We start from the raw sequence: 63,853 nt of genomic DNA, 5'->3' as shown, positions 1-63,853 counted from the left end.
AATTTCTTTGATACTTGTGCAGTTTATAACTGTGCAATGACATTGACTATGTAAGGGTACACCTTATAAATAGCCTCGCTACTGTTGTTACGGCTGCTCTTTAAATATGAGTTATTATACTCTTATCTATTTTTTAATTTTACACTAATTTTCTTAAAACTGCATTGTTGGTTAAGGGCTTGTAAAGTAAGAATGTCACTGTAAGGTCTACCTACACCTGTTGTATTCAGAGAATGTGACAAATAAAATTTGATTTGATGAAAGTCACAAAATACACCTCTTTAACACACCTTTAACACACCCTAATACACCTTTTAACACACAGGGTATCTTGTGACTGGCAGAAAACATTTACTACAGGCTGTGGTGCGTCCCCTTAAAAAACATAAAGGAGAGCCGCACACTAGGAGCTCAGATGCAAAAATGATTTTTGTCCAACGTATCGACAGACAAGCTGTCTTCATCAGGGTATAATGACAAACACTTTGGGGTGACTCATTTATATAGTGTCAAAAGACACACAGGTGTCTGTAATCATGGCCAGGTGTGGCCTGATATCATTGGTCAATTCTCATATATTAAAATAACACACAAAAAAAAACAAATGGATAGCGTACGATCATAGATACAATTTGGCTACATAAGCAGACAGACATTTACAATAGAAAAATCATAATAATCACAAATGGCTTCAGATCAAAGTCCACGTTGAGACCGACGGGAGCAAGGGTCTTCAAATTAAAGATCCAGCCTCTCGTTTTAACAATAAATTATCGAGGTCACCCCCTCTCCTAGGGAGGGTGACACTCCAGGAATTCAGGATCATGATTCCCACCTCAATCTCCTTCACCCTTACAGGGCACTCAGGATCATGATCCCCACCTCAATCTCCTTCACCCTTACAGGGCACACCAATAACTCAGGATCATGATCCCCACCTCAATCTCCTTCACCCTTACAGGACACTCCAAGAACTCAGGATCATGATCCCCACCTCAATCTCCTTCACCCTTACAGGACACTCCAAGAACTCAGGATCATGATCCCCACCTCAATCTCCTTCACCCTTACAGGACACTCCAATAACTCAGGATCATGATCCCCACCTCAATCTCCTTCACCCTTACAGGACACTCCAAGAACTCAGGATCATGATCCCCACCTCAATCTCCTTCACCCTTACAGGACACTCCAAGAACTCAGGATCATGATCCCCACCTCAATCTCCTTCCCCCTTACAGGGCACTCCAATAACTCAGGATCATGATCCCTACCACAATTACAACACCGTTGTCATTCTACACACCATTCTTCAATGTGCTCTGTCCGTCTGCACACACTTGCAACATGGCCACATCCTTTACAGTTCTCACATTGCAGTGGTCTGGGGATGAAAGCTCTAACAGTGTATCTTACATAACCAAATTTCACATGCGTTGGTATTTACTCTTAATGAAAAAACAACAGGACCGACAGACGTTCTTCTTTTCCTTCACCCAGCGGGTCAGACGCCCGGAGCGTCAACCACACCAGGAATTCTCTTCAAGGATTCAACCTGAACATCAGTCGTCACCCCTGAGATGACTCCTTTGACGGGTGTCTCTACTCCGAAAGTTCAAAACTTCTGTTGTCCGGATTCTTTTGAGGCTCAATGCAATCTTCCTCTGTTCTTCAGAAATACAATGAATCAAAATAAAGACCACTCCTGGTCACTCTGACAGAATCCACTTTCCCCAGCGCATACTTCACCATTAGACACTTCAAACAGGTATCCTACATATGCTTCTTTACCCAACAAATGCATCCCAATGATTCGCTATAATTCATACACGTATCCTCCACTCTCCACTTGAAACTATTTCCTTTTAGTTCCAGTTTTTGATACTTCAGAAAAATCGTATTTGCCAACTTTACTTGACGCGCTGCTTGATACCAACTCATCATCCACTTCAGCCTTCTTTTCCCCACGTGACAACATCAAAACAGGTTTGGCGCGAAATGATCTCCTTCCTCGCATTGGTCAGATGGATTGTGATTCGTAATAATCTGTGCTTTACACTATGCAAGAATATCCATTAGGAATTTACATGACATACCTGTCAGTCTATGGAATTAACTCTTTTCTGATGGCAGGGATTCGTTTCAATGACTTGGGTCTTCCTTACTTTATTCATGAAAATGTGACTCTACGTGGGATATTCACCCGCATCACCACCCTGGATGGTTCCGACCTAGAATATGTGGACATCTATAAGTACCTAGGTGTCTGGCTAGACTGTAAACTCTCCTTCCAGACTCATATCAAACACCTCCAATCTAAAATCAAATCTAGAGTCGGCTTTCTATTCCGCAACAAAGCCTCCTTCACTCACGCCGCCAAACTTACCCTAGTAAAGCTGACTATCCTACCGATACTCCCAGAGATGGGATATTGATACTACCAGTGATGGGATATTGACACTACCAGGGACGGGATATTCAAATCAAATCAAATTTTATTTGTCACATACACATGGTTAGCAGATGTTAATGCGAGTGTAGCGAAATGCTTGTGCTTCTAGTTCCGACAATGCAGTAATAACGAACAAGTAATCTAACTAACAATTCCAAAAAGACTACTGTCTTATACACAGTGTAAGGGGATAAAGAATATGTACATAAGGATATATGAATGAGTGATGGTACAGAGCAGCATAGGCAAGATACAGTAGATGATATCGAGTACAGTATATACATATGAGATGAGTATGTAAACCAAGTGGCATAGTTAAAGTGGCTAGTGATACATGTATTACATAAGGATGCAGTCGATGATATAGAGTACAGTATCTACGTATGCATATATATTGATACTACCAGTGATGGGATATTGACACTACCAGGGACGGGATATTGACACTACCAGTGATGTGATATTGACACTACCAGGGATGGGATATTGATACTACCAGGGATGTGATATTGACACTACCAGGGATGGGATATTGACACTACCAGGGATGGGATATTGATACTACCAGAGATGGGATATTGGCAGTACCAGGGAAAGGATATTGATACTACCAGGGATGGGATATTGATACTACCAGGGATGGGATATTGACACTACCAGGGATGGGATATTGATACTACCAGGGATGGGATATTGACACTACCAGGGATGGGATATTGACACTACCAGGGATGGGATATTGATACTACCAGGGATGGGATATTGATACTACCAGGGATGGGATATTGATACTACCAGGGATGGAATATATATAGTGATATTGACACTACCAGGGATGGGATATTGATATTACCAGGGATGTGATATTGATACTACCAGGGATGGGATATTGATAGGGATATTGATACTACCAGGGATGGGATATTGATAGTGATATTGACACTACCAGGGATGGGATATTGATACTACCAGGGATGGGATATTGATACTACCAGGGATGGGATATTGATAGGGATATTGATACTACCAGGGATGGGATATTGATAGGGATATTGATACTACCAGGGATGTGATATTGATACTACCAGGGATGGGATATTGATACTACCAGGGATGGGATATTGATACTACCAGGGATGGGATATTGACACTACCAGGGATGGGATATTGATACTACCAGGGATGGGATATTGACACTACCAGGGATGGGATATTGATATTACCAGGGATGGGATATTGATACTACCAGGGATGGGATATTGACACTACCAGGGATGGGATATTGATACTACCAGGGATGGGATATTGATACTACCAGGGATGGGATATTGATACTACCAGGGATGGGATATTGATACTACCAGGGATGGGATATTGATACTACCAGGGATGTGACACCAAATAAATATTTCCTGCAACATGAAGAGGGGAAAGTAGCACTATCTGATGAGAAAAGTATTTTTCTAAACTATTTTGAACTCAAATAAATGTTGTATTTATTAACAATGACAAACACAATTCCAGTCAAAATAGAAAATTGTATGAAACAATTGTGTAAAGCTGTTTTTAATATACACACAGTTTATTAGGCACACCCATCTAGTCGGGCCAACCCCCCACTTTGCCTCCAGAACAGCCTGAATTCCCTCCAGGCATGGAAACGTTGCTCAATTGGTATCATGGGACCTAACATGTGCCAGGAAAACATTCCCCAAACCTTTACACCCCCGTCACCAGCCTGTACCGTTGACACCGGGCAAGATGGGTCCATGAACTCCTGCTTCTTTCGCCAAATCCTAACTCTGACATCAGCACGATGCAACAAAAAACGTTATTCATCATACCAGGCAATGCTCTTCCACTCCTCAATTGTGCCCACTGGAGCCACTTCTTCTTGTTTTTAGCCGATAGGAGTGGAACCCGGTGTGGCCGTCTGCTGCAATAGCCAATCCGTGACAAGGATCGAGGAGTTGTGTGTTTCCCGAGATGCCGTTCTGCTCACCACTGGTGTTCTGTTACTTGCTTGTTTGTGGCCCGCTTTCCAGCTGGATGTTTTTTGTTTGTCGCACAATTCTCAGTAATGATAATTACATTTTTGATATCGATAAATGGGGGAAAAAATTACATCGATAATGACATTTTTGATATAAATCATTCAATTTTTTTTTACATTAAAAATAGTTTGATACAAAATGTTTTTAAAAAATATCAATAATTCTCATTTGTATATATATATATATATATATATATATATACAGAAATATATTTTTACATCAATAATATATTTTTTTATATCAATAATTGTCTCATGTATTTTAAGGCAGCAAAATGTGAAGACTGTGCAAGGTGGATGTAGACTTTTGAGTCACTGTCACATATTATCAATGTAATTATTGATAAAATACAACTATTGATTTTTTTTAAAATTCATTAATATACAGTACGTTAAAACAGCCATAACCATTACTTTATCCAACTCAATATGCTGCCACTATCATAGTATCCCGGTAGTCTTCTTTTCCACCCGTGGCCCCCAAAACAGAGTGGCCCCAGCGAGCACACACACATTGCTGAGCAAATGTAGCCTGTCATCACAGCCATAAACGGCAATGCAGAAATTAACTGCGTTTTACACCTGCATTTGGAACTGAAAGTGATTCATGTTAACAGCCAATATCAACTTGGTTATATCATGTCAGTTCTCTGGAGTCCAGAGCAGAACCATCGTCTATGGAGGTAGCAGGATCGGATGGAAAGCATGTTTTATCTGCACCACGCCATCACTTTGGAGGGCAGCCTGCCTGCTGAGTGCTCCCTGCCAGCCGGGTAGCCCTGTTCTTCCTCACAAATTTCATAATAAATTCGCCAGAAAATATCTTCACCACATAATATTGAAGGCAGTGCGATGCCTACATCTTTAGACATATTGCCAGTAACCACTGAAACATATTTACATATTGCCAGTAACCACTGAAACATATTTACATATTGCCAGTAACCACTGAAACATCTTTACATATTGCCAGGAGCCACCCAAACTAAGCCTATCTGAAAAATGTAAATGATCAATTAAATCGCCAGGTAGCCTCAGGACAAAGATGAGTCAGTAGTTGATTTCTAAACTGTTTCTAAACGGAGGCCTACTCTGTTTTTCCAGGTAAAACTGTAGGAAATACAAGTTATTTCTGATCACTAATCAGGACATGTGCACCTGCCTTTGTACACCAATACTGATGACGGGTCATTGGTCAACAATCAAGACAAGCAACTGTTTTGTAAAGGAAGCATAGATTAGAATTTAACGATGACTTGTGAACAAATATTTATAAAAAAATAAAATAAAAATTTTCAATGCACAAAAATACAGTGACAAGAACCCGAGGCTCATTTTTTTAAAAGGTAAATATCAATCTTCTCTTTGTGTCAGACTGGGTTCTGTTTCTTTTTCAGTATTTATGTCTGTTTATGTCTGTGTATATATATATATATTTATATTATTGTACTGCTCTAGCCATGTCATTATTGTTTGGATAAGGTCATTGACATCTATGTATCACATTTGTTTCATTCTTTATGTGATGGACAATGCAGAGAACTCCGGAAGAATTATCATTTCATTACCATAGTGAATTATTGTAATGTTTGTTAATGTGCCAATTCATCCCATAAGAGATGGGTTACCAATTCATCCCATAAGAGATGGGTTACCAATTCATCCTATAAGGGATGGGTTACCAATGAATCCTGTAAGAGATGGGTTACCAATTAATCCCATAAGAGATGGGTTACCAATTAATCCCATAAGAGATGGGTTACCAATTAATCCCATAAGGGATGGGTTACCAATTAATCCTATAAGAGATGGGTTACCAATTCATCCCATAAGAGATGGGTTACCAATTAATCCTATAAGGGATGGGTTACCAATTAATCCCATAAGAGATGGGTTACCAATTAATCCCATAAGAGATGGGTTACCAATTAATCCCATAAGAGATGGGTTACCAATTAATCCCATAAGAGATGGGTTACCAATTAATCCTATAAGGGATGGGTTACCAATTCATCCCATAAGAGATGGGTTACCAATTAATCCTATAAGGGACGGGTTACCAATTCATCCCACAAGGGATGGGTTACCAATTAATCCCATAAGAGATGGGTTGCCAATTAATCCCATAAGAGATGGGTTACCAATGAATCCCATAAGAGATGGGTTACCAATGAATCCCATAAGAGATGGGTTACCAATTAATCCCATAAGAGATGGGTTACCAATTAATCCCATAAGAGATGGGTTACCAATTAATCCCATAAGAGATGGGTTACCAATTAATCCCATAAGAGATGGGTTGCCAATTAATCCCATAAAAGATGGGTTGCCAATTAATCCCATAAAAGATGGGTTGCCAATTAATCCCATAAGAGATGGGTTACCAATTAATCCCATAAGAGATGGGTTACCAATTAATCCCATAAGAGATGGGTTACCAATGAATCCCATAAGAGATGGGTTACCAATGAATCCCATAAGAGATGGGTTACCAATTAATCCCATAAGAGATGGGTTACCAATTAATCCCATAAGAGATGGGTTACCAATTAATCCCATAAGAGATGGGTTGCCAATGAATCCCGTAAGAGATGAGTTGCCAATGAATCCCGTAAGAGATGAGTTGCCAATGAATCCCGTAAGAGATGGGTTACCAATGAATCCCATAAGAGATGGGTTACCAATGAATCCCATAAGAGATGGGTTACCAATTAATCCCATAAGAGATGGGTTACCAATTAATCCCATAAGAGATGGGTTACCAATTGGCGACTTGCAACAAAAATATAATTTAATTCATTCAGCATCTGTGGCCAACAGATGAAGATCTGTATTCCCAGTCGTGTAAAATCCATAGATATTAGCGTAATGAATATATTCCAAATGACAGTTGCATGTATATTTTTGTTCAGTATAGTGATATGAACTGGGTAGATAAGGGAGTTACAGATAGTTAATATACAGCACAGATTCCTCTCTGTTCAGTGCTGCCTGACACTCTCTCCCCCCATGGCCTGCCTGTACGTAAAGGACACTTCCTCTACCTTTGCCAAGAGGTCTGAACCTTTATTGCACAGAATCCTGGACCTACCCTTTAATCACTACATTATAAACTCAACAGTTCAAAACACAAGTATGTAGAACATTTACAGTAGCCAACAATAAAATTGATAAGCACCTAGAAAGTGTTTATGATTTACCTTTATTGATGGGAAACATCAACAACAAAAAACAAGACGCCAGAGGCACCAGTAGATAGTTGAACCAATAGCTCTGCGTCACGTCTCAGGGCTACAAGACAGTGTTTAGGTAGGTGACCTAACTATAAGCTCTCAACTTCTAAAAATAATACAATTATAATCATCAAAGATAGAAAGCTTTCATTGAATAATTTCCCCATTTGCCCTTTGTATCCACTTCCTATGGGTAACATCCAACCTATTCCTATAACATGCATAAAATACATTACATTTCTTTTTTTGTTTGTTGCTGTTTGTTGACATACCGAACAGCATTTGTTTGTCTGTTCACACATTTGGATATGAGGTGGTAAATATTCTCTCAGGCCCATGTGTCGCAAACAATATTAAAAAGCATAACACTGCTGCCATCGATATGGCATCGAATTCTTGATAAAATGCACTACTTTAGACCGGGATCCACAGGGATATTCTCCTAGTAGACCGGGATCCACAGGGATATTCTCCTAGTAGACCGGGATCCACAGGGATATTCCCCTAGTAGACCGGGATCCACAGGGATATTCCCTAGTAGACCGGGATCCACAGGGATATTCCCCAAGCAGACCGGGATCCACAGGGATATTCTCCTAGTAGACCGGGATCCACAGGGATATTCCCTAGTAGAACGGGATCCACAGGGATATTCCCTAGTAGAACGGGATCCACAGGGATATTCTCCTAGTAGACCGGGATCCACAGGGATATTCCCCTAGTAGACCGGGATCCACAGGGATATTCCCCTAGTAGACCGGGATCCACAGGGATATTCCCTAGTAGACCGGGATCCACAGGGATATTCCCTAGTAGACCGGGATCCACAGGGATATTCCCCAAGTAGACCGGGATCCACAGAGATATTCCCTAGTAGACCGGGATCCACAGGGATATTCTCCTAGTAGACCGGGATCCACAGGGATATTCCCCTAGTAGACCGGGATCCACAGGGATATTCCCCAAGTAGACCGGGATCCACAGGGATATTCCCCAAGTAGACCGGGATCCACAGGGATATTCCCCTAGTAGACCGGGATCCACAGGGATATTCCCTAGTAGACCGGGATCCACAGGGATATTCCCCTAGTAGACCGGGATCCACAGGGATATTCCCTAGTAGACCGGGATCCACAGGGATATTCCCCAAGTAGACCGGGATCCACAGGGATATTCCCCTAGTAGACCGGGATCCACAGGAATATTCCCCTAGTAGACCGGGATCCACAGGGATATTCCCCTAGTAGACCGGGATCCACAGGGATATTCCCTAGTAGACCGGGATCCACAGGGATATTCCCCTAGTAGACCGGGATCCACAGGGATATTCCCCAAGTAGACCGGGATCCACAGGGATATTCCCTAGTAGACCGGGATCCACAGGGATATTCCCCTAGTAGACCGGGATCCACAGGGATATTCCCTAGTAGACCGGGATCCACAGGGATATTCCCCAAGTAGACCGGGATCCACAGGGATATTCCCCTAGTAGACCGGGATATTCCCCTAGTAGACCGGGATCCACAGGGATATTCCCCTAGTAGACCAGGATATTCCCCTAGTAGACCGGGATCCACAGGGATATTCCCCAAGTAAACCAGGATCCACAGGGATATTCCTCAAGTATACCGGGATCCACAGGGATATTCCCCTAGTAGACCAGGATCCACAGGGATATTCCTCAAGTAGACCGGGATCCACAGGGATATTCCCCTAGTAGACCAGGATCCACAGGGATATTCCCTAGTAGACCAGGATATTCCCTAGTAGACCAGGATATTCCCTAGTAGACCGGGATCCACAGGGATAATCACCTAGTAGACCGGGATCCACAGGGATAATCACCTAGTAGACCGGGATCCACAGGGATATTCCCCAAGTAGACCGGGATCCACAGGGATATTCCCCTAGTAGACCGGGATCCACAGGGATATTCCCTAGTAGACCGGGATCCACAGGGATATTCCCTAGTAGACCAGGATATTCCCTAGTAGACCGGGATCCACAGGGATATTCCCCTAGTAGACCAGGATATTCCCTAGTAGACCGGGATCCACAGGGATATTCCCCAAGTAGACCGGGATCCACAGGGATATTCCCTAGTAGACCGGGATCCACAGGGATATTCCCCTAGTAGACCGGGATCCACAGGGATATTCCCTAGTAGACCGGGATCCACAGGGATATTCCCCAAGTAGACCGGGATCCACAGGGATATTCCCTAGTAGACCGGGATATTCCCTAGTAGACCGGGATCCACAGGGATATTCCCCTAGTAGACCAGGATATTCCCTAGTAGACCGGGATCCACAGGGATATTCCCCAAGTAAACCAGGATCCACAGGGATATTCCTCAAGTATACCGGGATCCACAGGGATATTCCCCTAGTAGACCAGGATCCACAGGGATATTCCTCAAGTAGACCGGGATCCACAGGGATATTCCCCTAGTAGACCAGGATCCACAGGGATATTCCCCTAGTAGACCAGGATATTCCCCTAGTAGACCAGGATATTCCCCTAGTAGACCGGGATCCACAGGGATAATCACCTAGTAGACCGGGATCCACAGGGATAATCACCTAGTAGACCGGGATCCACAGGGATATTCCCCAAGTAGACCGGGATCCACAGGGATATTCCCCTAGTAGACCGGGATCCACAGGGATATTCCCTAGTAGACCGGGATCCACAGGGATATTCCCTAGTAGACCAGGATATTCCCTAGTAGACCGGGATCCACAGGGATATTCCCTAGTAGACCAGGATATTCCCTAGTAGACCGGGATCCACAGGGATATTCCCCAAGTAAACCAGGATCCACAGGGATATTCCTCAAGTATACCGGGATCCACAGGGATATTCCCTAGTAGACCAGGATCCACAGGGATATTCCTCAAGTAGACCGGGATCCACAGGGATATTCCCTAGTAGACCAGGATCCACAGGGATATTCCCTAGTAGACCAGGATATTCCCTAGTAGACCAGGATATTCCCCTAGTAGACCGGGATCCACAGGGATAATCACCTAGTAGACCGGGATCCACAGGGATAATCACCTAGTAGACCGGGATCCACAGGGATATTCCCCTAGTAGACCAGGATATTCCCCTAGTAGACCGGGATCCACAGGGATATTCACCTAGTAGACCGGGATCCACAGGGATATTCACCTAGTAGACCGGGATCCACAGGGATATTCCCCTAGTAGACCGGGATCCACAGGGATATTCCCCTAGTAGACCAGGATATTCCCCTAGTAGACCGGGATCCACAGGGATATTCCCCTAGTAGAACAGGATCCACAGGGATATTCCCCTAGTAGAACAGGATCCACAGGGATATTCCCCTAGAAAATCTCTGGTTAAAAGTAATGTATATAGGGAATAGACTGGCATTTCAGACACAGCCAACAACATCACACACCAGTTGGTGTATCCTGAAGAGACACGTCTGTCCGGTTTGGTCAGGTGTCTTCAACGTCCTCAGAACAACATGGATAGAACGCAGTCTAGGGGTTTAGTCTGATAACCAAGAGGCCAGTCGGCACGGCCGTATACTGTTGTTGCATGCTCAACATGAAGAGTTCAGAACCCATGAATGACTTACATTAAAATGTTGTGTTTTTTCCCGCACTTAAATTAAACTAGTACACACGTTGACTGTCCGAGCAACAAACACTATCTTTTTAATAGCACATAAATGAAGGAGTGAAAATGGGGGCAAAATGAGTCTAATTCAATAACAAAATGAACAAAATAATGAAAACAAGCAATTGAAGTTGACTCCAGCTACAACGACGTTCTCCTTCCGATGATCCGTTCAGACCAGTCATCACATGGCGTATTTCTGCGTCCATTCTCTTGCTATTCTGCTGTATCTGTAAGAAGGGAAAACAAACAAAAACAATAGAGGCAGCTTCCCAAATGGCACCCTATCGGCTGCACTACTTTTCACCAAAGCCGTACCAGGGTACATCACCATGTTTCCTGGTCTGGGAACGTCACAACGGATCCTGGTCTGCCAGGGGAACGTCCCTGCGGATCCTGGTCTGCCAGGGGAACGTCCCGGCGGATCCTGGTCTGCCAGGGGAACGTCCCGGCGGATCCTGGTCTGCCAGGGGAACGTCACTACGGATCCTGGTCTGCCAGAGGAATGTCCCTACGGATCCTGGTCTGCCAGGGGTACATCACCATGTTTCCTGGTCTGCCAGGGGTACATCACCATGTTTCCTGGTCTGCTAGGGGAACGTCCCTGCGGATCCTGGTCTGCCAGGGGAACGTTCCTACAGATCCTGGTCTGCCAGGGGTACATCACCATGTTTCCTGGTCTGCCAGGGGAACGTCCCCTACGGATCCTGGTCTGCCAGGGGTACATCACCATGTTTCCTGGTCTGCCAGGGGAACGTCACTACGGATCCTGGTCTGCCAGGGGAACGTCCCGGCGGATCCTGGTCTGCCAGGGGAACGTCACTACGGATCCTGGTCTGCCAGAGGAATGTCCCTACGGATCCTGGTCTGCCAGGGGAATGTCCCTACGGATCCTGGTCTGCCAGAGGTACATCACCATGTTTCCTGGTCTGCCAGGGTACATCACCATGTTTCCTGGTCTGCCAGGGTACATCACCATGTTTCCTGGTCTGCCAGGGGTACATCACCATGTTTCCTGGTCTGCCAGGGGTACATCACCATGTTTCCTGGTCTGCCAGGGGTACATCACCATGTTTCCTGGTCTGCCAGGGGTACATCACCATGTTTCCTGGTCTGGGAACGTCACTACGGATCCTGGTCTGCCAGGGGTACATCACCATGTTTCCTGGTCTGCCAGGGGAACGTCACTACGGATCCTGGTCTGCCAGGGGAAACTTCCCTACGGATCCTGGTCTGCCAGGGTAACGTCCCTACGGATCCTGGTCTGCCAGGGGAACGTCCCTACGGATCCTGGTCTGCCAGGGGAACGTCCCTACGGATCCTGGTCTGCCAGGGGAACGTCACTACGGATCCTGGTCTGCCAGGGGAACTTCCCTACGGATCCTGGTCTGCCAGGGAACATCCCTACGGATCCTGGTCTGCCAGGGGAACGTCCCTACGGTTCCTGGTCTGCCAGGGGAACGTCCCTACGGATCCTGGTCTGCCAGGGGAAGGTCCCTACGGATCCTGGTCTGCCAGGGGAAAGTTCCTACGGATCCCTACGTCCCTGACCGAGTCTGTAAGACCTACATGTTTCAAGCAGAACACCATAGTGCCTGCGCACAAGAATGTCAAGGTAATCTGCCTAAATGAGGCATCACTACAGACCCTGGTTCGATCCCAGGCTGTATCACAACTGGCTGCGATCGGGAATCCCATAGGGCAGCGCACAATTGGCCCAGCGTCGTCCGGGTTAGGGGAGGGTTTGGCCAGGGTAGACAGTCACTGTAAATAAGAATTTGTTCTTAACTGACTTGCCAGGTTAAATAAATGTTAAATATATATACAGTGGGGCAAAAAAGTATTTAGTCAGCCACCAATTGTGCAAGTTCTCCCACTTAAAATGAGATGAGAGAGGCCTGTTATTGTCATCATAGGTACACTTCAACTATGACAGACAAAATGAGAAAAAAAATCCAGAAAATCACATTGTAGGATTTTTAATTAATTTATTTGCAAATTATGGTGGAAAATAAGTATTTGGTCAATAACAAAAATTTCTCAATACTTTGTTATATACCCTTTGTTGGCAATGACAGAGGTCAAACGTTTTCTGTAAGTCTTCACCAGGTTTTCACACACTGTTGCTGGTATTTTGGCCCATTCCTCCATGCAGATCTCCAGAAACAAAATTGTAGACCTGCACCAGGCTGGGAAGACTGGGATATCAACTGTGGGAGCAATTATTAGGAAATGGAAGACATACAAGACCACTGATAATCTCCCTCGATCTGGGGCTCCACGCAAGATCCCACCCCGTGGGGTCAAAATGATCACAAGAACGGTGAGCAAAAATCCCAGAACCACACGGGGGGGACCTAGTGAATGACCTGCAGAGAGCTGGGACCAAAGTAACAAAGCCTACCATCAGTAACACACTACGCCGCCAGGGACTCAAATCCTGCAGTGCCAGACGTGTCCCCCTCCTTAAGCCAGTACATGTCCAGGCCCGTCTGAAGTTTGCTAGAGAGCATTTGGATGATCCAGAAGAAGATTGGGAGAATGTCATATGGTCAGATCAAACCAAAATGTAACTTTTTGGTAAAAACTCAACTTGTCGTGTTTGGAGGACAAAGAATGCTGAGTTGCATCCAAAGAACACCATACCTACTGTGAAGCATGGGGGTGGAAACATCATGCTTTGGGGCTGTTTTTCTGCAAAGGGAGCAGGACGACAGATCCGTGTAAAGGAAAGAATGAATGGGGCCAGGTATCGTGTGATTTTGAGTGAAAACCTCCTTCCATCAGCAAGGGCATTGAAGATGAAACGTGGCTGGGTCTTTCAGCATGACAATGATCCCAAACACACCGCCCGGGCAACGAAGGAGTGGCTTCGTAAGACGCATTTCAAGGTCCTGGAGTGGCCCAGCCAGTCTCCAGATCTCAACCCCATAGAAAATCTTTGGAGGGAGTTGAAAGTCCGTGTTGCCCAGCAACAGCCCCAAAACATCACTGCTCTAGAGGAGATCTGCATGGAGGAATGGGCCAAAATACCAGCAACAGTGTGTGAAAACCTGGTGAAGACTTACAGAAAACGTTTGACCTCTGTCATTGCCAACAAAGGGTATATAACAAAGTATTGAGAAACTTTTGTTATTGACCAAATACTTATTTTCCACCATAATTTGCAAATAAATTCATAACAAATCCTACAATGTGATTTTCTGGATTTTTTTTCTAATTTTGTCTGTCATAGTTGAAGTGTACCTATGATGACAATTACAGGCCTCCCTCATCTTTTTAAGTGGGAGAACTTGCACAATTGGTGGCTGACTAAATACTTTTTTGCCCCACTGTATTATTTTAATGACTACCACCCTGTAGCACTCACATCTGTAACCATGAAGTGCTTTGAAAGGCTGGCCATGACTCAAATCAACACCATCATCCCAGGGTCCTCAGATCCTCAAAAAGTTCTACAGCTGCACCATCGAGAGCATCTTGACTGGTTGCATCACTGCCTGGTATGGCAACTGCTCGGCCTCCAACCACTAAAGAGGGTAGTGCATACGGCCCAGTACATCACTGGGGCTAATCTGCCTTCCATCCAGGACCTCTACACCAGGCGGTGTCAGAGGAAGGCCTTAAAAATAGCCAAAGACTCCAGCCACCCTAGTCAAAGACTTCTGTCTGCACTAAGCAAAGAGTCATTGGGAATGTAAGCTGCGGTGCTTAGTGCACCAGGCGGTGTCAGAGGAAGCCCCTAAGCCATATGACTGCTGATGGATACCCAGACTATTTTCATTGTCCCCTTTTTTTTACAGAAAAAAACTTGTCCACACACAAGCAAACTAAAGCCTTACAAGGACTGTGGTAGACTGTAGTTGGCTGAATGATGAGACAGCTTCCAGGGAATCCAGCGAGACCTGCCCTGGGTGAGGACTACATGCTGCCATAAACATAGACCTCCACAACAACAACCTCCTCTCCACAGACCCCGGACATTATTATTCCGCTTTGAGAGACTTGGGGCATTATTCCGCTTTGAGAGACACGGGGCATTATTCTGCTGTGAGAGACACAGGGCAATATTCTGCTTAGAGAGACACGGGGCATTATTCTGCTTTGAGAGACACGGGACATTATTCTGCTTTGAGAGACCGGCATTATTCTGCTTTGAGAGACCGGGCATTATTCTGCTTTGAGAGACCGGGCATTATTCTGCTTTGAGAGACCGGGCATTATTCTGCTTTGAGAGACCGGGCATTATTCTGCTTTGAGAGACCGGGCATTATTCTGCTTTGAGAGACACGGGACATTATTCCGCTTTGAGAGACACGGGGCATGATTCTGCTTTGAGAGACACAGGGCAATATTCTGCTTTGAGAGACACGGGGCATTATTCTGCTTTGAGAGACCGGCATTATTCTGCTTTGAGAGACCGGGCATTATTCTGCTTTGAGAGACACGGGACATTATTCCGCTTTGAGAGATACGGGGCATGATTCTGCTTTGAGAGACACGGGGCATTATTCCGCTTTGAGAAACACAGGGCATTATTCTGCTTTGAGAGACACGGGGCATTATTCCCCTTCGAGAGACACGGGCATTATTCCGCTTTGAGAGACCGGACATTATTCTGCTTTGTCTCGGCTGTAGACCATGATCGTGTGTACAGGTCCCCGACTGAAAGCAGACAGGAACATATTATGTTTATCAACTTCCCAGTGAGCCAAAAAGTTGTTGAAAATAACGTATTTTCACTGGGTTATACAGAATGAAAAATGTCCTGACATCTGCAGAATATAAAATGACACTGAAGGGATGTCTCCAACAGACAGCAGTACAGGATACTTACTTGTCACTATCTGCTTTATAGATGCGTGCGATCTCTGGTACTAGAGGGTCGTCTGGGTTGGGATCACATAACAGGGAGCAAATGGAGAGCAGAACTGCAGAGGAAGACAGTTACAAGAGTGAGAAACCTTGTTTCTCTGCAGTGTAACTAGGAACAGGAGCAGGGGGGCTTTGGATCCCCACTAGACGACTCTCACGTAGACATCTAGGCCATGTGATGTAGTGACGTCTGATTCCTTATGATACATACACACAGAGGCACGTTAAAAATTGTAGAAAACATCTCCACAATCTCCATTGAAATAACTTTGTAGTCCGAGACCAGGCTTAATCTGTGTCCGGTAAACTGCCCCATAATGCACCTTCAGTGGATCTGTCCATCACAGAGTAGTCCTAACTCACCTTTAGAAATAGTTAAAGCCGGCGACCACTGTGATCTGAGAATATCCAAACAGATACTGCCGTTACTGTTAATATTGGGGTGGTAAATTCTTGTGGTAAACGCTAACTGGGGGAGAAAGAGAGAGAGAGAGAGAGAGAGGAAAATATTAATTCAACAAAATGCTAATATATTTCATAAATCACCCCTCCTACCACACAACATTAACTAGTAAATCACCCCTCCTACCACACAACATTAACTAGTAAATCACCCCTCCTACCACACATTAACTAGTAAATCACCCCTCCTACCACACAACATTAACTAGTAAATCACCCTCCTACCACACAACATTAACTAGTAAATCACCCCTCCTACCACACAACATTAACTAGTAAATCACCCCTCCTACCACACAACATTAACTAGTAAATCACCCCTCCTACCACACAACATTAACTAGTAAATCACCCCTCCTACCACACAACATTAACTAGTAAATCACCCCTCCTACCACACAACATTAACTAGTAAATCACCCCTCCTACCACACAACATTAACTAGTAAATCACCCCTCCTACCACACATTAACTAGTAAATCACCCCTCCTACCGCACATTAACTAGTAAATCACCCCTCCTACCACACAACATTAACTAGTAAATCACCCCTCCTACCACACAACATTAACTAGTAAATCACCCTCCTACCACAACATTAACTAGTAAATCACCCCTCCTACCACAACATTAACTAGTAAATCACCCCTCCTACCACACATTAACTAGTAAATCACCCCTCCTACCACACAACATTAACTAGTAAATCACCCCTCCTACCACACAACATTAACTAGTAAATCACCCCTCCTACCACACAACATTAACTAGTAAATCACCCCTCCTACCACACATTAACTAGTAAATCACCCCTCCTACCACACAACATTAACTAGTAAATCACCCCTCCTACCACAACATTAACTAGTAAATCACCCCTCCTACCACAACATTAACTAGTAAATCACCCCTCCTACCACAACATTAACTAGTAAATCACCCCTCCTACCACACAACATTAACTAGTAAATCACCCCTCCTACCACACAACATTAACTAGTAAATCACCCCTCCTACCACACAACATTAACTAGTAAATCACCCCTCCTACCACACAACATTAACTAGTAAATCACCCCTCCTACCACACAACATTAACTAGTAAATCACCCCTCCTACCACACATTAACTAGTAAATCACCCCTCCTACCGCACATTAACTAGTAAATCACCCCTCCTACCACACAACATTAACTAGTAAATCACCCCTCCTACCACAACATTAACTAGTAAATCACCCCTCCTACCGCACATTAACTAGTAAATCACCCCTCCTACCACACAACATTAACTAGTAAATCACCCCTCCTACCACAACATTAACTAGTAAATCACCCCTCCTACCACAACATTAACTAGTAAATCACCCCTCCTACCGCACATTAACTAGTAAATCACCCCTCCTACCGCACATTAACTAGTAAATCACCCCTCCTACCACACAACATTAACTAGTAAATCACCCCTCCTACCACAACATTAACTAGTAAATCACCCCTCCTACCGCACATTAACTAGTAAATCACCCCTCCTACCACACAACATTAACTAGTAAATCACCCCTCCTACCACAACATTAACTAGTAAATCACCCCTCCTACCACAACATTAACTAGTAAATCACCCCTCCTACCGCACATTAACTAGTAAATCACCCCTCCTACCGCACAACATTAACTAGTAAATCACCCCTCCTACCACACATTAACTAGTAAATCACCCCTCCTACCGCACAACATTAACTAGTAAATCACCCCTCCTACCACAACATTAACTAGTAAATCACCCCTCCTACCACACAACATTAACTAGTAAATCACCCCTCCTACCACACAACATTAACTAGTAAATCAATCACCCCTCCTACCACACAACATTAACTAGTAAATCACCCCTCCTACCACACAACATTAACTAGTAAATCACCCCTCCTACCACACAACATTAACTAGTAAATCAATCACCCCTCCTACCACACAACATTAACTAGTAAATCACCCCTCCTACCACACAACATTAACTAGTAAATCACCCCTCCTACCACAACATTAACTAGTAAATCACCCCTCCTACCACAACATTAACTAGTAAATCACCCCTCCTACCACACATTAACTAGTAAATCACCCCTCCTACCGCACATTAACTAGTAAATCACCCCTCCTACCACACAACATTAACTAGTAAATCACCCCTCCTACCACAACATTAACTAGTAAATCACCCCTCCTACCACAACATTAACTAGTAAATCAATCACCCCTCCTACCACAACATTAACTAGTAAATCACCCCTCCTACCACACAACATTAACTAGTAAATCACCCCTCCTACCACACAACATTAACTAGTAAATCACCCCTCCTACCACACAACATTAACTAGTAAATCACCCCTCCTACCACAACATTAACTAGTAAATCACCCCTCCTACCACAACATTAACTAGTAAATCACCCCTCCTACCACAACATTAACTAGTAAATCAATCACCCCTCCTACCACAACATTAACTAGTAAATCACCCCTCCTACCACAACATTAACTAGTAAATCACCCCTCCTACCACAACATTAACTAGTAAATCACCCCTCCTACCACAACATTAACTAGTAAATCACCCCTCCTACCACAACATTAACTAGTAAATCAATCACCCCTCCTACCACACAACATTAACTAGTAAATCACCCCTCCTACCACAACATTAACTAGTAAATCACCCCTCCTACCACACAACATTAACTAGTAAATCACCCCTCCTACCACAACATTAACTAGTAAATCACCCCTCCTACCCCTTTCGAGCCCCTTTCCAAACGTTTGTGAAGTGACATGGACCCTTACCTTAGGAGGTTTGAAAGGATAGTCTGTCGGGAAATGAATGGTCAGGAAGAAAACGCCCCCCTGATATGGACTGTCATTCTGAAAGGAGAGAAAGAGCGTCTGTCATGACGACTGATCCAACCACCTGTACGTCCAGGAAAATGTTATACCTTCGTCAAAACAGACATTCAAGCCTTTAGAATTCTCCCGTTCTAGTGGGATTACGTGACTGGTACTCACAGGTCCCATGATCGTGGCTTGCCAGTGAAACACTGGCGGAAGGAGAGGGGGAGAAGGAGAGTTAGTGCACATTCAGGGTCATTGTAAATCTTTAACCACCTTTGATCAGGTGTATTAGTGCTTTTGGGCAAAAAAACAAAAATATTCAGCCCTTTGGTTCTCCAGGACCAAGATGAAGAATAACTGCCTTCAACAGTTCCATAAAAATATAAAGTCTAAGACACCTACTGTCATCTCCCACTGGTCCTGCTGAGCACTGTGCTGGAGGGTCACGAGCCAGATCATTCAGCTCCTGCAATGGAACAAGAGAGACCAGGAACACTTAGCTCTAAACCAATCAACAAGAGAGACCAGGAACACTTAGCTCTAAACCAAGCAACAAGAGAGACCAGGAACACTTAGCTCTAAACCAATCAACAAGAGAGACCAGGAACACTTCGCTCTAAACCAAGCAACAAGAGAGACCAGGAACACTTAGCTCTAAACCAATCAACAAGAGAGACCAGGAACACTTAACTGTAAACCAGAGGCAGACATTTTGAATGATTAAAGCAACACGGTGAGCTCCAGTCTGAGAACAAAGAAGAATGAATGACAGCCTATAATCCCAGTGACAGGCTATCAGCCCAGTGACAGGTATAATCCCAGTGACAGGCTATAATCCCAGTGACAGGCTATCAGCCCAGTGACAGGCTATCAGCCCAGTGACAGGCTATAATCCCAGTGACAGGCTATAATCCCAGTGACAGGCTATCAGCCCAGTGACAGGCTATCAGCCCAGTGACAGCCTATAATCCCAGTGACAGGCTATAATCCCAGTGACAGGCTATAATCCCAGTGACAGGCTATCAACCCAGTGACAGCCTATAATCCCAGTGACAGGCTATCAACCCAGTGACAGGCTATCAGCCCAAAGTAACCTATACCGGGGGCATACTCAGTAGCAAAACGTTTGGCAAAGGAAAACAAGTGTTTTGTATTTAAAAGTTCAGGTAGTCCCACCCCGTTGCTGTTTGTTTTCTTCCATTTGGTGCATACTAGTAGTGAATACAACCCAACTGTGTGTTCTTGTGAAAGGAAGATGCCATTTCTCCAAGAACCAGTCAGACGGTCATTCAACACCACCTATACAATGAGGTAAAGCATAACATGACCTCTACAATGACCTCTACCATGACCTCTACAATGACCTCTACCATGACCTCTACAATGACCTCTACCATGACGGAAAGTTGTTGTACTGTTCACATTTACAGAAAACAGACCTATGGGTCCTGGTCAACAGTAGTACACTACCCTATGGGTCCTGGTCAACAGTAGAGCACTACCCTATGGGTCCTGGTCAACAGTAGTACACTACCCTATGGGTCCTGGTCAACAGTAGAGCACTACCCTATGGGTCCTGGTCAACAGTAGTACACTACCCTATGGGTCCTGGTCAACAGTAGAGCACTACCCTATGGGTCCTGGTCAACAGTAGTACACTACCCTATGGGTCCTGGTCAACAGTAGAGCACTACCCTATGGGTCCTGGTCAACAGTAGTACACTACCCTATGGGTCCTGGTCAACAGTAGTACACTACCCTATGGGTCCTGGTCAACAGTAGAGCACTACCCTATGGGTCCTGGTCAACAGTAGTACACTACCCTATGGGTCCTGGTCAACAGTAGTACACTACCCTATGGGTCCTGGTCAACAGTAGTACACTACCCTATGGGTCCTGGTCAACAGCAGAGCACTACCCTATGGGTCCTGGTCAACAGTAGGTCACTACCCTATGGGTCCTGGTCAACAGTAGTACACTACCCTATGGGTCCTGGTCAACAGTAGTACACTACCCTATGGGTCCTGGTCAACAGTAGTACACTACCCTATGGGTCCTGGTCAACAGTAGTACACTACCCTATGGGTCCTGGTCAACAGTAGTACACTACCCTATGGGTCCTGGTCAACAGTAGTACACTACCCTATGGGTCCTGGTCAACAGTAGAGCACTACCCTATGGGTCCTGGTCAACAGTAGAGCACTACCCTATGGGTCCTGGTCAACAGTAGTACACTACCCTATGGGTCCTGGTCAACAGTAGAGCACTACCCTATGGGTCCTGGTCAACAGTAGTACACTACCCTATGGGTCCTGGTCAACAGTAGAACACTACCCTATGGGTCCTGGTCAACAGTAGAGCACTACCCTATGGGTCCTGGTCAACAGTAGTAGACTACCCTATGGGTCCTGGTCAACAGTAGAGCACTACCCTATGGGTCCTGGTCAACAGTAGTACACTACCCTATGGGTCCTGGTCAACAGTAGTACACTACCCTATGGGTCCTGGTCAACAGTAGTACACTACCCTATGGGTCCTGGTCAACAGTAGAGCACTACCCTATGGGTCCTGGTCAACAGTAGTACACTACCCTATGGGTCCTGGTCAACAGTAGTACACTACCCTATGGGTCCTGGTCAACAGTAGAGCACTACCCTATGGGTCCTGGTCAACAGTAGAGCACTACCCTATGGGTCCTGGTCAACAGTAGTACACTAACCTATGGGTCCTGGTCAACAGTAGAGCACTACCCTATGGGTCCTGGTCAACAGTAGTACACTACCCTATAGGTCCTGGTCAACAGTAGTACACTACCCTATAGGTCCTGGTCAACAGTAGTACACTACCCTATAGGTCCTGGTCAACAGTAGTGCACTACCCTATGGGTCCTGGTCAACAGTAGTACACTACCCTATGGGTCCTGGTCAACAGTAGTACACTACCCTATGGGCCCTGGTCAACAGTAGAGCACTACCCTATGGGTCCTGGTCAACAGTAGAGCACTACCCTATGGGTCCTGGTCAACAGTAGTACACTACCCTATGGGTCCTGGTCAACAGTAGAGCACTACCCTATGGGTCCTGGTCAACAGTAGTACACTACCCTATGGGTCCTGGTCAACAGTAGTACACTACCCTATGGGTCCTGGTCAACAGTAGTACACTACCCTATGGGTCCTGGTCAACAGTAGAGCACTACCCTATGGGTCCTGGTCAACAGTAGTACACTACCCTATGGGTCCTGGTCAACAGTAGTACACTACCCTATGGGTCCTGGTCAACAGTAGTACACTACCCTATGGGTCCTGGTCAACAGTAGAGCACTACCCTATGGGTCCTGGTCAACAGTAGAGCACTACCCTATGGGTCCTGGTCAACAGTAGTACACTACCCTATGGGTCCTGGTCAACAGTAGTACACTACCCTATGGGTCCTGGTCAACAGTAGTACACTACCCTATGGGTCCTGGTCAACAGTAGAGCACTACCCTATGGGTCCTGGTCAACAGTAGTACACTACCCTATGGGTCCTGGTCAACAGTAGAGCACTACCCTATGGGTCCTGGTCAACAGTAGTACACTACCCTATGGGTCCTGGTCAACAGTAGTACACTACCCTATGGGTCCTGGTCAACAGTAGTACACTACCCTATGGGTCCTGGTCAACAGTAGAGCACTACCCTATGGGTCCTGGTCAACAGTAGAGCACTACCCTATGGGTCCTGGTCAACAGTAGAGCACTACCCTATGGGTCCTGGTCAACAGTAGTACACTACCCTATGGGTCCTGGTCAACAGTAGTACACTACCCTATGGGTCCTGGTCAACAGTAGTACACTACCCTATGGGTCCTGGTCAACAGTAGTACACTACCCTATGGGTCCTGGTCAACAGTAGTACACTACCCTATGGGTCCTGGTCAACAGTAGTACACTACCCTATGGGTCCTGGTCAACAGTAGTACACTACCCTATGGGTCCTGGTCAACAGTAGTACACTACCCTATGGGTCCTGGTCAACAGTAGTACACTACCCTATGGGTCCTGGTCAACAGTAGTACACTACCCTATGGGTCCTGGTCAACAGTAGTACACTACCCTATGGGTCCTGGTCAACAGTAGAACACTACCCTATGGGTCCTGGTCAACAGTAGTACACTACCCTATGGGTCCTGGTCAACAGTAGAACACTACCCTATGGGTCCTGGTCAACAGTAGAACACTACCCTATGGGTCCTGGTCAACAGTAGAACACTACCCTATGGGTCCTGGTCAACAGTAGATCACTACCCTATGGGTCCTGGTCAACAGTAGAGCACTACCCTATGGGTCCTGGTCAACAGTAGAGCACTACCCTATGGGTCCTGGTCAACAGTAGAACACTACCCTATGGGTCCTGGTCAACAGTAGTACACTACCCTATGGGTCCTGGTCAACAGTAGAGCACTACCCTATGGGTCCTGGTCAACAGTAGAGCACTACCCTATGGGTCCTGGTCAACAGTAGAACACCACCCTATGGGTCCTGGTCAACAGTAGAGCACTACCCTATGGGTCCTGGTCAACAGTAGTACACTACCCTATGGGTCCTGGTCAACAGTAGAACACTACCCTATGGGTCCTGGTCAACAGTAGAGCACTACCCTATGGGCCCTGGTCAACAGTAGTACACTACCCTATGGGTCCTGGTCAACAGTAGTACACTACCCTATGGGTCCTGGTCAACAGTAGAGCACTACCCTATGGGCCCTGGTCAACAGTAGTACACTACCCTATGGGTCCTGGTCAACAGTAGTATACTACCCTATGGGTCCTGGTCAACAGTAGAGCACTACCCTATGGGTCCTGGTCAACAGTAGTACACTACCCTATGGGTCCTGGTCAACAGTAGTACACTACCCTATGGGCCCTGGTCAACAGTAGTACACTACCCTATGGGTCCTGGTCAACAGTAGTACACTACCCTATGGGTCCTGGTCAACAGTAGTACACTACCCTATGGGCCCTGGTCAACAGTAGTACACTACCCTATGGGTCCTGGTCAACAGTAGTACACTACCCTATGGGTCCTGGTCAACAGTAGTACACTACCCTATGGGTCCTGGTCAACAGTAGAGCACTACCCTATGGGTCCTGGTCAACAGTAGTACATTACCCTATGGGTCCTGGTCAACAGTAGAGCACTACCCTATGGGCCCTGGTCAACAGTAGTACACTACCCTATGGGTCCTGGTCAACAGTAGTATACTACCCTATGGGTCCTGGTCAACAGTAGAGCACTACCCTATGGGTCCTGGTCAACAGTAGTACACTACCCTATGGGTCCTGGTCAACAGTAGTACACTACCCTATGGGCCCTGGTCAACAGTAGTACACTACCCTATGGGTCCTGGTCAACAGTAGTACACTACCCTATGGGTCCTGGTCAACAGTAGTACACTACCCTATGGGCCCTGGTCAACAGTAGTACACTACCCTATGGGTCCTGGTCAACAGTAGTACACTACCCTATGGGTCCTGGTCAACAGTAGTACACTACCCTATGGGTCCTGGTCAACAGTAGAGCACTACCCTATGGGTCCTGGTCAACAGTAGTACACTACCCTATGGGCCCTGGTCAACAGTAGAGCACTACACTATGGGTCCTAGCTATAGGTCCTGGTCAACAGTAGTACACTACCCTATGGGTCCTGGTCAACAGTAGTACACTACCCTATGGGCCCTGGTCAACAGTAGTACACTACCCTATGGGTCCTGGTCAACAGTAGTACACTACCCTATGGGTCCTGGTCAACAGTAGTACACTACCCTATGGGTCCTGGTCAACAGTAGAGCACTACCCTATGGGCCCTGGTCAACAGTAGAGCACTACCCTATGGGTCCTGGTCAACAGTAGAGCACTACCCTATGGGTCCTGGTGAACAGTAGTACACTACCCTATGGGTCCTGGTCAACAGTTGTTCACTACCCTATGGGTCCTGGTCAACAGTTGTTCACTACCCTATGGGTCCTGGTCAACAGTAGAGCACTACCCTATGGGTCCTGGTCAACAGTAGAGCACTACCCTATGGGTCCTGGTCAACAGTAGAGCACTACCCTATGGGCCCTGGTCAACAGTAGTACACTACCCTATGGGTCCTGGTCAACAGTTGTTCACTACCCTATGGGTCCTGGTCAACAGTAGAGCACTACACTATGGGTCCTGGTCAACATTAGAACACTACCCTATGGGTCCTAGCTATGGGTCCTGGTCAACAGTAGTACACTACCCTATGGGTCCTGGTCAACAGTAGTACACTACCCTATGGGCCCTGGTCAACAGTAGTACACTACCCTATGGGTCCTGGTCAACAGTTGTTCACTACCCTATGGGTCCTGGTCAACAATAGAGCACTACCCTATGGGTCCTGGTCAACAGTAGAGCACTACCCTATGGGTCCTGGTCAACAGTAGAGCACTACCCTATGGGTCCTGGTCAACAGTAGAGCACTACCCTATGGGCCCTGGTCAACAGTAGAGACCTACCCTATGGGCCCTGGTCAACAGTAGAGCACTACCCTATGGGTCCTGGTCAACAGTAGAGCACTACCCTATGGGCCCTGGTCAACAGTAGAGCACTACCCTATGGGTCCTGGTCAACAGTAGAGCACTACCCTATGGGTCCTAGCTATGGGTCCTGGTCAACAGTAGAGCACTACCCTATGGGTCCTGGTCAACAGTAGAGCACTACCCTATGGGCCCTGGTCAACAGTAGAGCACTACCCTATGGGTCCTGGTCAACAGTCATACACTACCCTATGGGTCCTGGTCAACAGTAGTACACTACACTATGGGTCCTGGTCAACAGTAGAACACTACCCTATGGGTCCTAGCTATGGGCCCTGGTCAACAGTAGTACACTACACTATGGGTCCTGGTCAACAGTAGAGCACTACCCTATGGGTCCTGGTCAACAGTAGAGCACTACCCTATGGGCCCTGGTCAACAGTAGAGCACTACCCTATGGGTCCTGGTCAACAGTCATACACTACCCTATGGGTCCTGGTCAACAGTAGTACACTACCCTATGGGTCCTGGTCAACAGTAGAGCACTACCCTATGGGTCCTGGTCAACAGTAGAGCACTACCCTATGGGTCCTGGTCAACAGTAGTACACTACCCTATGGGTCCTGGTCAACAGTAGTGCACTACCCTATGGGCCCTGGTCAACAGTAGTACACTACCCTATGGGTCCTGGTCAACAGTAGTACACTACCCTATGGGTCCTGGTCAACAGTAGAGCACTACCCTATGGGCCCTGGTCAACAGTAGAGCACTACCCTATGGGCCCTGGTCAACAGTAGAGCACTACCCTATGGGCCCTGGTCAACAGTAGAGCAGTGTAAAGCCAACCACCATATTGACAACAATGTGGTGGAGGAAGGAGTGTAGTTAGGAGATGAGAAAACAGACTTTTAACTGTCTAAGAAAACTGAGGAGAGAGGACACCAAATGAATGAAGTCTAGAATCAACAGCCTAACTGTTAAATGTGCCTGGCTTTAGAAATCATCCATATATACAGTGTATTCAGACCGCTTACCTTTTCCCACATTTTGTTACGTTACAGCCAAAAACAGGGTTTTAGAAACACGCGCAATTTTATAAAAAGTGATTACAGCCTCGAGTCTTCTTGGGTATGACGCTACAAGCTTGGCAGACCTGTATTTGGGGAGTTTCTCCCATTCTCTGCAGATCCTCTCAAGATCTGTCAGGTTGATGGGGAGCGTCGCTGCACAGCTATTTTCAGGTCTCTCAAGAGACATTAGATTGGCTTCAAGTCCGGGCTCTGGCTGGGCCACACAAGGACATTCAGAGACTTGTACCAAAGTCACTCCTGCATTGTCTTGGCTGTGTTCTTAGGGTCATTGTCCTGTTGGAAGATGAACCTTCATCCCAGTCTGAGGTCCTGACCAGGTTTTCATCAAGGAGATCTGTACTTTTCTCCGTTCATCTTTCCCTAAATCCTGACTAGTCTCCCAGTCCCTACCACTGAAAAACATCCCCACAGCATGATGCTGCCACCATGCTTCACCGTAGGGATGGTGCCAGATTTCCTCCAGATGTGACACTTGGCATTTAGACCAAAGACTTCAATCTTGGTTTCATCAGACCAGATAATCTTGTTTCTCGTGGTCGGAGTCCTTTAGCTGCCTTTCAGCAAATGTTATTTGTCACATGCGCCGAATATAACGTAATTTTTAAAATGGTTTTTACCTTTATTTAACTAGGCAAGTCAGTTAAGAACAAATTCTTATTTTCAATGACGGCCTAGGAACAGTGGGTTAACTGCCTGTTCAGGGGCAGAACGACAGATTTGTACCTTGTCAGCTCGGGGGTTTGAACTTGCAACCTTCCGGTTACTAGTCCAACGCTCTAACCATTAGGCTACCCTGCCAGCTTACTTACAAGCCCTTAACCAACAATGTATTTAAGAAAAGAGTTAAGTTAATATTTACTAAATAAAATAACGAGGCTATATACAGGGTGTTACGGTACAGAGTCAATGTGGAGGCTATATACAGGGTGTTACGGTACAGAGTCAATGTGGAGGCTATATACAGGGGGTACCGGTACAGAGTCAATGTGGAGGCTATATACAGGGGGTACCGGTACAGAGTCAATGTGGAGGCTATATACAGGGTGTTACGGTAGAGAGTCAATGTGGAGGCTATATACAGGGTGTTACGGTACAGAGTCAATGTGGAGGCTATATACAGGGTGTTACGGTACAGAGTCAATGTGGAGGCTATATACAGGGTGTTACGGTACAGAGTCAATGTGGAGGCTATATACAGGGTGTTACGGTACAGAGTCAATGTGGAGGCTATATACAGGGGTACCGGTACAGAGTCAATGTGGAGGCTATATACAGGGGTACCAGTACAGAGTCAATGTGGAGGCTATATACAGGGGGTAACAGTACAGAGTCAATGTGGAGGCTATATACAGGGGGTACCGGTACAGAGTCAATGTGGAGGCTATATACAGGGGTACCGGTACAGAGTCAATGTGGAGGCTATATACAGGGGGTACCGGTACAGAGTCAATGTGGAGGCTATATACAGGGGGTACCGGTACAGAGTCAATGTGGAGGCTATATACAGGGTGTTACGGTACAGAGTCAATGTGGAGGCTATATACAGGGGTACCGGTACAGAGTCAATGTGGAGGCTATATACAGGGGGTACCAGTAGAGAGTCAATGTGGAGGCTAAATACAGGGTGCACCGGTACAGGGTCAATGTGGAGGCTAATTACAGGGTGCACCGGTACAGGGTCAATGTGGAGGCTATATACAGGTGGTACCAGTACAGAGTCAATGTGGAGACTAAATACAGGGTGCACCGGTACAGAGTCAATGTGGAGGCTATATACAGGGTGCACCGGTACAGGGTCAATGTGGAGGCTATATACAGGGTGTTATGGTACAGAGTCAATGTGGAGACTATATACAGGGGGTATCGGTACTGAGTCAGTGTGGAGGCTATATACAGGGGGTACCAGTACAGAGTCAATGTGGAGGCTATATACAGGGGGTACCGGTACTGAGTCAGTGTGGAGGCTATATACAGGGGGTACCGGTACTGAGTCAGTGTGGAGGCTATATACAGGGGGTACCGGTACAGAGTCAATGTGGAGGCTATATACAGGGGGTACCAGTAGAGAGTCAATGTGGAGGCTAAATACAGGGTGCACCGGTACAGGGTCAATGTGGAGGCTAATTACAGGGTGCACCGGTACAGGGTCAATGTGGAAGCTATATACAGGTGGTACCAGTACAGAGTCAATGTGGAGACTAAATACAGGGTGCACCGGTACAGGGTCAATGTGGAGGCTATATACAGGGTGTTATGGTACAGAGTCAATGTGGAGACTATATACAGGGGGTATCGGTACTGAGTCAGTGTGGAGGCTATATACAGGGGTACCAGTACAGAGTCAATGTGGAGGCTATATACAGGGGTACCGGTACTGAGTCAGTGTGGAGGCTATATACAGGGGGTACCGGTACTGAGTCAGTGTGGAGGCTATATACAGGGTGCACCGGTACTGAGTCAATGTGGAGGCTATATACAGGGGGTACCGGTACAGAGTCAATGTGGAGGCTATATACAGGGGGTACCGGTACAGAGTCAATGTGGAGGCTATATACAGGGTGCACCGGTACAGGGTCAATGTGGAGACTATTAGTTGAGCCAATATGTACATGTCGGTAGGGATAAAGTGACCATGCATAGATAATAAACAGCGAGTAGCAGCAGGACCTCGACTTGGCGTTGCGGTACCGCTTGCCGTGCGGTAGCAGACAGAACCGTCTGACTCTGCCTTCAACAGATCTGTGCCTTGACACAATCCATTTTAGAATAAGAATGTAAGGTAACAAAATGGGGAAAAACCCGAAGGGGTCTGAATGCTTTCTGAAAGCTCTGTATGAAATATGACAGAACCTGCTTCTGTTTTGAGTGTTTGTTTAATAGCCTACTGATTCCGTGAGCACCAACCACAACATGTCGCAAAGAATTTAACAAATCTGTAAGGTAACAAAATGTGGATTTTTTTTTAACGATGTTCAGAGTTTGTTATAACAAATGTATTGATATGATTATGATAGGCTATAGGTCAGGCCCTGTTGATCACGGGCATGTGACACATACGTCACACGTGAAGAGTCAGGGTTGAGGGAATGTTTTTCCTAAACAAATGAGGGATTTCAGGATGATAATTACAGCCATTTCTGACTGAAAAGTTGTGTTGCAGCTTCAGCAACACGGATAGCGCGATAACATCCAAGTGTTTATGTGGTGGTCGCTGCAGCAGGGAGGAGAGACAGAGACAGTGGGTGCTGGTCACTAGCAGTCCTTTTTAACATGGTGCAGCAAGTCTGAGCCAGACCCACAGGCCCAATCAAATCAATTGCGGGTCAGACTCCCTCTAGTCATTTGTGTGTTTATTTAATCAAACAGTGTGCTTAAAGCATCAGACAACCTTAGTGCATATAGTTGATTGGATTAAAACAGATTCAAATTCGTATTTAAAATGATGGCCTACCGGGGAACAGTGAGTTAATTGCCTTGTTCAGGGGCAGAAAGACAGATTTTTACCTTGTCAGCTTGGGGATTCAATCCACCAACCTTTCGGTTACTGGCCCAAAGCTCTAACCACTAAGTTACCTGCTGCCCCTATTAATAATGTTTACATCATGTAGTCATGGCCATCCTAGACAACTATTGCTGTACCTACACTGCAGTCTAGTCATGGCCATCCTAGACAACTATTGCTGTACCTACACTGCAGTCTAGTCATGGCCATCCTAGACAACTATTGCTGTACCTACACTGCTGTCTAGTCATGGCCATCCTAGACAACTATTGCTGTACCTACACTGCAGTCTAGTCATGGCCATCCTAGACTATTGCTGTACCTACACTGCAGTCTAGTCATGGCCATCCTAGACAACTATTGCTGTACCTACACTGCAGTCTAGTCATGGCCATCCTAGACAACTATTGCTGTACCTACACTGCAGTCTAGTCATGGTCATCCTAGACAACTATTGCTGTACCTACACTGCAGTCTAGTCATGGTCATCCTAGAGAACTATTGCTGTACCTACACTGCTGTCTAGTCATGGCCATCCTAGACAACTATTGCTGTACCTACACTGCAGTCTAGTCATGGTCATCCTAGACAACTATTGCTGTACCTACACTGCAGTCTAGTCATGGCCATCCTAGACAACTATTGCTGTACCTACACTGCAGTCTAGTCATGGTCATCCTAGACAACTATTGCTGTACCTACACTGCAGTCTAGTCATGGCCATCCTAGAGAACTATTGCTGTACCTACACTGCAGTCTAGTCATGGCCATCCTAGACAACTATTGCTGTACCTACACTGCAGTCTAGTCATGGCCATCCTAGACAACTATTGCTGTACCTACACTGCAGTCTAGTCATGGCCATCCTAGACTATTGCTGTACCTACACTGCAGTCTAGTCATGGCCATCCTAGACAACTATTGCTGTACCTACACTGCAGTCTAGTCATGGCCATCCTAGACAACTATTGCTGTACCTACACTGCAGTCTAGTCATGGCCATCCTAGACAACTATTGCTGTACCTACACTGCTGTCTAGTCATGGCCATCCTAGACAACTATTGCTGTACCTACACTGCAGTCTAGTCATGGCCATCCTAGACAACTATTGCTGTACCTACACTGCAGTCTAGTCATGGCCATCCAAATCAAATCAAATTTTATTTGTCACATACACATGGTTAGCAGATGTTAATGCGAGTGTAGCGAAATGCTTGTGCTTCTAGTTCCGACAATGCAGTAATAACCAACAAGTAATCTAACTAACAATTCCAAAACTACTGTCTTATACACAGTGTAAGGGGATAAAGAATATGTACATAAGGATATATGAATGAGTGATGGTACAGAGCAGCATAGGCAAGATACAGTAGCTGATATCGAGTACAGTATATACATATGAGATGAGTATGTAAACAAAGTGGCATAGTTAAAGTGGCTAGTGATACATGTATTACATAAGGATGCAGTCGATGATATAGAGTACAGTATATACGTATGCATATGAGATGAATAATGTAGGGTATGTAAACATTATATAAGGTAGCATTGTTTAAAGTGGCTAGTGATATATTTACATCATTTCCCATCAATTCCCATTATTAAAGTGGCTGGAGTTGAGTCAGTGTCAGTGTGTTGGCAGTAGCCACTCAATGTTAGTGGTGGCTGTTTAACAGTCTGATGGCCTTGAGATAGAAGCTGTTTTTCAGTCTCTCGGTCCCAGCTTTGATGCACCTGTACTGACCTCGCCTTCTGGATGATAGCGGGGTGAACAGGCAATAGACAACTATTGCTGTACCTACACTGCAGTCTAGTCATGGCCATCCTAGACAACTATTGCTGTACCTACACTGCAGTCTAGTCATGGCCATCCTAGACAACTATTGCTGTACCTACACTGCAGTCTAGTCATGGCCATCCTAGACAACTATTGCTGTACCTACACTGCAGTCTAGTCATGGCCATCCTAGACAACTATTGCTGTACCTACACTGTTGAAGGGTTGTAAAGCTTGCTGCCATTGGACTCTGGAGTAGTGGAAACGCGTTCTCTGGAGTGATGAATCACACTTCACCACCTGGCAGTCGAAAAGACGAATCTGAGTTTGGCAGATGCCAGGAGAACGCTACCTGCCCGAATGCATAGTGTCAACTAAAGATTGGTGGAGGGGGAATAATGGTCTGGGTCTGTTTTTCATGATTCGGGCTTGACCCTTTAGTTACAATGAAGGGACATCTTAACACTACAGCATTGTGGGAACAGTTTGGTGAAGGCCGTTTCCTGTCTCAGCATGACAATTTGCATTTATTAGGGATCCCCCATTAGTTCCTGCCAAGGCAGTAGCTACTCTACCTGGGGTTTATTATGGATCCCCGTAAGTTCCTGCCAAGGAAGCAGCTACTCTTCCTGGAGTTTATTATGGATCCCCATAAGTTCCTGCCAAGGCAGCAGCTACTCTTCCTGGGGTTTATTAAGGATCCCCGTAAGTTCCTGCCAAGGCAGCAGCTACTCTTCCTGGGGTTTATTATGGATCCCCATTAGTTCCTGCCAAAGGCAGCAGCTACTCTTCCTGGGGTTTATTATAGATCCCCATTAGTTCCTGCCAAGGCAGCAGCTACTCTTCCTGGGGTTTATTATGGATCCCATAAGTTCCTGCAAAAGGCAGCAGCTACTCTTCCTGGGGTTTACTATGGATCCCCATTAGTTCCTGCCAAGGCAGCAGCAGATCTTCCTGGGGTTTATTATGGATCCCCATTAGTTCCTGCCAAAGGCAGCAGCTACTCTTCCTGGGGTTTACTATGGATCCCCATTAGTTCCTGCCAAGGCAGCAGCAGATCTTCCTGGGGTTTATTATGGATCCCCATTAGTTCCTGCCAAAGGCAGCAGCTACTCTTCCTGGGGTTTATTATAGATCCCCATTAGTTCCTGCCAAGGCAGCAGCTACTCTTCCTGGGGTTTGGTCGTCCGCAGACACATCGATGGCTCTGAACGAACTTTATTTAACTCTCTGCAAACTGGAAACGATTTATCCGGAGGCTGCATTCATTGTAGCTGGGGATTTTAACAAGGCTAATCTGACGCATCACCGGGGGCAAACTACCTGCCCTCCAGGACACCTACACCACCCGATGCTACAGGAAGGCCATAAAGATCATCAAGGACATCAACCACCCGAGCCACTGCCTGTTCACCCCGCTGCCATCCAGAAGGCGAGGTCAGTACAGGTGCATCAAAGCTGGGACCGAGAGACTGAAAAACAGCTTCTATCTCAAGGCCATCAGACTGTTAAACAGCCACCACTAACATTGAGTGGCTACTGCCAACACACTGTCAATGACACTGACTCTACTCCAGCCACTTTAATCATGGGAATCGATGGGAAATGATGTAAATATATCACTAGCCACTTTAAACAATGCTACCTTATATAATGTTACTTACCCTACATTGTTCATCTCATATGCATACGTTGATACTGTACTCTATATCATCGACTGCATCCTTATGTAATACATGTATCACTAGCCACTTTAACTATGCCACTTGGTTTACATACTTATCTCATATGTATATACTGTACTCGATATCATCTACTGTATCTTGCCTATGCTGCTCTGTACCATCACTCATTCATATATCCTTATGTACATATTCTTTATCCCCTTACACTGTGTATGACCGTAGTTTTTTTTTTTGGAATTGTTAGTTAGATTACTTGCTCGTTATTACTGCATTGTCGGAACTAGAAGCACAAGCATTTCGCTACACTCGCATTAACATCTGCTAACCATGTGTATGTGACAAATAAAATTTGATTTGATTTGATTTGGTTTATTATGGATCCCCATTAGTTCCTGCCAAGACAGCAGCTACTCTTCCTGGGGTTTATTATGGATCCCCATTAGTTCCTGCCAAGGCAGCAGCTACTCTTCCTGGGGTTTATTATGGATCCCCATTAGTTCCTGCCAAGACAGCAGCTACTCTTCCTGGGGTTTATTATGGATCCCCATTAGTTCCTGCCAAGACAGCAGCTACTCTTCCTGGGGTTTATTATGGATCCCCATTAGTTCCTGCCAGGGCAGCAGCTACTCTTCCTGGGGTTTACTATGGATCCCCATTAGTTCCTGCCAAGACAGCAGCTACTCTTCCTGGGGTTTATTATGGATCCCCATTAGTTCCTGCCAAGACAGCAGCTACTCTTCCTGGGGTTTATTATGGATCCCCATTAGTTCCTGCCAGGGCAGCAGCTACTCTTCCTGGGGTTTACTATGGATCCCCATTAGTTCCTGCCAAGACAGCAGCTACTCTTCCTGGGGTTTATTATGGATCCCCATTAGTTCCTGCCAAGACAGCAGCTACGCTTCCTGGGGTTTATTATGGACCCCCATTAGTTCCTGCCAAGACAGCAGTTACTCTTCCTGGGGTTTACTATGGATCCCCATTAGTTCGTGCCAAGACAGCAGCTACTCTTCCTGGGGTTTATTATGGATCCCCATTAGTTCCTGCCAAGACAGCAGCTACTCTTCCTGGGGTTTATTATGGATCCCCATTAGTTCCTGCCAAGATAGCAGCTACTCTTCCTGAGGTTTATTATGGATCCCCATTAGTTCCTGCCAAGACAGCAGCTACTCTTCCTGGGGTTTATTATGGATCCCCATTAGTTCCTGCCAAGACAGCAGCTACTCTTCCTGGGGTTTATTATGGATCCCCATTAGTTCCTGCCAAGATAGCAGCTACTCTTCCTGGGGTTTATTATGGATCCCCATTAGTTCCTGCCAAGACAGCAGCTACTCTTCCTGGGGTCCAAACACGGTAGAGCACTTACATTACACATAAAACAAAAGATCATGACATTATTACACCACTACATGTATAATACCACCATATAGCAATACTACAATGTATGCGTATGTATGTACCTGTGTGTGGGTCTCTTCACAGTCACAGCTGTTCCATAAGGTGCATTTATACCCGTTTTTTATATATTTTGATGTGGAATAGAATTCCATGTAGCCATGGTTCTACGTAGTACTGTGCGCCTCCCATAGTCTGTTCTAGCTTGGGGACTGTGAAGAGATCTCTGGTGGCATGTCTTGTGGGGTATGCATGGGTGTCTGAGCTGTGTGCTAGTATTTTAAAAAACAGACAGCTCTGTGCATTCAGCTTGTCAACACTTCTTACAAAAAAAGTAGTGATGACATCAATCTCTTCCACTTTGAACCAGGAGAGATTGACATGCATATTATTCATGTTAGCTCTCTGTGTACTTTTAAGGGCCAGCTGTGCTGTCCTGAGGCAATTGCAATTTTCTTAAGACCCTCTTTGTGGCACCTGACCACACGACTGAACAGTAGCCTAGGTGCGACAAAACTAGGGCCTGTAGGACCTGCCTTGTTGATAGTGTTGTTCAGAAGGTAGAAACTAGGGCCTGTAGGACCTGCCTTGTTGATAGTGCTGTTAAGAAGGTAGAAACTAGGGCCTGTAGGACCTGCCTTGTTGATAGTGTTATTTTTTATTTATCAGGTAAATTACCAGGTAAATTGACTGAGAACACGTTCTCATTGACCCGGGGAATAGTTACAGAGGAGAGGAGGGGGGATGAATGAGCCAATTGTAAACTGGGGATTATTAGATGACTGATGGTTTGAGGGCCAGATTGGGAATTTAGTCAGGCAGAGCAGCACATTATTATGGACAGACTTCTCCCCATCTTAGCTACTGTTGTATCAATATGTTTTGACCATGACAGTTTACAATCCAGGGTTACTCCAAGCAGTTTAGTCACCTCAACTTGTTCAATAACAAGATTTCGTTGAGGTTTATTAGGGTTTAGTCCTAAATACAATGCATTTAGTTTTGGGAATATTTGGGACTAACATTCCTTGCCACCCATTCTGGAACTAACTGCAGCTCTTTGCAGCTCTGGGGTAAATAAAATGCACACAATGCTACAGTCCATTCAAGTTGAGGGAGCGTACAGGAATGTCCACCAGAGCTGTTACCTGATAACTTCATGTTAATTTCTCTACCATAAGCCGCCTCCAACGCTGTTTTAGATCATTTTGGCAGTACGTCCAAACAACAGCCGACCACAGAGTTTGTGTGGCATTACCTATGTTGTATTTATGTAACTTCATTTAAGCCCCTTTAAAAACAACACCGTTTTAAAATGGCTTTAAATCAAATATGAACCGTTAACTACACCTGCTGATGTGTAACAGTGAGTGATAACCAGTGATGTCTGTATTCATGTGTCCCACACTCCACCCCAGGGGACTCTCCATTGGGATATCAATGGCCCAACCTCATCAAAATGGCTGAGGTGTCGCTGGCTAGTGGCTTATAGAGGAGCAGGTTCAGATAAGAGTACAAGAATTAGATACACACATTTATATTCAGTTACATTGTTAGTGATCCACCTAGCTAACATTTTATCCACCTAGCTAGTTACCTCGTCTCTTACATGTACATTTTACTAACGTTTCGTTACCGGTAACTGTTAACTAGGTCTGGTTGTGATGGCTATCTACATTTCAGCTAACATCTAGCTGGCATCACAACAACGATGACTGAAATTCCCCTAACGTTAGCTAGACGTCCCCTTAACGTTAGCTAGACGTCCCCTTAACGTTAGCTAGACGTCCCCCTAACGTTAGCTAGACGTCCCCCTAACGTTAGCTAGACGTCCCCTTAACGTTAGCTAGACGTCCCCCTAACGTTAGCTAGACGTCCCCTAACGTTAGCTAGACGTCCCCCTAACGTTAGCTAGACGTCCCCCTAACGTTAGCTAGACGTCCCCCTAACGTTAGCTAGACGTCCCCCTAACGTTAGCTAGACGCCCCCTAACGTTAGCTAGACGCCCCCTAACGTTAGCTAGACGTCCCCTAACGTTAGCTAGACGCCCCTTAACGTTAGCTAGACGCCCCTTAACGTTAGCTAGACGCCCCCCTTAACGTTAGCTAGACGCCCCTTAACGTTAGCTAGACGCCCCTTAACGTTAGCTAGACGCCCCTTAACGTTAGCTAGACGCCCCTTAACGTTAGCTAGACGCCCCCTTAACGTTAGCTAGACGCCCCTTAACGTTAGCTAGACGCCCCTTAACGTTAGCTAGACGTCCCCTTAACGTTAGCTAGACGTCCCCTTAACGTTAGCTAGACGTCCCCTTAACGTTAGCTAGACGTCCCCTTAACGTTAGCTAGACGTCCCCTTAACGTTAGCTAGACGTCCCCTTAACGTTAGCTAGACGTCCCCTTAACGTTAGCTAGACGTCCCCTTAACGTTAGCTAGACGTCCCCTTAACGTTAGCTAGACGTCCCCCTAACGTTAGCTAGACGTCCCCTTAACTAGATTGTATTAACAACAACAAAAATCATAACGTATAAATTACAGGCTATTCTTTAAGTGCTGAAATCAGTAGTTTGACACCCAAATAACTAATAATACAAATGGTACTAGCTAGGTAGCTACATACTACCTAACGAGTTAGCCAGTCTAGTGTCAACAAACCGATGGCACAGATGGAAAGACAAAACAGTATTTGGATATGGGAACGGGGCGTTAGCTAGCTATAGCTAACTTTAGCCATCATTAAAAACGTTAACTAGCGATAGCTAACGACGTACATCAACAATCGAGTTAACGAGCGTTTTTTTTGTTGGTTTTCACTAAAGCAACCTAGTGAGCCCGTTACCTTGTGGATCCTTTTCAGCGCCATCCTCACTCCGAGAGAATTACAAGCAATGTTGGAAAATGCTATTCTTCCCCGAGTTTGCCCCCAACTGGGCAACTGACGCTGTATAACAGGGTAAATAACCGGACGGAAGGACAAATTCAGTGTTATCTGACGTTAAGCGTCGACCACTAATATAGTTAGATGGGGTGACGTTAAGCGTCGACCACTAATATAGTTAGATGGGGTGACGTTAAGCGTCGACCACTAATATAGCTAGATGGGGTGACGTTAGGCGTCGACCACTAATATAGTTAGATGGGTGGACGTTAAGCGTCGACCACTAATATAGCTAGATGGGGTGACGTTAAGCATCGACCACTAATATAGCTAGATGGGGTGACGTTAAGCGTCGACCACTAATATAGTTAGATGGGGGTGACGTTAAGCATCGACCACTAATATAGTTAGATGGGGTGACGTTAAGCATCGACCACTAATATAGTTAGATGGGGTGACGTTAAGCGTCGACCACTAATATAGCTAGATGGGGTGACGTTAGCGTCGACCACTAATATAGCTAGATGGGGTGACGTTATAATATAGCTAGATGGGGTGACGTTAGCGTCGACCACTAATATAGCTAGATGGGGTGACGTTAAGCGTCGACCACTAATATAGCTAGATGGGGTGACGTTAAGCGTCGACCACTAATATAGCTAGATGGGGTGACGTTAAGCGTCGACCACTAATATAGCTAGATGGGGTGACGTTAGCGTCGACCACTAATATAGCTAGATGGGGTGACGTTAAGCGTCGACCACTATATAGCTAGATGGGGTGACGTTAGCGTCGACCACTAATATAGCTAGATGGGGTGACGTTAAGCGTCGACCACTAATATAGTTAGATGGGGTGACGTTAGCGTCGACCACTAATATAGTTAGATGGGGTGACGTTAAGCGTCGACCACTAATATAGTTAGATGGGGTGACGTTAAGCGTCGACCACTAATATAGTTAGATGGGGTGACGTTAAGCATCGACCACTAATATAGTTAGATGGGGTGACGTTAAGCATCGACCACTAATATAGTTAGATGGGGTGACGTTAAGCATCGACCACTAATATAGTTAGATGGGGTGACGTTAAGCGTCGACCACTAATATAGTTAGATGGGGTGACGTTAAGCATCGACCACTAATATAGTTAGATGGGTGGACGTTAAGCATCGACCACTAATATAGTTAGATGGGGTGACGTTAAGCATCGACCACTAATATAGTTAGATGGGGTGACGTTAAGCGTCGACCACTAATATAGTTAGATGGGTGACGTTAAGCATCGACCACTAATATAGTTAGATGGGCTGACGTTAAGCATCGACCACTAATATAGTTAGATGGGGTGACGTTAAGCGTCGACCACTAATATAGTTAGATGGGGTGACGTTAAGCGTCGACCACTAATATAGTTAGATGGGGTGACGTTAAGCGTCGACCACTAATATAGTTAGATGGGGTGACGTTAAGCGTCGACCACTAATATAGTTAGATGGGGTGACGTTAAGCGTCGACCACTAATATAGTTAGATGGGGTGACGTTAAGCGTCGACCACTAATATAGTTAGATGGGGTGACGTTAAGCGTCGACCACTAATATAGTTAGATGGGTGGACGTTAAGCGTCGACCACTAATATAGTTAGATGGGGTGACGTTAAGCGTCGACCACTAATATAGTTAGATGGGGTGACGTTAAGCGTCGACCACTAATATAGTTAGATGGGGTGACGTTAAGCGTCGACCACTAATATAGTTAGATGGGGTGACGTTAAGCGTCGACCACTAATATAGCTAGATGGGGTGACGTTAAGCGTCGACCACTAATATAGTTAGATGGGGTGACGTTAAGCGTCGACCACTAATATAGTTAGATGGGGTGACGTTAAGCGTCGACCACTAATATAGTTAGATGGGGTGACGTTAAGCGTCGACCACTAATATAGCTAGATGGGGTGACGTTAAGCGTCGACCACTAATATAGCTAGATGGGGTGACGTTAAGCGTCGACCACTAATATAGTTAGATGGGGTGACGTTAAGCGTCGACCACTAATATAGCTAGATGGGGTGACGTTAAGCGTCGACCACTAATATAGTTAGATGGGGTGACGTTAAGCGTCGACCACTAATATAGTTAGATGGGGTGACGTTAAGCGTCGACCACTAATATAGTTAGATGGGGTGACGTTAAGCGTCGACCACTAATATAGTTAGATGGGGTGACGTTAGCGTCGACCACTAATATAGTTAGATGGGGTGACGTTAAGCGTCGACCACTAATATAGTTAGATGGGGTGACGTTAGCGTCGACCACTAATATAGTTAGATGGGGTGACGTTAAGCGTCGACCACTAATATAGTTAGATGGGGTGACGTTAGCGTCGACCACTAATATAGTTAGATGGGGTGACGTTAAGCGTCGACCACTAATATAGTTAGATGGGGTGACGTTAAGCGTCGACCACTAATATAGTTAGATGGGGTGACGTTAAGCGTCGACCACTAATATAGTTAGATGGGGTGACGTTAAGCGTCGACCACTAATATAGTTAGATGGGGTGACGTTAAGCGTCGACCACTAATATAGTTAGATGGGGTGACGTTAAGCGTCGACCACTAATATAGTTAGATGGGGTGACGTTAAGCGTCGACCACTAATATAGTTAGATGGGCTGACGTTAAGCGTCGACCACTAATATAGCTAGATGGGCTGACGTTAAGCGTCGACCACTGATATAGTTAGATTGGTGGACGTTAAGCGTCGACCACTAATATAGTTAGATGGGTGGACGTTAAGCGTCGACCACTAATATAGCTAGATGGGGTGACGTTAAGCGTCGACCACTAATATAGTTAGATGGGGTGACGTTAAGCGTCGACCACTAATATAGTTAGATGGGGTGACGTTAAGCGTCGACCACTAATATAGTTAGATGGGCTGACGTTAAGCGTCGACCACTAATATAGTTAGATGGGGTGACGTTAAGCGTCGACCACTAATATAGTTAGATGGGGTGACGTTAAGCGTCGACCACTAATATAGTTAGATGGGGTGACGTTAAGCGTCGACCACTAATATAGTTAGATGGGGTGACGTTAATATAATATAGTTAGATGGGGTGACGTTAAGCGTCGACCACTAATATAGTTAGATGGGGTGACGTTAAGCGTCGACCACTAATATAGTTAGATGGGGTGACGTTAAGCGTCGACCACTAATATAGTTAGATGGGGTGACGTTAAGCGTCGACCACTAATATAGTTAGATGGGGTGACGTTAAGCGTCGACCACTAATATAGTTAGATGGGGTGACGTTAAGCGTCGACCACTAATATAGTTAGATGGGGTGACGTTAAGCGTCGACCACTAATATAGTTAGATGGGGTGACGTTAAGCGTCGACCACTAATATAGTTAGATGGGGTGACGTTAAGCGTCGACCACTAATATAGTTAGATGGGGTGACGTTAAGCGTCGACCACTAATATAGTTAGATGGGGTGACGTTAAGCGTCGACCACTAATATAGTTAGATGGGGTGACGTTAAGCGTCGACCACTAATATAGTTAGATGGGGTGACGTTAAGCGTCGACCACTAATATAGTTAGATGGGGTGACGTTAGCGTCGACCACTAATATAGTTAGATGGGGTGACGTTAAGCGTCGACCACTAATATAGTTAGATGGGGTGACGTTAAGCGTCGACCACTAATATAGTTAGATGGGGTGACGTTAAGCGTCGACCACTAATATAGTTAGATGGGGTGACGTTAATATAGCGTCGACCACTAATATAGTTAGATGGGGTGACGTTAAGCGTCGACCACTAATATAGTTAGATGGGGTGACGTTAAGCGTCGACCACTAATATAGTTAGATGGGGTGACGTTAAGCGTCGACCACTAATATAGCTAGATGGGGTGACGTTAAGCGTCGACCACTAATATAGTTAGATGGGGTGACGTTAAGCGTCGACCACTAATATAGTTAGATGGGGTGACGTTAAGCGTCGACCACTAATATAGTTAGATGGGGTGACGTTAAGCGTCGACCACTAATATAGTTAGATGGGGTGACGTTAAGCGTCGACCACTAATATAGTTAGATGGGGTGACGTTAAGCGTCGACCACTAATATAGTTAGATGGGGTGACGTTAAGCGTCGACCACTAATATAGTTAGATGGGGTGACGTTAGCGTCGACCACTAATATAGCTAGATGGGGTGACGTTAAGCGTCGACCACTAATATAGTTAGATGGGGTGACGTTAAGCGTCGACCACTAATATAGCTAGATGGGGTGACGTTAGCGTCGACCACTAATATAGTTAGATGGGGTGACGTTAAGCGTCGACCACTAATATAGTTAGATGGGGTGACGTTAAGCGTCGACCACTAATATAGTTAGATGGGGTGACGTTAAGCGTCGACCACTAATATAGTTAGATGGGGTGACGTTAGCGTCGACCACTAATATAGTTAGATGGGGTGACGTTAAGCGTCGACCACTAATATAGTTAGATGGGGTGACGTTAAGCGTCGACCACTAATATAGTTAGATGGGGTGACGTTAAGCGTCGACCACTAATATAGTTAGATGGGGTGACGTTAAGCGTCGACCACTAATATAGTTAGATGGGGTGACGTTAAGCGTCGACCACTAATATAGTTAGATGGGGTGACGTTAAGCGTCGACCACTAATATAGTTAGATGGGGTGACGTTAAGCGTCGACCACTAATATAGTTAGATGGGGTGACGTTAGCGTCGACCACTAATATAGTTAGATGGGGTGACGTTAGCGTCGACCACTAATATAGTTAGATGGGGTGACGTTAGCGTCGACCACTAATATAGTTAGATGGGGTGACGTTAAGCGTCGACCACTAATATAGTTAGATGGGGTGACGTTAAGCGTCGACCACTAATATAGTTAGATGGGGTGACGTTAAGCGTCGACCACTAATATAGTTAGATGGGGTGACGTTAAGCGTCGACCACTAATATAGTTAGATGGGGTGACGTTAAGCGTCGACCACTAATATAGTTAGATGGGGTGACGTTAAGCGTCGACCACTAATATAGTTAGATGGGGTGACGTTAGCGTCGACCACTAATATAGTTAGATGGGGTGACGTTAAGCGTCGACCACTAATATAGTTAGATGGGGTGACGTTAAGCGTCGACCACTAATATAGTTAGATGGGGTGACGTTAAGCGTCGACCACTAATATAGTTAGATGGGGTGACGTTAAGCGTCGACCACTAATATAGTTAGATGGGGTGACGTTAGCGTCGACCACTAATATAGTTAGATGGGGTGACGTTAAGCGTCGACCACTAATATAGTTAGATGGGGTGACGTTAGCGTCGACCACTAATATAGTTAGATGGGGTGACGTTAAGCGTCGACCACTAATATAGTTAGATGGGGTGACGTTAAGCGTCGACCACTAATATAGTTAGATGGGGTGACGTTAAGCGTCGACCACTAATATAGTTAGATGGGGTGACGTTAAGCGTCGACCACTAATATAGTTAGATGGGGTGACGTTAAGCGTCGACCACTAATATAGTTAGATGGGGTGACGTTAAGCGTCGACCACTAATATAGTTAGATGGGGTGACGTTAAGCGTCGACCACTAATATAGTTAGATGGGGTGACGTTAAGCGTCGACCACTAATATAGTTAGATGGGGTGACGTTAAGCGTCGACCACTAATATAGTTAGATGGGGTGACGTTAGCGTCGACCACTAATATAGTTAGATGGGGTGACGTTAAGCGTCGACCACTAATATAGCTAGATGGGGTGACGTTAGCGTCGACCACTAATATAGTAGATGGGGTGACGTTAAGCGTCGACCACTAATATAGTTAGATGGGGTGACGTTAGCGTCGACCACTAATATAGTTAGATGGGGTGACGTTAAGCGTCGACCACTAATATAGCTAGATGGGGTGACGTTAAGCGTCGACCACTAATATAGTTAGATGGGGTGACGTTAAGCGTCGACCACTAATATAGTTAGATGGGGTGACGTGGGTGACGTTAGCGTCGACCACTAATATAGTTAGATGGGGTGACGTTAAGCGTCGACCACTAATATAGTTAGATGGGGTGACGTTAAGCGTCGACCACTAATATAGTTAGATGGGGTGACGTTAAGCGTCGACCACTAATATAGTTAGATGGGGTGACGTTAAGCGTCGACCACTAATATAGTTAGATGGGGTGACGTTAAGCGTCGACCACTAATATAGTTAGATGGGGTGACGTTAGCGTCGACCACTAATATAGTTAGATGGGGTGACGTTAAGCGTCGACCACTAATATAGTTAGATGGGGTGACGTTACGTACCACTAATATAGTTAGATGGGGTGACGTTAAGCGTCGACCACTAATATAGTTAGATGGGGTGACGTTAGCGTCGACCACTAATATAGTTAGATGGGGTGACGTTAGCGTCGACCACTAATATAGTTAGATGGGGTGACGTTAAGCGTCGACCACTAATATAGTTAGATGGGGTGACGTTAGCGTCGACCACTAATATAGTTAGATGGGGTGACGTTAGCGTAGACCACTAATATAGTTAGATGGGGTGACGTTAAGCGTCGACCACTAATATAGTTAGATGGGGTGACGTTAAGCGTCGACCACTAATATAGTTAGATGGGGTGACGTTAAGCGTCGACCACTAATATAGTTAGATGGGGTGACGTTAAGCGTCGACCACTAATATAGTTAGATGGGGTGACGTTAGCGTCGACCACTAATATAGCTAGATGGGGTGACGTTAGCGTCGACCACTAATATAGCTAGATGGGGTGACGTTACGTCGACCACTAATATAGCTAGATGGGGTGACGTTAAGCGTCGACCACTAATATAGCTAGATGGGGTGACGTTACGTCGACCACTAATATAGCTAGATGGGGTGACGTTAGCGTCGACCACTAATATAGCTAGATGGGGTGACGTTAAGCGTCGACCACTAATATAGCTAGATGGGGTGACGTTAAGCGTACCACTAATATAGTTAGATGGGGTGACGTTAAGCGTCGACCACTAATATAGTTAGATGGGGTGACGTTAAGCGTCGACCACTAATATAGCTAGATGGGGTGACGTTAGCGTCGACCACTAATATAGCTAGATGGGGTGACGTTAAGCGTCGACCACTAATATAGTTAGATGGGGTGACGTTAGCGTCGACCACTAATATAGTTAGATGGGGTGACGTTAAGCGTCGACCACTAATATAGTTAGATGGGGTGACGTTAGCGTCGACCACTAATATAGCTAGATGGGGTGACGTTAAGCGTCGACCACTAATATAGTTAGATGGGGTGACGTTAGCGTCGACCACTAATATAGTTAGATGGGGTGACGTTAGCGTCGACCACTAATATAGTTAGATGGGGTGACGTTAGCGTCGACCACTAATATAGCTAGATGGGGTGACGTTAAGCGTCGACCACTAATATAGTTAGATGGGGTGACGTTAAGCGTCGACCACTAATATAGTTAGATGGGGTGACGTTAAGCGTCGACCACTAATATAGCTAGATGGGGTGACGTTAGCTGTCGACCACTAATATAGTTAGATGGGTGGACGTTAAGCGTCGACCACTAATATAGCTAGATGGGGTGACGTTAAGCGTCGACCACTAATATAGCTAGATGGGGTGACGTTAAGCGTCGACCACTAATATAGCTAGATGGGGTGACGTTAAGCGTCGACCACTAATATAGCTAGATGGGGTGACGTTAAGCGTCGACCACTAATATAGTTAGATGGGGTGACGTTAAGCGTCGACCACTAATATAGCTAGATGGGGTGACGTTAAGCGTCGACCACTAATATAGCTAGATGGGGTGACGTTAAGCGTCGACCACTAATATAGTTAGATGGGGTGACGTTAAGCGTCGACCACTAATATAGTTAGATGGGGTGACGTTAAGCGTCGACCACTAATATAGTTAGATGGGGTGACGTTAAGCGTCGACCACTAATATAGTTAGATGGGGTGACGTTAGCGTCGACCACTAATATAGTTAGATGGGGTGACGTTAGCGTCGACCACTAATATAGTTAGATGGGGTGACGTTAAGCGTCGACCACTAATATAGTTAGATGGGGTGACGTTAGCGTCGACCACTAATATAGTTAGATGGGGTGACGTTAGCGTCGACCACTAATATAGCTAGATGGGGTGACGTTAGCGTCGACCACTAATATAGTTAGATGGGGTGACGTTAAGCGTCGACCACTAATATAGTTAGATGGGGTGACGTTAAGCGTCGACCACTAATATAGTTAGATGGGGTGACGTTAGCGTCGACCACTAATATAGCTAGATGGGGTGACGTTAGCGTCGACCACTAATATAGTTAGATGGGGTGACGTTAAGCGTCGACCACTAATATAGTTAGATGGGGTGACGTTAAGCGTCGACCACTAATATAGTTAGATGGGGTGACGTTAGCGTCGACCACTAATATAGTTAGATGGGGTGACGTTAAGCGTCGACCACTAATATAGTTAGATGGGGTGACGTTAAGCGTCGACCACTAATATAGTTAGATGGGGTGACGTTAAGCGTCGACCACTAATATAGTTAGATGGGGTGACGTTAAGCGTCGACCACTAATATAGTTAGATGGGGTGACGTTAAGCGTCGACCACTAATATAGTTAGATGGGGTGACGTTAGCGTCGACCACTAATATAGTTAGATGGGGTGACGTTAAGCGTCGACCACTAATATAGTTAGATGGGGTGACGTTAAGCCGACCACCACTAATATAGTTAGATGGGGTGACGTTAGCGTCGACCACTAATATAGTTAGATGGGGTGACGTTAAGCGTCGACCACTAATATAGTTAGATGGGGTGACGTTAAGCGTCGACCACTAATATAGTTAGATGGGGTGACGTTAAGCGTCGACCACTAATATAGTTAGATGGGGTGACGTTAGCGTCGACCACTAATATAGTTAGATGGGGTGACGTTAGCGTCGACCACTAATATAGTTAGATGGGGTGACGTTAGCGTCGACCACTAATATAGTTAGATGGGGTGACGTTAAGCGTCGACCACTAATATAGTTAGATGGGGTGACGTTAAGCGTCGACCACTAATATAGTTAGATGGGGTGACGTTAAGCGTCGACCACTAATATAGTTAGATGGGGTGACGTTAAGCGTCGACCACTAATATAGTTAGATGGGGTGACGTTAGCGTCGACCACTAATATAGTTAGATGGGGTGACGTTAAGCGTCGACCACTAATATAGTTAGATGGGGTGACGTTAGCGTCGACCACTAATATAGCTAGATGGGGTGACGTTAGCGTCGACCACTAATATAGCTAGATGGGGTGACGTTAGCGTCGACCACTAATATAGTTAGATGGGGTGACGTTAAGCGTCGACCACTAATATAGTTAGATGGGGTGACGTTAAGCGTCGACCACTAATATAGTTAGATGGGGTGACGTTAAGCGTCGACCACTAATATAGCTAGATGGGGTGACGTTAAGCGTCGACCACTAATATAGTTAGATGGGGTGACGTTAAGCGTCGACCACTAATATAGTTAGATGGGGTGACGTTAAGCGTCGACCACTAATATAGTTAGATGGGGTGACGTTAAGCGTCGACCACTAATATAGCTAGATGGGGTGACGTTAGCGTCGACCACTAATATAGTTAGATGGGGTGACGTTAAGCGTCGACCACTAATATAGTTAGATGGGGTGACGTTAAGCGTCGACCACTAATATAGTTAGATGGGGTGACGTTAAGCGTCGACCACTAATATAGCTAGATGGGCTGACGTTAAGCGTCGACCACTAATATAGCTAGATGGGCTGACGTTAAGCGTCGACCACTAATATAGTTAGATGGGGTGACGTTAAGCGTCGACCACTAATATAGTTAGATGGGGTGACGTTAGCGTCGACCACTAATATAGTAGATGGGTGTGACGTTAGCGTACCACTAATATAGCTAGATGGGGTGACGTTAAGCGTCGACCACTAATATAGCTAGATGGGGTGACGTTAAGCGTCGACCACTAATATAGCTAGATGGGGTGACGTTAAGCGTCGACCACTAATATAGCTAGATGGGGTGACGTTAAGCGTCGACCACTAATATAGTTAGATGGGGTGACGTTAAGCGTCGACCACTAATATAGTTAGATGGGGTGACGTTAAGCGTCGACCACTAATATAGCTAGATGGGGTGACGTTAAGCGTCGACCACTAATATAGCTAGATGGGGTGACGTTAAGCGTCGACCACTAATATAGTTAGATGGGGTGACGTTAAGCGTCGACCACTAATATAGCTAGATGGGGTGACGTTAAGCGTCGACCACTAATATAGCTAGATGGGGTGACGTTAGCGTCGACCACTAATATAGCTAGATGGGGTGACGTTAGCGTCGACCACTAATATAGTTAGATGGGGTGACGTTAGCGTCGACCACTAATATAGTTAGATGGGGTGACGTTAGCGTCGACCACTAATATAGCTAGATGGGGTGACGTTAGCGTCGACCACTAATATAGTTAGATGGGGTGACGTTAAGCGTCGACCACTAATATAGTTAGATGGGGTGACGTTAGCGTCGACCACTAATATAGTAGATGGGGTGACCACTAATATAGTTAGATGGGGTGACGTTAAGCGTCGACCACTAATATAGTTAGATGGGGTGACGTTAGCGTCGACCACTAATATAGCTAGATGGGGTGACGTTAGCGTCGACCACTAATATAGCTAGATGGGGTGACGTTAGCGTCGACCACTAATATAGTTAGATGGGGTGACGTTAAGCGTCGACCACTAATATAGTTAGATGGGTGACGTTAGCGTCGACCACTAATATAGTTAGATGGGGTGACGTTAGCGTCGACCACTAATATAGTTAGATGGGGTGACGTTAAGCGTCGACCACTAATATAGTTAGATGGGGTGACGTTAAGCGTCGACCACTAATATAGTTAGATGGGGTGACGTTAGCGTCGACCACTAATATAGTTAGATGGGGTGACGTTAGCGTCGACCACTAATATAGTTAGATGGGGTGACGTTAAGCGTCGACCACTAATATAGTTAGATGGGGTGACGTTAGCGTCGACCACTAATATAGTTAGATGGGGTGACGTTAGCGTCGACCACTAATATAGTTAGATGGGGTGACGTTAAGCGTCGACCACTAATATAGCTAGATGGGGTGACGTTACGTCGACCACTAATATAGTTAGATGGGGTGACGTTAAGCGTCGACCACTAATATAGCTAGATGGGGTGACGTTAGCGTCGACCACTAATATAGTTAGATGGGGTGACGTTAAGCGTCGACCACTAATATAGTTAGATGGGGTGGGTTAGCGTGACTAATATAGTTGCGTTAGCGTCGACCACTAATATAGTTAGATGGGGTGACGTTAGCGTCGACCACTAATATAGTTAGATGGGGTGACGTTAGCGTCGACCACTAATATAGTTAGATGGGGTGATTAGCGTCGACCACTAATATAGTTAGATGGGGTGACGTTAAGCGTCGACCACTAATATAGTTAGATGGGGTGACGTTAAGCGTCGACCACTAATATAGTTAGATGGGGTGACGTTAGCGTCGACCACTAATATAGCTAGATGGGGTGACGTTAGCGTCGACCACTAATATAGTAGATGGGGTGACGTTAGCGTCGACCACTAATATAGTTAGATGGGGTGACGTTAGCGTCGACCACTAATATAGCTAGATGGGGTGACGTTACGTTACCACTAATATAGCTAGATGGGGTGACGTTAGCGTCGACCACTAATATAGTTAGATGGGGTGACGTTAAGCGTCGACCACTAATATAGTTAGATGGGGTGACGTTAGCGTCGACCACTAATATAGTTAGATGGGGTGACGTTAAGCGTCGACCACTAATATAGTTAGATGGGGTGACGTTAAGCGTCGACCACTAATATAGTTAGATGGGGTGACGTTAGCGTCGACCACTAATATAGCTTAGATGGGGTGACGTTAAGCGTCGACCACTAATATAGCTAGATGGGGTGACGTTAAGCGTCGACCACTAATATAGTTAGATGGGGTGACGTTAGCGTCGACCACTAATATAGTTAGATGGGGTGACGTTAGCGTCGACCACTAATATAGTTAGATGATGGGGTGACGTTACGTCGACCACTAATATAGCTAGATGGGGTGACGTTAGCGTCGACCACTAATATAGTTAGATGGGGTGACGTTAGCGTCGACCACTAATATAGTTAGATGGGGTGACGTTAGCGTCGACCACTAATATAGTTAGATGGGGTGACGTTAAGCGTCGACCACTAATATAGTTAGATGGGGTGACGTTAGCGTCGACCACTAATATAGTTAGATGGGGTGACGTTAGCGTCGACCACTAATATAGTTAGATGGGGTGACGTTAGCGTCGACCACTAATATAGTTAGATGGGGTGACGTTAGCGTCGACCACTAATATAGTTAGATGGGGTGACGTTAGCGTCGACCACTAATATAGGGGTGACGTTAAGCGTCGACCACTAATATAGTTAGATGGGGTGACGTTAGCGTCGACCACTAATATAGTTAGATGGGGTGACGTTAGCGTCGACCACTAATATAGTTAGATGGGGTGACGTTAGCGTCGACCACTAATATAGTTAGATGGGGTGACGTTAGCGTCGACCACTAATATAGTTAGATGGGGTGACGTTAGCGTCGACCACTAATATAGTTAGATGGGGTGACGTTAGCGTCGACCACTAATATAGCTAGATGGGGTGACGTTAAGCGTCGACCACTAATATAGCTAGATGGGGTGACGTTAAGCGTCGACCACTAATATAGTTAGATGGGGTGACGTTAAGCGTCGACCACTAATATAGTTAGATGGGGTGACGTTAAGCGTCGACCACTAATATAGTTAGATGGGGTGACGTTAGCGTCGACCACTAATATAGCTAGATGGGGTGACGTTAAGCGTCGACCACTAATATAGCTAGATGGGGTGACGTTAGCGTCGACCACTAATATAGTAGATGGGGTGACGTTAAGCGTCGACCACTAATATAGTTAGATGGGGTGACGTTAAGCGTCGACCACTAATATAGTTAGATGGGGTGACGTTAGCGTCGACCACTAATATAGCTAGATGGGGTGACGTTAGCGTCGACCACTAATAATAGCTAGATGGGGGTGACGTTAAGCGTCGACCACTAATATAGTTAGATGGGGTGACGTTAAGCGTCGACCACTAATATAGTTAGATGGGGTGACGTTAGCGTCGACCACTAATATAGTTAGATGGGGTGACGTTAGCGTCGACCACTAATATAGTTAGATGGGGTGACGTTAAGCGTCGACCACTAATATAGTTAGATGGGGTGACGTTAAGCGTCGACCACTAATATAGTTAGATGGGGTGACGTTAGCGTCGACCACTAATATAGCTAGATGGGGTGACGTTGACCACTAATATAGTTAGATGGGGTGACGTTAAGCGTCGACCACTAATATAGTTAGATGGGGTGACGTTAGCGTCGACCACTAATATAGTTAGATGGGGTGACGTTAGCGTCGACCACTAATATAGCTAGATGGGGTGACGTTAGCGTCGACCACTAATATAGCTAGATGGGGTGACGTTAAGCGTCGACCACTAATATAGTTAGATGGGGTGACGTTAGCGTCGACCACTAATATAGCTAGATGGGGTGACGTTAAGCGTCGACCACTAATATAGTTAGATGGGGTGACGTTAAGCGTCGACCACTAATATAGTTAGATGGGGTGACGTTAGCGTCGACCACTAATATAGTTAGATGGGGTGACGTTAGCGTCGACCACTAATATAGTTAGATGGGGTGACGTTAAGCGTCGACCACTAATATAGTTAGATGGGGTGACGTTAGCGTCGACCACTAATATAGTTAGATGGGGTGACGTTAGCGTCGACCACTAATATAGTTAGATGGGGTGACGTTAAGCGTCGACCACTAATATAGTTAGATGGGGTGACGTTAGCGTCGACCACTAATATAGTTAGATGGGGTGACGTTAGCGTCGACCACTAATATAGTTAGATGGGGTGACGTTAGCGTCGACCACTAATATAGTTAGATGGGGTGACGTTAAGCGTCGACCACTAATATAGTTAGATGGGGTGACGTTAAGCGTCGACCACTAATATAGTTAGATGGGGTGACGTTAGCGTCGACCACTAATATAGTTAGATGGGGTGACGTTAAGCGTCGACCACTAATATAGTTAGATGGGGTGACGTTAAGCGTCGACCACTAATATAGTTAGATGGGGTGACGTTAGCGTCGACCACTAATATAGTTAGATGGGGTGACGTTAAGCGTCGACCACTAATATAGTTAGATGGGGTGACGTTAAGCGTCGACCACTAATATAGTTAGATGGGGTGACGTTAAGCGTCGACCACTAATATAGTTAGATGGGGTGACGTTAAGCGTCGACCACTAATATAGCTAGATGGGGTGACGTTAAGCGTCGACCACTAATATAGTTAGATGGGGTGACGTTAAGCGTCGACCACTAATATAGTTAGATGGGGTGACGTTAAGCGTCGACCACTAATATAGTTAGATGGGGTGACGTTAGCGTCGACCACTAATATAGTTAGATGGGGTGACGTTAGCGTCGACCACTAATATAGTTAGATGGGGTGACGTTAAGCGTCGACCACTAATATAGTTAGATGGGGTGACGTTAAGCGTCGACCACTAATATAGTTAGATGGGGTGACGTTAAGCGTCGACCACTAATATAGTTAGATGGGGTGACGTTAAGCGTCGACCACTAATATAGTTAGATGGGGTGACGTTAAGCGTCGACCACTAATATAGTTAGATGGGGTGACGTTAAGCGTCGACCACTAATATAGTTAGATGGGGTGACGTTAGCGTCGACCACTAATATAGTTAGATGGGGTGACGTTAAGCGTCGACCACTAATATAGTTAGATGGGGTGACGTTATACCACTAATATAGCTAGATGGGGTGACGTTAAGCGTCGACCACTAATATAGCTAGATGGGGTGACGTTAAGCGTCGACCACTAATATAGTTAGATGGGGTGACGTTAAGCGTCGACCACTAATATAGTTAGATGGGGTGACGTTAAGCGTCGACCACTAATATAGCTAGATGGGGTGACGTAAGCGTCGACCACTAATATAGCTAGATGGGGTGACGTTAAGCGTCGACCACTAATATAGTTAGATGGGGTGACGTTAAGCGTCGACCACTAATATAGCTAGATGGGGTGACGTTAGCGTCGACCACTAATATAGCTAGATGGGGTGACGTTAGCGTCGACCACTAATATAGCTAGATGGGGTGACGTTAAGCGTCGACCACTAATATAGCTAGATGGGGTGACGTTAAGCGTCGACCACTAATATAGCTAGATGGGGTGACGTTAAGCGTCGACCACTAATATAGCTAGATGGGGTGACGTTAAGCGTCGACCACTAATATAGTTAGATGGGGTGACGTTAAGCGTCGACCACTAATATAGTTAGATGGGGTGACGTTAAGCGTCGACCACTAATATAGTTAGATGGGGTGACGTTAAGCGTCGACCACTAATATAGTTAGATGGGGTGACGTTAGCGTCGACCACTAATATAGTTAGATGGGGTGGACGTTACGACCACTATAGTTAGATGGGGTGACGTTAGCGTCGACCACTAATATAGCTAGATGGGGTGACGTTAAGCGTCGACCACTAATATAGTTAGATGGGGTGACGTTAGCGTCGACCACTAATATAGTTAGATGGGGTGACGTTAGCGTCGACCACTAATATAGCTAGATGGGGTGACGTTAAGCGTCGACCACTAATATAGCTAGATGGGGTGACGTTAATATAGTTAGATGGGGTGACGTTAAGCGTCGACCACTAATATAGTTAGATGGGGTGACGTTAAGCGTCGACCACTAATATAGCTAGATGGGGTGACGTTAAGCGTCGACCACTAATATAGTTAGATGGGGTGACGTTAAGCGTCGACCACTAATATAGTTAGATGGGGTGACGTTAGCGTCGACCACTAATATAGCTAGATGGGGTGACGTTAAGCGTCGACCACTAATATAGCTAGATGGGGTGACGTTAGCGTCGACCACTAATATAGCTAGATGGGGTGACGTTAGCGTCGACCACTAATATAGCTAGATGGGGTGACGTTAAGCGTCGACCACTAATATAGCTAGATGGGGTGACGTTAGCGTCGACCACTAATATAGCTAGATGGGGTGACGTTAGCGTCGACCACTAATATAGTTAGATGGGGTGACGTTAAGCGTCGACCACTAATATAGTTAGATGGGGTGACGTTAGCGTCGACCACTAATATAGCTAGATGGGGTGACGTTAAGCGTCGACCACTAATATAGTTAGATGGGGTGACGTTAAGCGTCGACCACTAATATAGTTAGATGGGGTGACGTTAGCGTCGACCACTAATATAGTTAGATGGGGTGACGTTAAGCGTCGACCACTAATATAGTTAGATGGGGTGACGTTAGCGTCGACCACTAATATAGTTAGATGGGGTGACGTTAAGCGTCGACCACTAATATAGTTAGATGGGGTGACGTTAAGCGTCGACCACTAATATAGTTAGATGGGGTGACGTTAGCCGACCACTAATATAGTTAGATGGGGTGACGTTAGCGTCGACCACTAATATAGTTAGATGGGGTGACGTTAAGCGTCGACCACTAATATAGTTAGATGGGGTGACGTTAAGCGTCGACCACTAATATAGTTAGATGGGGTGACGTTAAGCGTCGACCACTAATATAGTTAGATGGGGTGACGTTAAGCGTCGACCACTAATATAGTTAGATGGGGTGACGTTAAGCGTCGACCACTAATATAGTTAGATGGGGTGACGTTAAGCGTCGACCACTAATATAGTTAGATGGGGTGACGTTAAGCGTCGACCACTAATATAGTTAGATGGGGTGACGTTAGCGTCGACCACTAATATAGTTAGATGGGGTGACGTTAAGCGTCGACCACTAATATAGTTAGATGGGGTGACGTTAAGCGTCGACCACTAATATAGTTAGATGGGGTGACGTTAAGCGTCGACCACTAATATAGTTAGATGGGGTGACGTTAGCGTCGACCACTAATATAGTTAGATGGGGTGACGTTAGCGTCGACCACTAATATAGTTAGATGGGGTGACGTTAAGCGTCGACCACTAATATAGTTAGATGGGGTGACGTTAGCGTCGACCACTAATATAGCTAGATGGGGTGACGTTAGCGTCGACCACTAATATAGTTAGATGGGGTGACGTTAGCGTCGACCACTAATATAGTTAGATGGGGTGACGTTAAGCGTCGACCACCACTAATATAGTTAGATGGGGTGGGTCGACCACTAATATAGTTAGATGGGGTGACGTTAGCGTCGACCACTAATATAGTTAGATGGGGTGACGTTAGCGTCGACCACTAATATAGTTAGATGGGGTGACGTTAGCGTCGACCACTAATATAGTTAGATGGGGTGACGTTAGCGTCGACCACTAATATAGTTAGATGGGGTGACGTTAAGCGTCGACCACTAATATAGTTAGATGGGGTGACGTTAGCGTCGACCACTAATATATCTAGATGGGGTGACGTTAGCGTCGACCACTAATATAGTTAGATGGGGTGACGTTAGCGTCGACCACTAATATAGTTAGATGGGGTGACGTTAAGCGTCGACCACTAATATAGTTAGATGGGGTGACGTTAGCGTCGACCACTAATATAGTTAGATGGGGTGACGTTAAGCGTCGACCACTAATATAGTTAGATGGGGTGACGTTAAGCGTCGACCACTAATATAGTTAGATGGGGTGACGTTAGCGTCGACCACTAATATAGTTAGATGGGGTGACGTTAGCGTCGACCACTAATATAGTTAGATGGGGTGACGTTAGCGTCGACCACTAATATAGTTAGATGGGGTGACGTTAGCGTCGACCACTAATATAGTTAGATGGGGTGACGTTAGCGTCGACCACTAATATAGTTAGATGGGGACGTTAGCGTCGACCACTAATATAGTTAGATGGGGTGACGTTAAGCGTCGACCACTAATATAGTTAGATGGGGTGACGTTAGCGTCGACCACTAATATAGTTAGATGGGGTGACGTTAGCGTCGACCACTAATATAGTTAGATGGGGTGACGTTAGCGTCGACCACTAATATAGTTAGATGGGGTGACGTTAAGCGTCGACCACTAATATAGTTAGATGGGGTGACGTTAGCGTCGACCACTAATATAGTTAGATGGGGTGACGTTAAGCGTCGACCACTAATATAGTTAGATGGGGTGACGTTAGCGTCGACCACTAATATAGTTAGATGGGGTGACGTTAGCGTCGACCACTAATATAGTTAGATGGGGTGGTTAGCGTCGACCACTAATATAGTTAGATGGGGTGACGTTAGCGTCGACCACTAATATAGTTAGATGGGGTGACGTTAGCGTCGACCACTAATATAGTTAGATGGGGTGACGTTAGCGTCGACCACTAATATAGTTAGATGGGGTGACGTTAGCGTCGACCACTAATATAGTTAGATGGGGTGACGTTAGCGTCGACCACTAATATAGTTAGATGGGGTGACGTTAGCGTCGACCACTAATATAGTTAGATGGGGTGACGTTAAGCGTCGACCACTAATATAGTTAGATGGGGTGACGTTAGCGTCGACCACTAATATAGTTAGATGGGGTGACGTTAAGCGTCGACCACTAATATAGTTAGATGGGGTGACGTTAAGCGTCGACCACTAATATAGTTAGATGGGGTGACGTTAAGCGTCGACCACTAATATAGTTAGATGGGGTGACGTTAAGCGTCGACCACTAATATAGTTAGATGGGGTGACGTTAGCGTCGACCACTAATATAGTTAGATGGGGTGACGTTAAGCGTCGACCACTAATATAGTTAGATGGGGTGACGTTAAGCGTCGACCACTAATATAGTTAGATGGGGTGACGTTAAGCGTCGACCACTAATATAGTTAGATGGGGTGACGTTAGCGTCGACCACTAATATAGTTAGATGGGGTGACGTTAGCGTCGACCATAATATAGTTAGATGGGGTGACGTTAAGCGTCGACCACTAATATAGCTAGATGGGGTGACGTTAGCGTCGACCACTAATATAGCTAGATGGGGTGACGTTAAGCGTCGACCACTAATATAGCTAGATGGGGTGACGTTAAGCGTCGACCACTAATATAGTTAGATGGGGTGACGTTAGCGTCGACCACTAATATAGTTAGATGGGGTGACGTTAGCGTCGACCACTAATATAGTTAGATGGGGTGACGTTAAGCGTCGACCACTAATATAGTTAGATGGGGTGACGTTAGCGTCGACCACTAATATAGCTAGATGGGGTGACGTTAGCGTCGACCACTAATATAGCTAGATGGGCTGACGTTAAGCTCGACCACTAATATAGTTAGATGGGGTGACGTTAAGCGTCGACCACTAATATAGTTAGATGGGGTGACGTTAAGCGTCGACCACTAATATAGTTAGATGGGGTGACGTTAAGCGTCGACCACTAATATAGTTAGATGGGGTGACGTTAGCGTCGACCACTAATATAGTTAGATGGGGTGACGTTAAGCGTCGACCACTAATATAGTTAGATGGGGTGACGTTAAGCGTCGACCACTAATATAGTTAGATGGGGTGACGTTAAGCGTCGACCACTAATATAGTTAGATGGGGGACGTTAAGCGTCGACCACTAATATAGTTAGATGGGGTGGACGTTAGCGTCGACCACTAATATAGTTAGATGGGGTGACGTTAAGCGTCGACCACTAATATAGTTAGATGGGGTGACGTTAAGCGTCGACCACTAATATAGCTAGATGGGGTGACGTTAAGCGTCGACCACTAATATAGTTAGATGGGGTGACGTTAGCGTCGACCACTAATATAGCTAGATGGGGTGACGTTACGTCGACCACTAATATAGCTAGATGGGGTGACGTTAGCGTCGACCACTAATATAGTTAGATGGGGTGACGTTAAGCGTCGACCACTAATATAGTTAGATGGGGTGACGTTAGCGTCGACCACTAATATAGTTAGATGGGGTGACGTTAGCGTCGACCACTAATATAGTTAGATGGGGTGACGTTAAGCGTCGACCACTAATATAGTTAGATGGGGTGACGTTAAGCGTCGACCACTAATATAGTTAGATGGGGTGACGTTAGCGTCGACCACTAATATAGTTAGATGGGGTGACGTTAGCGTCGACCACTAATATAGTTAGATGGGGTGACGTTAAGCGTCGACCACTAATATAGTTAGATGGGGTGACGTTAAGCGTCGACCACTAATATAGCTAGATGGGGTGACGTTAAGCGTCGACCACTAATATAGTTAGATGGGGTGACGTTAGCGTCGACCACTAATATAGTTAGATGGGGTGACGTTAGCGTCGACCACTAATATAGTTAGATGGGGTGACGTTAGCGTCGACCACTAATATAGTTAGATGGGGTGACGTTAAGCGTCGACCACTAATATAGTTAGATGGGGTGACGTTAGCGTCGACCACTAATATAGTTAGATGGGGTGACGTTAGCGTCGACCACTAATATAGTTAGATGGGCTGACGTTAAGCGTCGACCACTAATATAGCTAGATGGGGTGACGTTAAGCGTCGACCACTAATATAGTTAGATGGGGTGACGTTAAGCGTCGACCACTAATATAGTTAGATGGGGTGACGTTAAGCGTCGACCACTAATATAGTTAGATGGGGTGACGTTAAGCGTCGACCACTAATATAGTTAGATGGGGTGACGTTAAGCGTCGACCACTAATATAGTTAGATGGGGTGACGTTAAGCGTCGACCACTAATATAGTTAGATGGGGTGACGTTAAGCGTCGACCACTAATATAGTTAGATGGGGTGACGTTAAGCGTCGACCACTAATATAGCTAGATGGGGTGACGTTAAGCGTCGACCACTAATATAGTTAGATGGGTGGACGTTAAGCGTCGACCACTAATATAGTTAGATGGGGTGACGTTACGTCGACCACTAATATAGTTAGATGGGGTGACGTTAAGCGTCGACCACTAATATAGTTAGATGGGGTGACGTTAAGCGTCGACCACTAATATAGTTAGATGGGGTGACGTTAAGCGTCGACCACTAATATAGTTAGATGGGGTGACGTTAGCGTCGACCACTAATATAGTTAGATGGGGTGACGTTAAGCGTCGACCACTAATATAGTTAGATGGGGTGACGTTAGCGTCGACCACTAATATAGTTAGATGGGGTGACGTTAAGCGTCGACCACTAATATAGTTAGATGGGGTGACGTTAGCGTCGACCACTAATATAGTTAGATGGGGTGACGTTAGCGTCGACCACTAATATAGTTAGATGGGGTGACGTTAAGCGTCGACCACTAATATAGTTAGATGGGGTGACGTTAAGCGTCGACCACTAATATAGTTAGATGGGGTGACGTTAAGCGTCGACCACTAATATAGTTAGATGGGGTGACGTTAAGCGTCGACCACTAATATAGCTAGATGGGGTGACTTAGCGTCGACCACTAATATAGTTAGATGGGGTGACGTTAAGCGTCGACCACTAATATAGTTAGATGGGGTGACGTTAGCGTCGACCACTAATATAGTTAGATGGGGTGACGTTAAGCGTCGACCACTAATATAGTTAGATGGGGTGACGTTAAGCGTCGACCACTAATATAGTTAGATGGGGTGACGTTAAGCGTCGACCACTAATATAGTTAGATGGGGTGACGTTAGCGTCGACCACTAATATAGTTAGATGGGGTGACGTTAGCGTCGACCACTAATATAGTTAGATGGGGTGACGTTAAGCGTCGACCACTAATATAGTTAGATGGGGTGACGTTAAGCGTCGACCACTAATATAGTTAGATGGGGTGACGTTAGCGTCGACCACTAATATAGCTAGATGGGGTGACGTTAAGCGTCGACCACTAATATAGTTAGATGGGGTGACGTTAAGCGTCGACCACTAATATAGTTAGATGGGGTGACGTTAGCGTCGACCACTAATATAGTTAGATGGGGTGACGTTAAGCGTCGACCACTAATATAGTTAGATGGGGTGACGTTAAGCGTCGACCACTAATATAGCTAGATGGGGTGACGTTAGCGTCGACCACTAATATAGCTAGATGGGGTGACGTTAAGCGTCGACCACTAATATAGTTAGATGGGGTGACGTTAAGCGTCGACCACTAATATAGTTAGATGGGGTGACGTTAAGCGTCGACCACTAATATAGTTAGATGGGGTGACGTTAAGCGTCGACCACTAATATAGTTAGATGGGGTGACGTTAGCGTCGACCACTAATATAGTTAGATGGGGTGACGTTAGCGTCGACCACTAATATAGTTAGATGGGGTGACGTTAAGCGTCGACCACTAATATAGCTAGATGGGGTGACGTTAAGCGTCGACCACTAATATAGCTAGATGGGGTGACGTTAGCGTCGACCACTAATATAGTTAGATGGGGTGACGTTAGCGTCGACCACTAATATAGTTAGATGGGGTGACGTTAGCGTCGACCACTAATATAGTTAGATGGGGTGACGTTAGCGTCGACCACTAATATAGTTAGATGGGGTGACGTTAAGCGTCGACCACTAATATAGTTAGATGGGGTGACGTTAAGCGTCGACCACTAATATAGTTAGATGGGGTGACGTTAAGCGTCGACCACTAATATAGTTAGATGGGGTGACGTTAAGCGTCGACCACTAATATAGCTAGATGGGGTGACGTTAAGCGTCGACCACTAATATAGTTAGATGGGTGGACGTTAAGCGTCGACCACTAATATAGCTAGATGGGGTGACGTTAAGCGTCGACCACTAATATAGTTAGATGGGTGGACGTTAAGCGTCGACCACTAATATAGCTAGATGGGGTGACGTTAGGCGTCGACCACTAATATAGTTAGATGGGTGGACGTTAAGCGTCGACCACTAATATAGCTAGATGGGGTGACGTTAAGCGTCGACCACTAATATAGCTAGATGGGGTGACGTTAAGCGTCGACCACTAATATAGTTAGATGGGGTGACGTTAAGCGTCGACCACTAATATAGTTAGATGGGGTGACGTTAAGCGTCGACCACTAATATAGCTAGATGGGGTGACGTTAGCGTCGACCACTAATATAGCTAGATGGGGGTGACGTTAGCGTCGACCACTAATATAGTTAGATGGGGTGACGTTAAGCGTCGACCACTAATATAGCTAGATGGGGTGACGTTAAGCGTCGACCACTAATATAGCTAGATGGGGTGACGTTAGCGTCGACCACTAATATAGCTAGATGGGGTGACGTTAGCGTCGACCACTAATATAGCTAGATGGGGTGACGTTAGCGTCGACCACTAATATAGCTAGATGGGGTGACGTTAGCGTCGACCACTAATATAGCTAGATGGGGTGACGTTAGCGTCGACCACTAATATAGTTAGATGGGTGGACGTTAGCGTCGACCACTAATATAGCTAGATGGGGTGACGTTAAGCGTCGACCACTAATATAGCTAGATGGGGTGACGTTAGCGTCGACCACTAATATAGTTAGATGGGGTGACGTTAGCGTCGACCACTAATATAGTTAGATGGGTGGACGTTAGCGTCGACCACTAATATAGCTAGATGGGGTGACGTTAGCGTCGACCACTAATATAGCTAGATGGGGTGACGTTAGCGTCGACCACTAATATAGTTAGATGGGGTGACGTTAGCGTCGACCACTAATATAGTTAGATGGGGTGACGTTAGCGTCGACCACTAATATAGCTTAGATGGGGTGACGTTAGCGTCGACCACTAATATAGTTAGATGGGGTGACGTTAGCGTCGACCACTAATATAGTTAGATGGGGTGACGTTAGCGTCGACCACTAATATAGTTAGATGGGGTGACGTTAGCGTCGACCACTAATATAGTTAGATGGGGTGACGTTAGCGTCGACCACTAATATAGTTAGATGGGGTGACGTTAGCGTCGACCACTAATATAGTTAGATGGGTGGCGTTAGCGTCGACCACTAATATAGTTAGATGGGGTGACGTTAGCGTCGACCACTAATATAGTTAGATGGGGTGACGTTAGCGTCGACCACTAATATAGTTAGATGGGTGACGTTAGCGTCGACCACTAATATAGTTAGATGGGGTGACGTTAATACTAATATAGTTAGATGGGGTGACGTTAGCGTCGACCACTAATATAGTTAGATGGGGTGACGTTAGCGTCGACCACTAATATAGTTAGATGGGGTGACGTTAGCGTCGACCACTAATATAGTTAGATGGGGTGACGTTAAGCGTCGACCACTAATATAGCTAGATGGGCTGACGTTAACCACTAATATAGTTAGATGGGGTGACGTTAAGCGTCGACCACTAATATAGTTAGATGGGTGTGACGTTAAGCGTCGACCACTAATATAGTTAGATGGGGTGACGTTAGCGTCGACCACTAATATAGTTAGATGGGTGGCGTTAGCGTCGACCACTAATATAGTTAGATGGGGTGACGTTAGCGTCGACCACTAATATAGCTAGATGGGGTGACGTTAGCGTCGACCACTAATATAGTTAGATGGGGTGACGTTAGCGTCGACCACTAATATAGTTAGATGGGGTGACGTTAGCGTCGACCACTAATATAGTTAGATGGGGTGACGTTAGCGTCGACCACTAATATAGTTAGATGGGGTGACGTTAAGCGTCGACCACTAATATAGTTAGATGGGGTGACGTTAGCGTCGACCACTAATATAGTTAGATGGGGTGACGTTAGCGTCGACCACTAATATAGTTAGATGGGGTGACGTTAGCGTCGACCACTAATATAGCTAGATGGGGTGACGTTAAGCGTCGACCACTAATATAGTTAGATGGGGTGACGTTAGCGTCGACCACTAATATAGTTAGATGGGGTGACGTTAGCGTCGACCACTAATATAGCTAGATGGGGTGACGTTAGCGTCGACCACTAATATAGTTAGATGGGGTGACGTTAGCGTCGACCACTAATATAGTTAGATGGGGTGACGTTAGCGTAGACCACTAATATAGCTAGATGGGGTGACGTTAAGCGTCGACCACTAATATAGTTAGATGGGGTGACGTTAGCGTCGACCACTAATATAGTTAGATGGGGTGACGTTAGCGTCGACCACTAATATAGTTAG

The 63,853-nt window shown here is 45.7% G+C and overlaps 1 protein-coding gene across 2 annotated transcripts; it reads right to left on the bottom strand.

The window, feature by feature from the left end:
* Nucleotides 1–9,194: 9,194 nt before the first annotated feature.
* LOC112238160 (ubiquitin-conjugating enzyme E2 D2) lies at nt 9,195–38,675 on the bottom strand. Of its 2 annotated transcripts, XM_042330378.1 has the most exons (9): nt 38,446–38,672; nt 20,023–20,086; nt 19,795–19,826; nt 19,576–19,653; nt 16,628–16,733; nt 16,227–16,320; nt 10,882–11,619; nt 10,321–10,382; nt 9,195–9,223 (listed from the first exon to the last, which is right to left on the bottom strand). In XM_042330378.1, the coding sequence occupies exons 1-7, from the start codon at nt 38,467–38,469 to the stop codon at nt 11,574–11,576; spliced, it is 444 nt and encodes a 147-aa protein (XP_042186312.1). In that variant the 5' UTR covers nt 38,470–38,672; the 3' UTR covers nt 9,195–9,223; nt 10,321–10,382; nt 10,882–11,573. The 2 variants fall into 2 exon arrangements, with proteins under 2 accessions (XP_042186312.1, XP_042186311.1); XM_042330377.1 differs by lacking the exons at nt 9,195–9,223; nt 10,321–10,382; nt 10,882–11,619 and adding an exon at nt 15,569–16,054 and having other exon boundaries at nt 38,446–38,675.
* Nucleotides 38,676–63,853: the final 25,178 nt, after the last annotated feature.

Source organism: Oncorhynchus tshawytscha, linkage group LG11 (genome assembly GCF_018296145.1).
Source record: "Oncorhynchus tshawytscha isolate Ot180627B linkage group LG11, Otsh_v2.0, whole genome shotgun sequence".
Classification (NCBI taxonomy): Eukaryota; Metazoa; Chordata; class Actinopteri; order Salmoniformes; family Salmonidae; genus Oncorhynchus; species Oncorhynchus tshawytscha.
The sequence above is the reverse complement of the archived record's forward strand: the minus strand, read 5'-3'. Positions and strand labels throughout refer to the sequence as shown.

What these genes read in the sequence shown, in the direction of transcription:
- LOC112238160 (XM_042330377.1), bottom strand. Translation starts at nt 38,469, where the DNA reads ATGGCGCTGAAAAGGATCCACAAG. An exon ending in AAGCCACGATCATGGGACCT is followed by an intron (nt 19,654 to 19,794) that starts GTGAGTACCAGT and finishes CTCTCCTTTCAG; the next exon opens with AATGACAGTCCATATCAGGG. An exon ending in TATAAAGCAGATAGTGACAA is followed by an intron (nt 16,055 to 16,226) that starts GTAAGTATCCTG and finishes GTCTGCTTTCAG; the next exon opens with TCGGGGACCTGTACACACGA.